The sequence below is a fragment of the Petromyzon marinus genome, chromosome 75 (genome assembly GCF_048934315.1).
Source record: "Petromyzon marinus isolate PM22_M1 ecotype Great Lakes invasive population chromosome 75, UKy_Petmar_22M1.pri1.0, whole genome shotgun sequence".
Lineage (NCBI taxonomy): Eukaryota > Metazoa > Chordata > Hyperoartia > Petromyzontiformes > Petromyzontidae > Petromyzon > Petromyzon marinus.
Genome location: NC_133741.1, coordinates 6,072,101 through 6,144,189, shown reverse-complemented (window position 1 = coordinate 6,144,189; position 72,089 = coordinate 6,072,101). Strand labels below are relative to the sequence as shown.

At 51.8% G+C, this 72,089-nt stretch overlaps 1 protein-coding gene across 1 annotated transcript; it reads right to left on the bottom strand.

The window, feature by feature from the left end:
* Positions 1 to 51,584: 51,584 nt before the first annotated feature.
* Positions 51,585 to 62,104, bottom strand: LOC116958312 (protein N-lysine methyltransferase METTL21A-like). The gene is made up of 5 exons (XM_076056458.1): positions 60,887 to 62,104; positions 56,863 to 56,989; positions 54,654 to 54,771; positions 53,275 to 53,798; positions 51,585 to 51,680 (listed from the first exon to the last, which is right to left on the bottom strand). The coding sequence occupies exons 2-5, from the start codon at positions 56,968 to 56,970 to the stop codon at positions 51,585 to 51,587; spliced, it is 846 nt and encodes a 281-aa protein (XP_075912573.1). The 5' UTR covers positions 56,971 to 56,989; positions 60,887 to 62,104.
* Positions 62,105 to 72,089: the final 9,985 nt, after the last annotated feature.

Here is a 72,089-nt window from a genome sequence, read left to right as displayed (position 1 = left end):
TAAAGACCCATAGAGACCTACAGAGACCCACAGAGACCCATATTGACCCACAGAGACCCACAGAGAGACCCACAAATACCCACAGAGACCCACACAGAGATCCACTGGAGACCCACAGAGACCCACAGAGAGACCCACAGATACCATTAAAGACCCATAGAGACCCAAAGAGACCCACATAGACCCACAGAGAGACCCATATTGACCCACACAGACCCACAGAGAGACCCACAGATACCATTAAAGACCCACAAAGACCCACAGAGACCCACGCAGAGATCAACATGACCCACAGAGACCCACAGAGACCCATATTGACCCACAGAGACCCACAGAGAGACCCACAGAGAGACCCACAGAGAGACCCACATAGACCCACAGAGACCCACAAAGACCCACATAGACCCACAGAGAGACCCACATATACAATCAAATACCCAAAGATTACCCACATAGACCCACAGAGACCCATATTGACCCACAGAGACGCACAGAGACCCACAGAGACCCATATTGACCCACACAGACCCACAGAGACCCACAGACACCCACAGAGACCCATATTGACCCATATTGACCCAAACAGACCCACAGAGAGACCCACATATACCATTAAAGACCCATAGAGACCCACAGAGAACCACATAGACCCACAGATTACCCACATAGACCCACAGAGAACCACAGAGACCCATATTGACCCACAGAGACCCACAGAGAGACCCACAGATACCATTAAAGACCCATAGAGACCCACATAGACCCACAGATTACCCACATAGACCCACAGATACCCATATTGACCCACAGAGACCCACAGATAGACCCACAGAGACCCACAGAGACCCATATTGACCCACAGAGACCCACAGAAAGACCCACAGATACCATTAAAGCCCCACATAGACCCACAGATTACCCACAGAGACCCACAGGGACCCACATAGACCCACAGAGACCCATTTTGACCTACAGATTACCCACAGAGACCCATAGAGACCCACAGAGACCCACATAGACCCACAGATTACCCACAGAGACCCACAGAGACCCACAGAGACCCATATTGACCCACACAGACCTACAGAGACCCACAGAGACCCAAACAGACCCACAGAGACCCACAGATACCATTAAAGGCCCATAGAGACCCACAGAGACCCACACAGACCCACAGATTACCCACATAGACCCATAGAGACCCACAGAGACCCACAGATTACCCACAAAGACCCACAGGGACCCATAATGACCCACAGATTACCCACAGAGACCCATAGAGACCCATAGAGACCCACAGAGACCCACAGATTACCCACATAGACCCACAGAAACCGATATTGACCCACACAGACCCACAGAGAGACCCACAGAGACTATTAAAGACCCACAGCGAGGCACAGAATTTGAGACTCGCTGGGCAGCTGCGAGGACGGAGAGCTCAATGATGACATGGATGTTGGTAATCTGTGAGCATGATGTCAATTGGGGTCACCACGAGGGTGAGTTGACTCACCCAGCTGTATATTTAGTAACACACACACTCAGATACACACACATACACATATATACACTCACATACACACATACACACACACTCACATACATATATACACATACACACACATACACACACTCACACATACACACAGATACACACATATACACACTCACATACACACAGATACACACATATACACTCATACACACACTCACATACACACACACACATATACACTCATACACACACTCACATACACACAGATACTCACATACACACACATACACACACTCACATATACACACTCACATACACACAGATACACACATATACACTCATACACACACTCACATACACACAGATACTCACATACACACAAATACACACACTCACATATACACACAAACACACAGATACACACATACACACACACACTCACATACACACACTCACATACACACACACATATACACACATACATACACACACTCACGTACACACATACACACAGATACACTCATACACACACTCACATACACACATATACACTCACACACACACACTCATATACACACATACACACACTCACATACACACACATATACACTCAACAACAACCGCCAATCGCCACTAAGTGGCGGTGACGTCACCACGACGCTTGTGCCAGGCTATGTGCACCTTGAGGCCACGTGAAGTGTCGAACGCCCGCTGGCAGGAGGTCACGGGGCAGACCCAGGTGCCACGGGTCGACTGACTGAGATGACTGGCTGATGCACCACCTGTGCCCCTTACTGTGCCAACCTGCTGTGCTTTAGCCACCCGGCGCTCCGCTCGTTGTTCTGAGCGTCGCTCCTCCGCCCTCCGTTGTTGTTGGAGGGCGACTACCTCCAACTGCCCAGTAGCATCCTTCACGAGCCTCCTCCACAGAAACCGATCTTGACACCGCTGGTACCAGTCATCGGCAAGTCCACTCAGCTCCACGTCCTCCTGTACGACATCACTCCATCTCTTCTCTAGCCCGTGCCGCGCCCGCTTAGCCCCCTCAATCCGGCCGAACAAAAGCTGTTTCGGCAGGCGGTGGCTGGGCATGCGGGCTACATGACCCAGCAATCGCAGCCTTCCCCGCCGGAGGAGCTCACCGATGGGACCTTGCCCAGATCTTTCAAGGATTTGTGAGCTCCTCACACAATCCAGTCTGGTTAAACCCAGGATGGATCGCAGGCAGGCCAGCCTAAATGTTTCTAACCAGCGAAGATGTTCCATTAGGGGGGTCCACGTTTCGCAAGCGTAGAGAAGGGAGGGAATGACCGTGGCCGAGAAGACCTGAAGCTTAGTGCGGAGCGACAGACCAGGTAGCTTCCACACAGCGTTACGCAACCGATGAAAAGATATTGCCGCTCGACTGATTCGGAGTGAGACCTCTGCTGTTAAACTGGAGCCAATCATAAGCACACTGCCCAGGTATGGGAAACTCTCCACTCTCTCCACAACTGCCCCATCACCGATTGGGAGTTGTGGGGGTGGAGTGTCCAATGGTACAAAATACCCAGGCAGGTGCTTAGTTTTGGTGGGGCTGATGGTAAGGCCCCACCTCTTAGTGGCACGCTCCAGTTTCAGCAGCAGCGTCTCCAACTCCTCCTCTGACTGAGCAGCTATTACCAAATCATCAGCATACATAACGTGGTTGAGCAATAGGGAGCAATCCCTTGACCGCACCCGGGCATCGATCAGCCTCCCATTATATCTGTACCATATGGAGATTCGCCCGGTACAGCTATTGAAGGCTTCACGAACTACGTGGTCAAAATAGATGTTAAATAATGTGGGAGCCAGAGGACATACCTGTCGCACCCCAAGGTGTACAGGGAATGGCTCTGACTCCCGGCCACGTAGTTTTACCCGGGCCCGCTCAACATCATGAAGGTCCTTAATGATCGTGAGCAGAGGGTCAGGTACTCCAAAAGCACGAAGAACAACCCAGAGCCCAGGCCTACTGATGGTATCATAGGCCTTGACCAGGTCAATAAAGCAGAGATGTAGGTCTTGTTGGAATTCCCTACACCTCTGCTGTAGCAGACAGATAGAAAATATGGCATCTGTGCAGGACCGCCCTTTCCTGAAACCGCATTGGGGCTCCGCAAGCCTCTCCTCAGCGTGCCTGGCAAGGCGATGCTGAATAATCCTTGCCAGGACCTTTCCCGGCACACTGAGAAGTGAGATGCCCCTGTAGTTGTTACAGTCTGTGCGGTCCCCCTTCTTAAAAAGGGGGACCACCAGGGCATCCTTCCAATCCTGCGGACCCCGTCCAGTGGTCCAGACCGTTGTTATGATGTCATATAGGGCAGTCTGTGCACAAACGCCACCCTCCCTCAGCATTTCGCTTGGGAGATCATCTCTGCCCGCTGCCTTTCCTGGTCTCAGACTCCTGATCGCCTTAAGTACTTCCTCAACAGATGGCACCTCAGCCAGCCACAGGGGGTGACTTCTTCCAATATTTGAGGCACCGCAGCCTCAGCAGGGTCATCCTCACTTTGTGCCACGATATTTCCCTGACTGAGGGATTTTCCCTCCCCCAGGACCTCACAGAAATGCTCAGCAAATCTGCAAACCTGTTCCTGGGGGTCGGAGATTGGATCACCGTTTTTTCCCCTAATGATGGTAATAGGTGTGGCGCTGCAGGTTACTTTTTTGATGAAGTTAAATAGAGATTTGTGATCACGGGCCACTCAGGCAGACTCCATCTCCTCAGCAACCCGCGACCACCACCCATCCTTGGAGCGCCTCACGGCTCTCCGAACCTCCGAGCGAAGGCTGCGGTAAGCCTCCTCATTCTCTGACGTGGGATTCTGTAGCCGATGACAGTGGGCCTGTCGCTTTTTCTCAACCATCATGAACACCTCCTCTGTCAGCCAGGGTCTCTGGGGAGGTCTGGACCGCGTACCTAAAGCAGCCATTGCAGCTGCATGAGTCACAGTCCTAAACCTCGCCCATTTACCCTCGACATCAGGAGGAGTCGGGGACGATGCCAATCCCAGCCGCAAGCGATGATGAAATTCTCGCTTGCAACTTTCATCAGATAACTGAGACCAGGCCACTTTAGGTTGGAATGGGGTCCTGGGTGTACACCCACCACCGTAGTGGAAGAATGGCAGGCGCATCTTACAGATGACTAGTCGATGGTCAGAGGGCAGATCAGCTCCACGGTAGGTCCTGGTGTCAAGGACATGGGCTCGCATCCGCTGTTCCGTCACTATGTAGTCCAGCAGATGCTCTTGCTTGGACCCGACATGCATCCATGATGTGTGGATGCGCCGATGCCGGAACAGCGTGTTGGTTATTACAAGCCCATGGGCTGCACAAAAATCTAGCAGCCTCCTACCGTTGTTATTGAGCTGATCTGGCCCATGCCCTCCAATCACTCCAGACCAGGTGCCAGTATCATGACCAACTCGGGCATTGAAGTCACCCAACATAATGACTCTATCCCGAGGGGCCACTTTAGCCAGCACCTGTGACAGGAGGTCATAGAAGGCATCTGACGTATCGGCTTTGCCTGCATCCCTCCACGGATGTTCATCTTCGGTGGGGGCATAAGTAACCACGACCACCATTCCTCGCCTCCGATTGATGGGAAGGTGAGCCCAAAGTAGCCTGGGGCTTACAGCTTCCGACACCTCACCGCCACACTCCCACGCCCCCTTCATTATTTTGTTCAAAAGAAGAGCCACACCCTGTTGTTTGGCAGTCTGCTGCCCCGAGTAGAGGACTGTTCACCCCTCATGGTGTAAGGAGCCATAGCCGGTCCGCCGGACCTCCTGAATGCCACATAGATCCAGGCGGTACCGGTCCAGCTCCCGACAGAGGAGTGGCAGCCTCTCCTCCGCAGTAAGCGTTCGAACATTCCACGTGGCCACCCGTAGTGGCTTTTCGTTATTTCTGGAGGAGCTCCGAGGGTAGATATTCAATCTCCTGGCTCCGCCAAATGGGGTTTGACCAGGAGACGTCATAGACGCCTGGCCCCCCGGGGCCTCCGGCACAAGCTTATTAGTTACATATTTCAGTTTAACTCGTGGTTTAGTGGTAATTATTTGAAGGTGGAGGGGTTACCAGCCCCTCGCACCCGTCCAGAGCCCCCGTTTAGCCCCTGTGGTGGACACATATGCCATGAGGGGAGGAGCCAATCAAAATTGGACCTCCCCCCACAGCACTGTCCACGACAGAGTTGCCCATCCGGCACCGCGAGGAGGTAGGGGGTTGTTTTTGCCGATCACAGATACACACATACAACAACAACAACAACCGCCATTCGCCACTAAGTGGCGGTGACGTCACCACGACGCTTGTGCCAGGCTATGTGCACCCTGAGGCCACGTGAAGTGTCGAACGCCCGCTGGCAGGAGGTCACGGGGCAGACCCAGGTGCCACGGGTCGACTGACTGAGATGACTGGTTGATGCACCACCTGTGCCCCCTACTGTGCCAACCTGCTGTGCTTTAGCCACCCGGCGCTCCGCTCGCTGTTGTGAGCGTCGCTCCTCCGCCCTCCGTTGTTGTTGGAGGGCGACTGCCTCCAACTGCCCAGTAGCATCCTTCACGAGCCTCCTCCACAGAGGCCGATCTTGACACCGCTGGTACCAGTCATCGGCAAGTCCACTCAGCTCCACGTCCTCCTGTACCACATCACTCGATCTCTTCTCTAGCTTGTGCCGCGCCCGCTTAGCCCCCTCAATCCGGCCGAACAAAAGCTGTTTCGGCATGCGGTGGCTGGGCATGCGGGCTACATGACCCAGCCATCGCAGCCTTGCCTGCCGGAGGAGCTCACCGATGGGACCTTGCCCAGATCTTTCAAGGATTTGTGAGCTCCTCACACAATCCAGTCTGGTTAAACCCAGGATGGATCGTAGGCAGGCCAGCCTAAATGTTTCTAACCGGCGAAGATGTTCCATTAGGGGGGTCCACGTTTCGCAAGCGTAGAGAAGGGAGGGAATGACCGTGGCCGAGAAGACCTGAAGCTTAGTGCGGAGCGACAGACCAGGTAGCTTCCACACAGCGTTACGCAACCGATGAAAAGATATTGCCGCTCGACTGATTCGGAGTGAGACCTCTGCTGTTAAACTGGAGCCAGTCATAAGGACACTGCCCAGGTATGGGAAACTCTCCACTCTCTCCACAACTGCCCCATCACCGATTGGGAGTTGTGGGGGTGGAGTGTCCGATGGTACAAAATACCCAGGCAGGTGCTTAGTTTTGGTGGGGCTGATGGTAAGGCCCCACCTCTTAGTGGCACACTCCAGTCTCAGCAGCAGCGTCTCCAACTCCTCCTCTGACTGAGCAGCTATTACCAAGTCATCAGCATACATAACGTGGTTGAGCAATAGGGAGCCATCCCTTGACCGCACCCGGGCATCGATTAGCCTCCCATTATATCTGTACCATATGGAGATTCCCCCGGTACAGCTATTGAAGGCTTCACGAACTACGTGGTCAAAATAGATGTTAAATAATGTGGGAGCCAGAGGACATCCCTGTCGCACCCCAAGGTGTACAGGGAATGGCTCTGACTCCCGGCCACGTAGTTTTACCCGGGCCCGCTCACCATCATGAAGGTCCTTAATGATCGTGAGCAGAGGGTCAGGTACTCCAAAAGCACGAAGAACGACCCAGAGCCCAGGCCTACTGATGGTATCATAGGCCTTGGTCAGGTCAATAAAGCAGAGATGTAGGTCTTGTTGGAATTCCCTACACCTCTGCTGTAGCAGACGGACAGAAAATATGGCATCTGTGCAGGACCCCCCTTTCCTGAAACCGCATTGGGGCTCCGCAAGCCTCTCCTCAGCGTGCCTGGCAAGGCGATGCTGAATAATCCTTGCCAGGACCTTTCCCGGCACACTGAGGAGTGAGATGCCCCTGTAGTTGTTACAGTCTGTGCGGTCCCCCTTCTTAAAAAGGGGGACCACCAGGGCATCCTTCCAATCCTGCGGAACCCGTCCAGTGGTCCAGACTGTTGTTATTATGTCATATAGGGCAGTCTGTGCACAAACGCCACCCTCCCTCAGCATTTCGCTTGGGAGATCATCTCTGCCCGCTGCCTTTCCTGGTCTCAGACTCCGGATCGCCTTCAATACTTCCTCAGCAGATGGCACCTCAGCCAGCCACTCACAGGGGGTGACTTCATCCAATATTTGAGGCACCGCAGCCTCAGCAGGGTCATCCTCACTTTGTGCCACGGTGTTTTCCTGGCTGAGGGATTTTCCCTCCCCCAGGACCTCACAGAAATGCTCAGCAAATCTGCGAACCTGTTCCTGGGGGTCGGAAATTGGATCACCGTTTTTTCCCCTAATGATGGTAATAGGGGTGGCGCTGCAGGTTACTTTTGTGATGGAGTTAAATAGAGATTTGTGATCACGGGCCACTGAGGCAGTCTCCATCTCCTCAGCAACCCGCGACCACCACCCATCCTTGCAGCGCCTCACGGCTCTCCTTACCTCCGAGCGAAGGCTGCGGTAAGCCTCCTCATTCTCTGACGTGGGATTCTGTAGCCGATGACAGTGGGCCTGTCGCTTTTTCTCAACCATCCTGAACAACTCCTCTGTCATCCAGGGTGTCTGGGGAGGTCTGGACCGCGTACCCAAAGCAGCCATTGCAGCTGCATGAGTCACAGTCCTAAACCTCGCCCATTTACCCTCGACATCAGGAGGAGTCGGGGACGATGCCAATCCCAGCCGCAAGCGATGATGAAATTCTCGCTTGCAACTTTCATCAGATAACTGAGACCAGGCCACTTTAGGTTGGAATGGGGTCCTGGGTGTACACCCACCACCGGAGTGGAAGAATGGCAGGCGCATCTTACAGATGACTAGTCGATGGTCAGAGGGCAGATCAGCTCCACGGTAGGTCCCGATGTGAAGGACATGGGCTCGCATTCGCTGGTCCGTCACTATGTAGTCCAGCAGATGTTCTTGCTTGGACCCGGCATGCATCCATGATGTTGTGTGGATGCGCCGATGCCGGAACAGCGTGTTGGTAATTACAAGCCCATGGGCTGCACAAAAATCTAGCAGCCTCCTACCGTTGTTATTGAGCTGATCTGGCCCATGCCCTCCAATCACTCCAGACCAGGTGCCAGTATCATGACCAACTCGGGCATTGAAGTCACCCAACATGATGACTCTATCCCGAGGGGCCACTTTAGCCAGCACCTGTGACAGGAGGTCATAGAAGGCATCTGACTCATCGGCTTTGCCTGCATCCCTCCACGGATGTTCATCTTCTGTGGGGGCATAAGTAACCACGACCACCATTCCTCGCCTCCGGTTGATGGGAAGGCGAGCCCAAAGTAGCCTGGGGCTTACAGCTTCCCACACCTCACCGCCACGCTCCCACGCCCCCTTCATTCTATTGTTCAAAAGAAGACCCACACCCTGTTGTTTGGCAGTCTGCTGCCCCGAGTAGAGGACTGTCCACCCCTCATGGTGGCAGGAGCCATAGCCGGTCCACCGGACCTCCTGAATGCCGCATAGATCCAGGCGGTACCGGTCCAGCTCCCGACAGAGAAGTGGCAGCCTCTCCTCTGCAGTGAGCGTTCGAACATTCCACGTGGCCACCCGTAGTGGCTTTTCGTTGTTTCTGGAGTAGCCCCGAGGGTAGGTATTCAATCTCCTGGCTCCGCCAATTGGGGTTTGGCCAGGAGACGTCATAGACGCCTGGCCCCCCGGGGCCTCCGGCACAAGCTTAGTTGTTACATATTTCAGTTTAATTCGTGGTTTCGTGGTAATTAATTGAAGGTGGAGGGGTTACCAGCCCCTCGCACCCGTCCAGAGCCCCCGTTTAGCCCCTGTGGTGGACACATATGCCATGAGGGGAGGAGCCAATCAAAATTGGATCTCCCCCCACAGCGCTGTCCACGACAGAGTTGCCCGTCCGGCACCGCGAGGAGGTAGGGGGTTGTTTTGCCGCACACACTCACATACACACATACACACATACATACACACTCATACACACAACAACAACCGCCATTCGCCACTAAGTCGCGGTGACGTCACCACGACGCTTGTGCCAGGCCATTTGCACCTTGAGGCCACGTGGAGTGTCGAACGCCCGCTGGTAGGAGGTCACGGGGCAGACCCAGGTGCCACGGGTCGACTGACTGAGATGACTGGCTGATGCACCACCTGTGCCCCCTACTGTGCCAACCTGCTGTGCTTTAGCCACCCGGCGCACCGCTCATTTTTGTGAGCGTCGCTCCTCCGCACTCCATTGTTGTTGGAGGGCGACTGCCTCCAACTGCCCAGTAGCATCCTTCACGAGCCTCCTCCACAGAGGCCGATCTTGACACCGCTGGTACCGGTCATCGGCAAGTCCACTCAGCTCCACGTCCTCCTGTACCACATCACTCCATCTCTTCTCTAGCCCGTGCCGCGCCCGTTTAGCCCCCTCGATCCGGCCGAACAAAAGATGTTTCCGCATGCGGTGGCTGGGCATGCGGGCTACATGACCCAGCCATCGCAGCCTTGCCCGCCGGAGGAGCTCACCGATGGGACCTTGCCCAGATCTTTCAAGGATTTGTGAGCTCCTCACACAATCCAGTCTGGTTAAACCCAGGATGGATCGTAGGCAGGCCAGCCTAAATGTTTCTAACCGGCGAAGATGTTCCATTAGGGGGGTCCACGTTTCGCAAGCATAGAGAAGGGAGGGAATGACCGTGGCCGAGAAGACCTGAAGCTTAGTGCGGAGCGACAGACCAGGTAGCTTCCACACAGTGTTACGCAACCGATGAAAAGATATTGCCGCTCGACTGATCGGAGTGAGAACTCTGCTGTTAAACTTGAGCCGGTCATAAGCACACTTCCCAAGTATGGGAAACTCTCCACTCTCTCCACAACTGCCGATTGGGAGTTGTGGGGGTGGAGTGTCCGATGGTACAAAATACCCAGGCAGGTGCTTAGTTTTGGTGGGGCTGATGGTAAGGCCCCATCTCTTAGTGGCACGCTCCAGTCTCAGCAGCAGCGTCTCCAACTCCTCCTCTAAATGAGCAGCTATTACCAAATCATCGGCATACATAACGTGGTTGAGCAATAGGGAGCCATCCCTTGACCGCACCCGGGCATCGATCAGCCTCCCATTATATCTGTACCATATGGAGATTCCCCCAGTACAGCTATTGAAGGCTTCACGAACTACGTGGTCAAAATAGATGTTAAATAATGTGGGAGCCAGAGGACATCCCTGTCGCACCCCAAGGTGTACAGGGAATGGCTCTGACTCCCGGCCACGTTAGTTTTACCCGGGCCCGCTCACCATCATGACCGCCATTCGCCACTAAGTGGCGGTGACGTCACCACGACGCTTGTGCCAGGCCATGTGCACCCTGAGGCCACATGAAGTGTCGAACGCCCGCTGGCAGGAGGTCATGGGGCAGACCCAGCAGGTGCCACGGGTCGACTGACTGAGATGACTGGCTGATGCACCACCTGTGCCCCCTACTGTGGCAACCTGCTGCGCTTTATCCACCCGGCGCTCCGCTCGTTGTTGTGAGCGTCGCTCCTCCGCCCTCCGTTGTTGGAGGGCGACTGCCTCCAACTGCCCAGTAGCATCCTTCACGAGCCTCCTCCACAGAGGCGGATTTTGACCACCGCTGGTACCAGTCATCGGCAAGTCCACTCAGCTCCACGTCCTCCTGTACCACATCACTCCATCTCTTCTCCAGCCCGTGCCGCACTCACCAACGCTCACGGGCTAGAGAAGAGATGGAGTGACGTGGTACAGGAGGACGTGGTGCTGAGTGGACTTGCCAATGACTGTTACCAGGGGTGTCAAGATCGGCCTCTGTGGAGGAGGCTCGTGAAGGACGCTACTGGGCAGTTGGAGGCAGTCGCCCTCCAACAACAACGGAGGGCGGAGGAGCGACGCTCAGAACAACGAGCGGAGTGCCGGGTGGCTAAAGCACAGCAGGTTGGCACAGTAGGGGGGCACAGGTGGTGCATCAGCCAGTCATCTCAGTCATCTCAGTCAGTCGACCCGTGGCACCTGGGTCTGCCACGTGACCTCCTGCCAGCGGGCGTTCGACACTTTACGTGGCCTCAAGGTGCACATAGCCTGGCACAAGCGTCGTGGTGACGTCACCGCCACTTAGTGGCGAATGGCGGTTGTTGTTGTGTGTATGTGTGTGTGTCTGTATGTGTGTGTGTATGTGTGTCACTGTGAGTATGTGTGTGTCTGTGTGTCTGTCTGTGTGTGTGTCACTGTGTGTACTGTATGTGTCTCTCATTGTCTCTCTCTGTCTCTCTGTGTGTCTCTGTCTCTCTGTCTCTGTGTCTCTGTCTCTGTGTCTCTGTCTCTCTCTCTCTCTGTGTCTCTGTCTCTGTGTCTCTCTGTGTCTCTGTCTCTGTGTCTCTCTGTGTCTCTGTCTCTCTGTCTCTGTGTCTCTGTCTCTGTGTCTCTCTCTCTGTGTCTCTGTCTCTGTGTCTCTCTGTGTCTCTCTCTCTGTGTCTCTATCTCTGTGTCTCTGTCTCTGTGTCTCTGTGTCTCTGTCTCTGTGTCTCTGTCTCTCTGTCTCTGTATCTCTGTCTCTCTGTGTCTCTGTGTCTCTGTCTCTGTGTCTCTGTCTCTCTGTCTCTGTCTCTCTCTGTGTCTCTGTCTCTGTGTCTCTCTGTGTCTCTGTCTCTGTCCCCGTGGTGCTCACTGCGTGTGTGTCTATGTCTCTCTGTGTCTCTGTCTCTCTCTGTGTCTCTCTGTCTCTGTGTCTCTGTCTCTCTCTGTCTCTGTCTCTCTCTGTGTCTCTCTGTGTCTCTCTGTCTCTGTGTCTCTGTCTCTCTCTGTGTCTCTGTCTCTCTCTGTCTGTCTCTGTGTCTCTGTGTCTCTGTCTCTGTGACTCTGTGTCTCTGTCTCTGTGTGTCTCTGTGTCTCTGTCTGTGTCTCTGTCTGTGTCTCTGTCTCTGTGTCTCTCTGTGTCTCTGTCTGTCTCTGTGTCTCTGTCTCTGTGTCTCTCTGTCTCTGTGTCTCTCTGTGTCTCTGTCTCTGTGTCTCTGTCTGTGTCTCTCTGTGTCTCTGTCTCTCTGTGTCTCTGTCTCTCTGTGTCTCTGTCTCTCTCTGTCTCTGTGTCTCTGTCTCTCTGTCTCTGTCCCCGTGGTGCTCACTGCGTGTGTGTCTCTGTCTCTCTGTGTCTGTGTCTCTGTGTCTCTCTGTGTCTCTGTCTCTGTGTCTCTGTGTCTCTCTGTGTCTCTGTGTCTCTGTCTCTGTCCCCGTGGTGCTCACTGCGTGTGTGTCTATGTCTCTGTCTGTGTCTCTGTCTCTGTTTCTCTCTGTGTCTCTCTGTGTCTGTCTCTGTCCCCGTGGTGCTCACTGCGTGGTATTTGTCTCTGTCTCTCTGTGTCTCTGTGTCTCTGTCTCTCTGTGTCTCTGTGTCTCTCTGTGTCTCTCTCTGTCTCTCTGTGTCTCTGTCTCTCTGTGTCTCTGTCTCTGTCTCTCTCTGTCTCTCTGTCTCTCTGTCTCTGTCTCTGTCCCCGTGGTGCTCACTGCGTGGTATTTGTCTCTGTGTCTCTGTGTCTTTGTCTCTGTGTCTCTCTGTGTCTCTGTCTCTCTGTGTCTCTCTGTGTCTCTGTCTCTGTGTCTCTGTCTCTGTCCCCGTGGTGCTCACTGCGTGTGTCTCTGTCTCTCTCTGTCTCTCTCTGTCTCTCTCTCTGTCTCTCTGTGTCTCTGTCTCTGTGTCTCTGTCTCTCTCTCTGTCTCTCTGTGTCTCTGTCTCTGTGTCTTTCCCTCCGCAATTTGACACAGTGACGTCACCACCGCGCCCTTTGAAACATTTCGCTGTCGCTACGAATTTACACGCGACTACGATGACGTCAGGCACTCGTCTAAGCCGCTGTCGGCGTTGTGATGGTCACGTGGCTTCAGATGATGATGACGTCAGTCACGTGTCTGAGCGCTGTCGGCGTTGTGATGGTCACGTGGCTTCAGATGACGATGACGTCAGTCACGTGTCTAAGCCGCTATCGGCATTGTGATGGTCACGTGGCTTCAGATGATGATGACGTCAGTCACGTGTCTGAGCGCTGTCGGCGTTGTGATGGTCACGTGGCGTCAGATGATGATGACGTCAGTCACGTGTCTAAGCCGCTATCGGCATTGTGATGGTCACGTGGCTTCAGATGATGACGTCAGACACTCGTCTAAGCCGCTGTCGGCGTTGTGATGGCCACGTGGCTTCAGATGATGACGTCAGTCACTCATTTAAGCCGGTATCGACTTTGTGATGGTCACGTGGCTTCAGATGATAATGATGACGTCAGTCACGTGTCTAAGCCGCTGTCGGCGTTGTGATGGTCACGTAGCTTCAGATGATGACGTCAGTCACGTGTCTAAGCCGCTATTGGCGTTGTGATGGTCACGTGGCTTATGATGATGATGACGTCAGTCACGTGTCTAAGCCGCTGTCGGCGTTGTGATGGCCACGTGGCTTCAGATGATGACGTCATGCACGTGTCTAAGCCGCTGTCGGCGTTGTGATGGTCACGTGGCTTCAGATGATGATGACGTCAGTCACGTGTCTAAGCCGCTGTCGGCGTTGTGATGGTCACGTGGCTTCAGATGATGACGAAAGTCGCGTGTCTAAGCCGCTGTCGGCGTTGTGATGGTCACGTGGCTTCAGATGATGATGATGACGTCATGCACGTGTCTAAGCCGCTGTCGGCGTTGTGATGGTCACGTGGCTTCAGATGATGATGACGTCAGTCACGTGTCTAAGCCGCTATCGGCGTTGTGATGGTCACGTGGCTTCAGATGATGATGACGTCAGTCACGTGTCTAAGCCGCTATCGGCGTTGTGATGGTCACGTGGCTTCAGATGATGATGACGTCAGTCACGTGTCTAAGCCGCTATCGGCGTTGTGATGGTCATGTGGCTTCAGATGATGATGACGTCAGTCACGTGTCTAAGCCGCTTTCGGCGTTGTGATGGTCACGTGGCTTCAGATGATGATGATGACGTCAGTCACGTGTCTAAGCCGCAATCAGCGTTGTGATGGTCACGTGGCTTCAGATGATGATGATGACGTCAGTCACTCGTCTAAGCCGCTGTCGGCGTTGTGATGGTCACGTGGCTTCAGATGATGATGACGTCAGTCACGTGTCTAAGCCGCTGTCGGCGTTGTGATGGTCACGTGGCTTCAGATGATGATGACGTCAGTCACTCGTCTAAGCCGCTGTCGGCGTTGTGATGGTCACGTGGCTTCAGATGATGATGACGTCAGTCACGTGTCTAAGCCGCTGTCGGCGTTGTGATGGTCACGTGGCTTCAGATGATGATGATGACGTCAGTCACTCGTCTAAGCCGCTGTCGGCGTTGTGATGGTCACGTGGCTTCAGATGATGATGATGACGTCAGTCACGTGTCTAAGCCGCTATCGGCATTGTGATGGTCACGTGGCTTCAGATGATTATGACGTCAGTCACTCGTCTAAGCCGCTATCGACTTTGTGATGGTCACGTGGCTTCAGATGATGACGTCAGGCACTCGTCTAAGCCGCTGTCGGCGTTGTGATGGTCACGTGGCTTCAGATGATGACGTCAGTCACTCGTCTAAGCCGCTGTCGGCGTTGTGATGGTCACTTGGCTTCAGATGATGATGACGTCAGTCACGTGTCTAAGCCGCTGTCGGCGTTGTGATGGTCACGTCGCTTCAGATGATGATGATGACGTCAGGCACGTGTCTAAGCCGCTGTCGGCGTTGTGATGGTCACGTGGCTTCAGATGATGATGATGACGTCAGTCACTCGTCTAAGCCGCTATCGGCGTTATGATGGTCACGTGGCTTCAGATGATGACGTCAGTCACTCGTCTAAGCCGCTATCGACTTTGTGATGGTCACGTGGCTTCAGATGATGACGTCTGTCACGTGTCTAAGCCGCTGTCGGCGTTGTGATGGTCACGTGGCTTCAGATGATGACGTCAGTCACTCGTCTAAGCCGCAATCGGCGTTGTGATGGTCACTTGGCTTCAGATAATGACGTCTGTCACGTGTCTAAGCCGCTGTCGGCGTTGTGATGGTCACGTGGCTTAAGATGATGATGACGTCTGTCACGTGTCTAAGCCGCTGTCGGCGTTGTGATGGTCACGTGGCTTAAGATGATGATGACGTCAGTCACGTGTCTAAGCCGCTGTCGGCGTTGTGATGGTCACGTGGCTTAAGATGATGATGACGTCAGTCACGTGTCTAAGCCGCTGTCGGCGTTGTGATGGTCACGTGGCTTCAGATGATGATGATGACGTCAGTCACTCGTCTAAGCCGCTATCGGCGTTGTGATGGTCACGTGGCTTCAGATGATGACGTCAGTCACTCGTCTAAGCCGCTATCGACTTTGTGATGGTCACGTGGCTTCAGATGATGACGTCTGTCACGTGTCTAAGCCGCTGTCGGCGTTGTGATGGTCACGTGGCTTCAGATGATGACGTCAGTCACTCGTCTAAGCCGCAATCGGCGTTGTGATGGTCACTTGGCTTCAGATAATGACGTCTGTCACGTGTCTAAGCCGCTGTCGGCGTTGTGATGGTCACGTGGCTTAAGATGATGATGACGTCTGTCACGTGTCTAAGCCGCTGTCGGCGTTGTGATGGTCACGTGGCTTAAGATGATGATGACGTCAGTCACGTGTCTAAGCCGCTGTCGGCGTTGTGATGGTCACGTGGCTTCAGATGATGATGATGACGTCAGTCACGTGTCTAAGCCGCTGTCGGCGTTGTGATGGCCACGTGGCTTCAGATGATGACGTCAGTCACGTGTCTAAGCCGCTGTCGGCGTTGTGATGGTCACGTGGCTTCAGATGATGACGTCAGTCACGTGTCTAAGCCGCTATCTGCGTTGTGATGGTCACGTGGCTTCAGATGATGACGTCAGTCACGTGTCTAAGCCGCTGTCGGCGTTGTGATGGTCACGTGGCTTCAGATGATGATGATGACGTCAGTCACGTGTCTAAGCCACTATCGGCGTTGTGATGGTCACGTGGCTACAGATGATGATGACGTCAGTCACGTGTCTGAGCCACTATCGGCGTTGTGATGGTCACGTGGCTTCAGATGATGATGACGTCAGTCACGTGTCTAAGCCGCTGTCGGCGTTGTGATGGTCACGTGGCTTATGATGATGATGACGTCAGTCACGTGTCTAAGCCGCTGTCGACGTTGTGATGGTCACGTGGCTGCAGATGATGACGTCAGGCACGTGTCTAAGCCGCTATTGGCGTTGTGATGGTCACGTGGCTGCAGATGATGGTGATGATGATGACGTCAGACACTTATTTGGTGACAATAAAACATGGTTTAGTTTTAGTGTGGGTCTCTGTGGGTCCCTGTGGGTCTCTGTGGGTTCGTATGGGTCTCTGTGGGTCTCTGTGGGTCCCTGTGGGTCTCTGTGGGTCTCTCTGTGGGTCTCTGTGGGTCTCTATGGGTCTCTGTGAGTATGGGTCTCTGTGGGTCTCTGTGAGTCTCTGTGGGTCTCTATGGGTCTCTGTGAGTATGGGTCTCTGTGGGTCTCTGTGAGTCTCTGTGGGTCTGTATGGGTCTCTGTGGGTCTGTATGGGTCTCTGTGGGTCTCTGTGGGTCTCTGTGGGTCTCTATGGGTCTCTATGGGTCTCTGTGAGTATGGGTCTCTGTGAGTATGGGTCTCTGTGGGTCTCTGTGAGTCTCTGTGGGTCTCTATGGGTCTCTGTGAGTATGGTTCTCTGTGAGTATGGGTCTCTGTGTGTCTCTGTGGGTCTCAGTGGAGACTCACAGCTGTTGACAATAAAACCAATAATTAAAAGCTTCCGTGACTGCAGGGATTCATAATCTTGGTTCTTTCGGTAAAGTCACCGAAAGAACCAAAGATTTGTTTCCTCCCACGCTGCGCCTGGCTGTCTTCACTCCAACGCTGTCCTCTGGACAGTCCGGTCCCTTCACCTGACGAAGGCTGCTTGTGTTGTGGCCGAAACGTCGTGATTTTTTGTCGTTTTATTTTTTTTGACCCACGTGGGTGACTTTACCGAACAGAACCAAATAGTGCGTGTGGATCCCTTGCAGTCACGACAGCTTCAACTCTAGAATAAACAACCAAGATTAATAAAACCATGGTTTTAGTTTTAGTTGGATCGTCTGATTGTGCCTCTAAAGAATGAATCAATGAGGGCGAGTCTGCGAGGAGTGAGTTGAATTATTCAAAGGCCGGTAATTAATGAATGGTTGAGGGCGTGTAGGAAATGAGTGAGTGAATGAGTGAGGCTGTGTGGGGAATGAGTGAGGGCGTGTAGGGAATGAGTGAGTGAATGAGTGAGGGTGTGTAGGGAATGATGGAGTGAATGAGTGAGGGTGTGTAGGGAATGAGTGAGTGAATGAATGAGTGAGGCTGTTTGGGGAATGAGTGAGTGAATGAGTGAGGGTGTGTAGGGAATGAGTGAGTGAATGAGTGAGGGTGTGTAGGGAATGAGTGAGTGAATGAGTGAGGGTGTGTCGGGAATGAGTGAATGAATGAGTGAGGGTGTGTAGGGAATGAGTGAGTGAATGAGTGAGGGTGTGTAGGGAATGAGTGAGTGAATGAGTGAGGGTGTGTAGGGAATGAGTGAGTAAATGAGTTAGGGTGTGTAGGGAATGAGTGAGTGAATGAGTGAGGGCGTGTCAGGGATGAGTGAGTGAATGAGTGATGGTGTGTAGGGAATGAGTGAGTGAATGAGCGAGGGTGTGTAGGGAATGAGTGAGTGAATGAGTGAGGGCGTGTAGGGAATGAGTGAGGGTGTGTAGGGAATGAGTGAATGAGTGAGGGTGTGTCGGGAATGAGTGAGTGAATGAGTGATGGTGTGTAGGGAATGAGTGGGTGAATGAGTGAGGGCGTGTAGGGAATGAGTGAGTGAATGAGTGAGGACGTGTAGGGAATGAGTGAGTGAATGAGTTAGGGCGTGTAGGGAATGAGTGAGTGAATGAGTGAGGGCGTGTAGGGAATGAGTGAGTGAATGAGCGGGGGTGTGTAGGGAATGAGTGAGTGAATGAGCGAGGGTGTGTAAAGAATGAGTGAGTGAATGAGTGAGGGTGTGTCAGGAATGAGTGAATGAATGAGTGAGGGTGTGTAGTGAATGAGTGAGTGAATGAGTGATGGCGTGTAGGGAATGAGTGAGTGAATGAGTGAGGGTGTGTCGGGAATGAGTGAGGGCGTGTAGGGAATGAGTAAGTGAATGAGTGAAGGTGTGTCAAGAATGAGTGAGTGAATGAGTGAGGGTGTGTAGGGAATGAGTGAGTGAATGAGTGATGGTGTGTAGGGAATGAGTGAGTGAATGAGTGAGGGTATGTAGGGAATGAGTGAGTGAATGAGTGAGTGTGTGTAGGGAATGAGTGAGTGAATTAGTGATGGTGTGTAGAGAATGAGTGAGTGAATGAGTGAGGGCGTGTAGGGAATGAGTGAGTGAATGAGTGAGGGGTGGGTAGGGAATGAGTGAGTGAATGAGTGAGGGTGTGTAGGGAATGAGTGAATGAATGAGTGACGGTGTGTCAGGAATGAGTGAGTGAATGAGTGAGGGCGTGTGGGGAATGAGTGAGTGAATGAGTGAGGGTGTGTAGGGAATGAGTGAGTGAATGAGTGAGAGCATGTAGGGAATGAGTGAGTGAATGAGTGAGGGTGTGTAGTGAATGAGTGAGTGAATGCGTGAGGGTGTGTAGGGAATGAGTGAGTGAATGAGTGAGGGTGTGTAGGGAATGAGTGAGTGAATGAGTGAGGGTGTGTAGGGAATGAGTGAGCTAATGAGTGAGGGTGTGTAGGGAATGAGTGAGTGAATGAGTAAGGGTGTGTAGGGAATGAGTGAGTGAGTGAGTGAGGGCGTGTAGGGAATGAGTGAGTGAATGAGTGAGGGCGTGTAGGGAATGAGTGAGTGAATGAGTGAGGGCGTATAGGGAATGAGTGAGTGAATGAGTGAGGGTGTGTAGGGAATGAATGAGTGAATGAGTGAGGGCGTGTAGGGAATGAGTGAGTGAATGAGTGAGTGTGTGGAGGGAATGAGTGAGTGAATTAGTGATGGTGTGTAGAGAATGAGTGAGTGAATGAGTGAGGGCGTGTAGGGAATGAGTGAGTGAATGAGTGAGGGGTGGGTAGGGAATGAGTGAGTGAATGAGTGAGGGTGTTCAGGGAATGAGTGAGTGAATGAGTGAGGGTGTGTAGAGAATGAGTGAGGGTGTGTAGGGAATGAGTGAGGGTGTGTAGGGAATGAGTGAGTGAATGAGTGAGGGCGTGTAGGGAATGAGTGAGTGAATGAGTGAGGGCGTGTAGGGAATGAGTGATTGAATGAGCGGGGGTGTGTAGGGAATGAGTGAGTGAATGAGTGAGGGTGTGTAAAGAATGAGTGAGTGAATGAGTGAGGGTGTGTCAGGAATGAGTGAATGAATGAGTGAGGGTGTGTAGTGAATGAGTGAGTGAATGAGTGATGGCGTGTAGGGAATGAGTGAGTGAATGAGTGAGGGTGTGTCGGGAATGAGTGAGGGCGTGTAGGGAATGAGTAAGTGAATGAGTGAAGGTGTGTCAAGAATGAGTGAGTGAATGAGTGAGGGTGTGTAGGGAATGAGTGAGTGAATGAGTGATGGTGTGTTGGGAATGAGTGAGTGAATGAGTGAGGGTATGTAGGGAATGAGTGAGTGAATGAGTGAGTGTGTGTAGGGAATGAGTGAGTGAATTAGTGATGGTGTGTAGAGAATGAGTGAGTGAATGAGTGAGGGCGTGTAGGGAATGAGTGAGTGAATGAGTGAGGGGTGGGTAGGGAATGAGTGAGTGAATGAGTGAGGGTGTTCAGGGAATGAGTGAGTGAATGAGTGAGGGTGTGTAGAGAATGAGTGAGGGTGTGTAGGGAATGAGTGAGGGTGTGTAGGGAATGAGTGAGTGAATGAGTGAGGGCATGTAGGGAATGAGTGAGTGAATGAGTGAGGGCGTGTAGGGAATGAGTGAGTGAATGAGTGAGTGTGTAGGGAATGAGTGAGTGAATGAGTGAGGGTGTGTAGGGAATGAGTGAGTGAATGAGTGAGGGTGTGTAGGGTATGAGTGAGGATGTGTAGGGAATGAGTGAGTGAATGAGTGAGGGTGTGTCGGGAATGAGTGAGTGAATGAGTGATGGCGTGTAGGGAATGAGTGAGTGAATGAGTGATGGCGTGTAGGGAATGAGTGAGTGAATGAGTGAGGGTGCGTAGGGAATGAGTGAGTGAATGAGTGAGGGTGTGTACGGAATGAATGAGTGAATGAGTGATGGAGTGTAGGGAATGAGTGAGTGAATGAGTGAGGGTGTGTAGGGAATGAGTGAGTGAATGAGTGAGGGCATGTAGGGAATGAGTGAGTGAATGAGTGATGGTGTGTAGGGAATGAGTGAGTGAATGAGTGAGGGTGTGTAGGGAATGAGTGAGGGTGTGTAGGGAATGAGTGAGTGAATGAGTGAGGGCGTGTAGGGAGTGAGTGAATGAGTGAGGGCGTGTAGTGAATGAGTGAGTGAATGAGTGAGGGTGTGTAGGGAATGAGTGAGTGAATGAGTGAGGGCGTGACGGGAATGAGTGAGTGAATGAGTGAGTGTGTGTAGGGAATGAGTGAGTGAATGAGTGAGGGCGTGTAGGGAATGAGTGAGTGAATGAGTGAGGGTGTGTAGGGAATGAGTGAGTGAATGAGTGAGGGTGTGTAGGGAATGAGTGAGTGAATGAGTGAGGGTGTGTAGGGAATGAGTGAGTGAATGAGTAACGGTGTGTAGGGAATGAGTGAGTGAATGAGTGAGGGTGTGTAGGGAATGAGTGAGTGAATGAGTGATGGGTGTAGGGAATGAGTGAGTGAGGGCGTGTAGGGAATGAGTGAGTGAATGAGTGAGGGCGTATAGGGAATGAGTGAGTGAATGAGTGAGGGTGTGTAGGGAATGAGTGAGTGAATGAGTGAGGGCGTGTAGGGAAGGAGTGAGTGAATTAGTGATGGTGTGTAGAAAATGAGTGAGTGAATGAGTGAGGGCGTGTAGGGAATGAGTGAGTGAATGAGTGAGGGGTGGTTAGGGAACGAGTGAGTGAATGAGTGAGGGTGTTCAGGGAATGAGTGAGTGAATGAGTGAGGGTGTGTAGAGAATGAGTGAGGGTGTGTAGGGAATGAGCGAGGGTGTGTAGGGAATGAGTGAGTGAATGAGTGAGGGCGTGTAGGGAATGAGTGAGTGAATGAGTGAGGGCGTGTAGGGAATGAGTGAGTGAATGAGTGAGTGTGTGTAGGGAATGAGTGAGTGAATGAGTGAGGGTGTGTAGGGAATGAGTGAGTGAATGAGTGAGGGTGTGTAGGGTATGAGTGAGGGTGTGTAGGGAATGAGTGAGTGAATGAGTGGGGGCGTGTAGGGAATGAGTGAGTGAATGAGTGATGGTGTGTCGGGAATGAGTGAGTGAATGAGTGAGGGTGTGTAGGGAATGAGTGAGTGAATGAGTGAGGGTGTGTAGGGAATGAGTGAGGGTGTGTCAGGAATGAGTGAGTGAATGAGTGAGGGTGTGTAGGGAATGAGTGAGTGAATGAGTGAGGGTGTGTAGGGAATGAGTGAGTGAGTGAGGGTGTGTCAAGAATGAGTGAGTGAATGAGTGAGGGTGTGTAGGGAATGAGTGAGTGAATGAGTGAGGTGTGTAGTGAATGAGTGAGTGAATGAGTGGGGGCGTGTAGGGAATGAGTGAGGGTGTGTCAAGAATGAGTGAATGAATGAGTGAGGGTGTTTAGGGAATGAGTGAGTGAATGAGTGATGGCGTGTAGGGAATGAGTGAGTGAATGAGTGAGGGTGTGTAGGGAATGAGTGAGTGAATGAGTGAGGGTGTGTCAGGATGAGTGAATGAATGAGTGAGGGTGTATAGGGAATGAGTAAGTGAATTAGTGAGGGTGTGTCAAGAATGAGTGAGTGAATGAGTGAGGGTGTGTAGGGAATGAGTAAGTGAATGAGTGAGGGTGTGTAGGGAATGAGTGAGTGAATGAGTGATGGTGTGTAGGGAATGAGTGAGTGAATGAGTGAGGGCGTGTAGGGAATGAGTGAGTGAATGAGTTAGGGTGTGTAGGGAATGAGTGAGTGAATGAGTGAGGGCGTGTCAGGGATGAGTGAGTGAATGAGTGAGCGTGTGTCAAGAATGAATGAATGAGTGAGGGCGTGTAGGGATTGAGTGAATGAGTGAGGGTGTGTAGGGAATGAGTGAGTGAATGAGTGAGGGTGTGTCGGGAATGAGTGAGTGAATGAGTGAGGGGTGTGTAGGGAATGAGTGAATGAGTGAGGGTGTGTCGAGAATGAGTGAATGAATGAGTGAGGGTGTGTAGGGAATGAGTGAGTGAATGAGTGAGGGTGTGTAGGGAATGAGTGAGTGAATGAGTGAGGGTATGTCGGGAATGAGTGAGTGAATGAGTGAGGTGCGTAGGGAATGAGTGAGGGCGTGTAGGGAATGAGTGAGTGAATGAGTGAGGGCGTGTAGGGAGTGAGTGAATGAGTGAGGGTGTGTAGGGAATGAGTGAGTGAATGAGTGAGGGCGTGTAGGAAATGAGTGAGTGAATGAGTGAAGGTGTGTAGGGAATGAGTGAGTGAATGAGTGAGGGTGTGTCGGGAATGAGTGAATGAATGAGTGAGGGTGTGTAGGGAATGAGTGAGTGAATGAGTGAGGGTGTGTAGGGAATGAGTGAGTGAATGAGTGAGGGCGTGTAGGGAATGAGTGAGGGCGTGTAGGGAATGAGTGAATGAATGAGGGTGTGTAGGGAATGAGTGAGGGTGTGTAGGGAATGAGTGAGTGAATGAGTGAGGGTGTGTAGGGAATGAGTGAGTGAATGAGTGATGGCGTGTAGAGAATGAGTGAGTGAATGAGTGAGGGTGTGTAGGGAATGAGTGAGGGTGTGTAGGGAATGAGTGAGTGAATGAGTGAGGGTGTGTAGGGAATGAGTGAGTGAATGAGTGAGGGTGTGTAGGGAATGAGTGAGTGAATGAGTGAGGGTGTGTAGTGAATGAGTGAGTGAATGAGTGAGGGTGTGTAGTGAATGAGTGAGTGAATGAGTGAGGGCGTGTAGGGAATGAGTGAGTGAATGAGTGAGGGTGTGTAGGAAATGAGTGAGTGAATGAGTGAGGGTGTGTAGGGAATGAGTGAGTGAATGAGTGAGGGCGTGTAGGGAATGAGTGAGTGAATGAGCGGGGGTGTGTAGGGAATGAGTGAGTGAATGAGTGAGGGTGTGTAAAGAATGAGTGAGTGAATGAGTGAGGGTGTGTCAGGAATGAGTGAATGAATGAGTGAGGGTGTGTAGTGAATGAGTGAGTGAATGAGTGATGGCGTGTAGGGAATGAGTGAGTGAATGAGTGAGGGTGTGTCGGGAATGAGTGAGGGCGTGTAGGGAATGAGTAAGTGAATGAGTGAAGGTGTGTCAAGAATGAGTGAGTGAATGAGTGAGGGTGTGTAGGGAATGAGTGAGTGAATGAGTGATGGTGTGTAGGGAATGAGTGAGTGAATGAGTGAGGGTATGTAGGGAATGAGTGAGTGAATGAGTGAGTGTGTGTAGGGAATGAGTGAGTGAATTAGTGATGGTGTGTAGAGAATGAGTGAGTGAATGAGTGAGGGCGTGTAGGGAATGAGTGAGTGAATGAGTGAGGGGTGGGTAGGGAATGAGTGAGTGAATGAGTGAGGGTGTTCAGGGAATGATAGAGTGAATGAGTGAGGGTGTGTAGAGAATGAGTGAGGGTGTGTAGGGAATGAGTGAGGGTGTGTAGGGAATGAGTGAGTGAATGAGTGAGGGCGTGTAGGGAATGAGTGAGTGAATGAGTGAGGGCGTGTAGGGAATGAGTGAGTGAATGAGTGAGTGTGTAGGGAATGAGTGAGTGAATGAGTGAGGGTGTGTAGGGAATGAGTGAGTGAATGAGTGAGGGTGTGTAGGGTATGAGTGAGGGTGTGTAGGGAATGAGTGAGTGAATGAGTGAGGGTGTGTCGGGAATGAGTGAGTGAATGAGTGATGGCGTGTAGGGAATGAGTGAGTGAATGAGTGATGGCGTGTAGGGAATGAGTGAGTGAATGAGTGAGGGTGCGTAGGGAATGAGTGAGTGAATGAGTGAGGGTGTGTACATAATGAATGAGTGAATGAGCGATGGAGTGTAGGGAATGAGTGAGTGAATGAGTGAGGGTGTGTAGGGAATGAGTGAGTGAATGAGTGAGGGCATGTAGGGAATGAGTGAGTGAATGAGTGATGGTGTGTAGGGAATGAGTGAGTGAATGAGTGAGGGTGTGTAGGGAATGAGTGAGGGTGTGTAGGGAATGAGTGAGTGATTGAGTGAGGGCGTGTAGGGAGTGAGTGAATGAGTGAGGGCGTGTAGTGAATGAGTGAGTGAATGAGTGAGGGTGTGTAGGGAATGAGTGAGTGAATGAGTGAGGGCGTGACGGGAATGAGTGAGTGAATGAGTGAGTGTGTGTAGGGAATGAGTGAGTGAATGAGTGAGGGCGTGTAGGGAATGAGTGAGTGAATGAGTGAGGGTGTGTAGGGAATGAGTGAGTGAATGAGTGAGGGTGTGTAGGGAATGAGTGAGTGAATGAGTGAGGGTGTGTAGGGAATGAGTGAGTGAATGAGTAACGGTGTGTAGGGAATGAGTGAGTGAATGAGTGAGGGTGTGTAGGGAATGAGTGAGTGAATGAGTGATGGGTGTAGGGAATGAGTGAGTGAGGGCGTGTAGGGAATGAGTGAGTGAATGAGTGAGGGCGTATAGGGAATGAGTGAGTGAATGAGTGAGGGTGTGTAGGGAATGAGTGAGTGAATGAGTGAGGGCGTGTAGGGAAGGAGTGAGTGAATTAGTGATGGTGTGTAGAGAATGAGTGAGTGAATGAGTGAGGGCGTGTAGGGAATGAGTGAGTGAATGAGTGAGGGGTGGTTAGGGAATGAGTGAGTGAATGAGTGAGGGTGTTCAGGGAATGAGTGAGTGAATGAGTGAGGGTGTGTAGAGAATGAGTGAGGGTGTGTAGGGAATGAGTGAGGGTGTGTAGGGAATGAGTGAGTGAATGAGTGAGGGCGTGTAGGGAATGAGTGTGTGAATGAGTGAGGGCGTGTAGGGAATGAGTGAGTGAATGAGTGAGTGTGTGTAGGGAATGAGTGAGTGAATGAGTGAGGGTGTGTAGGGAATGAGTGAGTGAATGAGTGAGGGTGTGTAGGGTATGAGTGAGGGTGTGTAGGGAATGAGTGAGTGAATGAGTGGGGGCGTGTAGGGAATGAGTGAGTGAATGAGTGATGGTGTGTCGGGAATGAGTGAGTGAATGAGTGAGGGGTGGGTAGGGAATGAGTGAGTGAATGAGTGGGGGCGTGTAGGGAATGAGTGAGTGAATGAGTGAGGGTGTGATAGGGAATGAGTGAGTGAATGAGTGAGGACATGTAGGGAATGAGTAAGTGAATGAGTGAGGGTGTGTGGGGAATGAGTGAGTGAATGCGTGAGGGTGTGTCAAGAATGAGTGAGTGAATGAGTTAGGGTGTGTAGGGAATGAGTGAGTGAATGAGTGAGGGTGTGTCAGGAATGAGTGAGTGAATGAGTGAGGGTGTGTAGTGAATGAGTGAGTGAACGAGTGAGGGTGTGTAGTGAATGAGTATTGTGTATAGGGAGTCGGTGAGGGAATGGAATGAATGAATGAGTGAATGAGTCAGGGTGTGTCAGGAATGAGTGAATGAATGAGTGAGGGTGTGGAGTGACGCTATAAAAGGGTGTAGTGGTTTTCAGTGCAAATCAAAGGCTGGCCATCATCTTCACCATCACTATCACCACCATCACCACTATCACCACCATCACCACCATCACCGCTACCATCAACACCACTACTATCAACATTTTCACCACCACAATCATCGTCATCAGCACCACTTCCATCACCACTATCACCACAACGATCATCATCATCACCACTACCACAATCACCACTACCACAATCACCACCACCATCACCATCTTCATCACCACCACCACGTGCAGGCGCTCCACGGACATGACTCACAGGTACACACACACAGACACACAGACACACACAGACACACACACACAGACAGACAGACACACACAGACACACACACAGACACACAGACAGACACACACACACAGGTACACACACAGACACACACACACACACAGACACATAGACACACACACAGACACACACACACACACAGACACACACACAGACACACACACCGACAGACACACACAGACACACACACAGACACACACATACACACACACAGACACATAGACACACACACATAGACGCACACACATAGACACACACACATAGACACACACACATAGACACAGACACACATAGGCACAGACACACATAGACACAGACACATACTGGGAGACTTGGTGTACCCCATCTCTCTTTCTCTCTCTGTCTCTCTCTGTCTATCTGTGTGTCTGTGTGTCTCTGTGTGTCTCTGTCTCTATCTGTCTCCTCTGTGTCTCTTTCTGGCTCTCTGTGTCTCTCTGTGTCTCTCTGTCTATCTGTGTATCTGTGTGTCTCTGTGTATCTGTCTCTCTCTGTCTCTCTGTGTCTCTTTCTGTCTCTCTGTGTCTCTCTGTGTATCTGTGTGTCTCTGTCTCTCTCTGTCTCTTTCTGTCTCTCTGTGTCTCTCTGTGTCTCTCTGTCTATCTGTGTCTATGTGTGTCTCTGTGTGTCTCTGTCTCTTTCTGGCTCTCTGTGTCTCTCTGTGTCTCTCTGTCTATCTGTGTCTATGTATGTCTCTGTCTCTCTCTGTCTCCTCTGTGTCTCTTTCTGGCTCTCTGTGTCTCTCTGTCTATCTGTGTCTCTGTGTGTCTCTGTGTCTCTCTGCCTATCTGTGTCTCTGTGTGTCTCTGTGTCTCTCTGTCTATCTGTGTCTCTGTGTCTCTGTCTCTTTCTGGCTCTCTGTGTCTCTCTGTCTATCTGTGTCTCTGTGTGTCTCTGTGTGTCTCTGTCTCTATCTGTCTCCTCTGTGTCTCTTTCTGGCTCTCTGTGTCTCTCTGTGTCTCTCTGTCTATCTGTGTCTCTGTGTGTCTCTGTGTGTCTCTGTCTCTTTCTGACTCTCTGTGTCTCTCTGTCCCTGTCTCTGTGTGTCTCAGTGTGTGTCTGTGTGTCTCTCCGTCTCTGTCTCTCTCTGTCTCTGTGTGTCTCTCTGTGTCTCTCTGTCTCTGTCTCTGTGTGTCTCTCCGTATCTGTCTCTGTGACTCTGTCTGTCTCTCTCTCTTTCTTTCTGTGTCTCTGTGTCTCTATGTGTCTCTGTGTCCCTCTGTGTGTCTCTGTGTGCCTCTGTGTGTCTCTGTGTCTCTCTGACTCTCTGTGTGTCTGTGTGTGTCTCTGTGTGTCTCAGGGCGTGTATACTTGGAGACGTGGTGTATCCCATCTCTCTCTCTGTGTGTCTCTCTGTCTCTGTGTCTCTGTCTCTGTGTGTCTCTGTGTGTCTCTCCGTCTCTGTCTCTCTCTGTCTCTGTGTGTCTATGTGTGTCTTTCTCTGTCTCTCTGTCTTTGTGTGGCTCTGTGTCTCTCTGTGTGTCTCTCTGTGTGTCTCTTTGTCTCTCTGTGTGTCTCTGCGTCTCTCTGTATGTCTCTGTGTGTCCCTGTGTGTCTCTCCGTCTCTCTCTGTCTCTGTGTGTCTCTGTGTGTCTCTCTGTCTCTGTGTGTCTCAGTGTGTCTCAGGGCGTGTATACTTGGAGACGTGGTGTATCCCATATCTCTCTCTCTGTGTCTCTCTCTGTCTCTCTGTCTCTGTGTGTCTCTGTGTCTCTCTGTCTCTGTCTCTCTCTGTCTCTTTCTGACTCTCTCTGTGTCTCTCTGTCTCTGTCTATCTGTGTCTCTGTGTGTCTCTGTCTCTGTGTGTATCTGTGTCTCTCTCTGTCTATCTGTCTCTCTGTGTGTGTGTCTCTCTCTCTGTCTCTGTGTGTCTCTGTCTCTCTGTCTCTGTCTCTGTGTGTCTCTGTGTGTCTCTGTCTCTGTGTCTCTGTGTGTCTCAGTGTGTCTCAGGGCGTGTATACTTGGAGACGTGGTGTATCCCATATCTCTATCTGTGTCTCTCTCTGTCTCTCTGTCTCTGTGTGTCTCTGTGTCTCTCTGTCTCTGTCTCTCTCTGTCTCTTTCTGACTCTCTCTGTGTCTCTCTGTCTCTGTCTATCTGTGTCTCTGTGTGTCTCTGTCTCTGTGTGTATCTGTGTCTCTCTCTGTCTATCTGTCTCTCTGTGTGTGTCTCTCTCTCTGTCTCTGTGTGTCTCTGTGTGTCTCTGTCTCTCTGTCTCTGTCTCTGTGTGTCTCTGTCTCTGTGTGTCTCTGTGTGTGTCTCTGTGTGTCTCAGGGCGTGTATACTTGGAGACGTGGTGTATCCCATATCTCTCTCTCTGTGTCTCTCTCTGTCTCTCTGTCTCTGTGTGTCTCTGTGTCTCTCTGTCTCTGTCTCTCTCTGTCTCTTTCTGACTCTCTCTGTGTCTCTCTGTCTCTGTCTATCTGTGTCTCTGTGTGTCTCTGTCTCTGTGTGTATCTGTGTCTCTCTCTGTCTATCTGTCTCTCTGTGTGTGTGTCTCTCTCTCTGTCTCTGTGTGTCTCTGTGTGTCTCTGTCTCTCTGTCTCTGTGTGTCTCTGTGTGTCTCTGTCTCTGTGTGTCTCTGTGTGTGTCTCTGTGTGTCTCAGGGCGTGTATACTTGGAGACGTGGTGTATCCCATCTCTCTCTGTCTCTCTGTCTCTGTGTCTCTGTGTGTCTCTGTGTATCTCTGTCTCTGTGTGTCTCTGTGTGTCTCTCTGTCTCTGTCTCTCTGTGTGTCTCAGGGCGTGTATACTTGGAGACGTGGTGTATCCCATCTCTCTCTGTCTCTGTCACTCTGTGTCTCTGTCTCTGTGTGTCTCTGTGTGTCTCAGGGCGTGTTTACTTGGAGACGTGGTGTATCCCATCTCTCTCTCTGTGTCTCTCGGTCTCTGTGTGCCTCTGTGTGTCTCTGTGTGTCTCTGTCTCTGTGTGTCTCTGTCTCTGTGTGTCTGTGTGTCTCTGTGTGTCTCTGTCTCTCTGTATCTCTGTCTCTGTGTGTCTCTGTGTGTCTCTGTCTCTGTGTGTCTCTCTCTGTCTCTCTGTGTCCCTCTGTGTGTCTCTGTGTGTCTCTCTGTCTCTCTGTCTCTGTGTGTCTCTGTGTGTCTCTCTGTGTGTCTCTGTGTCCCTCTGTGTGTCTCAGGGCGTGTATACTTGGAGACGTGGTGTATCCCATCTCTCTCTCTGTCTCTCTGTCTCTGTGTGTCTCTCTCTCTGTGTCTCTCTGTCTCTGTGTGTCTCTGTGTGTCTCAGGGCGTGTATACTTGGAGACGTGGTGTATCCCATCTCTCTCTCTGTCTCTCTGTGTCTCTGTGTGTCTCAGGGCGTGTATACTTGGAGACGTGGTGTATCCCATCTCTCTCTGTCTCTCTGTGTCTCTCTGTCTCTGTCTCTCTGTGTCTCTGTGTGTCTCTGACTCTCTGTGTCTCTGTCTCTGTGTGTCTCTGTGTGTCTCAGGGCGTGTATACTTGGAGACGTGGTGTATCCCATCTCTGTCTGTCTCTCTGTGTCTCTGTCTCTGTGTGTCTCTGTCTCTGTGTGTCTCTGTCTCTGTGTGTGTCTTTGTGTGTCTCAGGGCGTGTATACTTGGAGACGTGGTGTATCCCATCTCTCTCTCTGTGTCTCTCTGTCTCTGTGTGTCTCTGTCTCTGTGTGTCTCTGTGTGTCTCAGGGCGTGTATACTTGGAGACGTGGTGTATCCCATCTCTCTCTCTCTCTGTGTGTCTCTCTGTCTCTGTGTGTCTCTGTGTCTTTCTGTGTGTCTCTGTGTGTCTCTGTGTGTCTCAGGGCGTGTATACTTGGAGACGTGGTGTATCCCATCTCTCTCTCTCTCTCTGTGTGTCTCTCTGTCTCTGTGTGTCTCTGTGTCTTTCTGTGTGTCTCTGTGTGTCTCTGTGTGTCTCAGGGCGTGTATACTTGGAGACGTGGTGTATCCCATCTCTCTCTGTGTGTCTCTCTGTCTCTGTGTGTCTCTGTCTCTGTGTGTCTCTGTCTCTGTGTGTCTCTCTGTGTCTCTGTGTGTCTCTGTGTGTCTCAGGGCGTGTATACTTGGAGACGTGGTGTTCCCCAAGGAGAGGTTTCAGTTTTCCGGACAAAGTGTGACAATCACCGAATGCATGGACGACATCGGAGTGGCATCTTTGGTTTGCGAGTGCGTGAGTGACCACCACCACCACCACAATAACCACCACCACTACAACCATCACCAGCACAACTAGCACCACCACAGTCACCACAACCACTACCACCACAACTACCACCACAACCACCACCACCACAACCACCACCACAACCACCAACCTCACCACCACCACAGTCACCACAACCACTACCACCACAACTACCACCACCACCACCACAACAATAACCACCACCACTACAACCATCACCACAACTACCACCATCACCACCACAACAATAACCACCACCACTACAACCATCACCAGCACAACTAGCACCACCACAGTCACCACAACCACTACCACCACAACTACCACCACAACCACCACCACCACAACCACCACCACAACCACCAACCTCACCACCACCACAGTCACCACAACCACTACCACCACAACTACCACCACCACCACAACAATAACCACCACCACTACAACCATCACCACAACTACCACCATCACCACCACAACAATAACCACCACCACTACAACCATCACCAGCACAACTAGCACCACTACAGTCACCACAACCACTATCACAACCACTACCACTACCACCACAACTACCGCAACCATCACCACAACCACTACCACCACCACAACAACAATAACCACCACCACTACAACCATCACCACCACAACTTACACCACCACAGTCACCACAACCACTATCACAACCACTATCACAAACACTACCACCACAACTACCACAACCATCACAACAACTACCACCATCACCACCACAACAACAATAACCACCACCACTACAACCATCACCAGCACAACTTACACCACCACAGTCACCACAACCACTATCACAACCACTACCACAACCACTACCACCACAACTACCACAACCATCACCACAACTACCACCATCACCACAACAACAATAACCACCACCACTACAACCATCACCAGCACAACTAGCACCACCACAGTCACCACAACCACTACCACCACAACTACCACCACAACCATCACCACAACTACCACCACCACCACCACAATAACCACAACCACTACAACCATCACCAGCACAACTTACACCACCACAGTCACCACAACCACTATCACAACCACTACCACAACCATCACCACAAATACTACCACCACAACTACCACAACCACCACCACCACCACCACAACAATAACCACCACCACTACAACCATCACCAGCACAACTTACACCACCACAGTCACCACAACCACTATCACAACCACTATCACAAACACTACCACCACAACTACCACAACCATCACAACAACTACCACCATCACCACCACCACAACAATAACCACAACCACTACAACCATCACCAGCACAACTAGCACCACCACAGTCACCACAACCACTATCACAACCACTATCACAAACACTACCACCACAACTACCACAACCATCACAACAACTACCACCATCACCACCACCACAACAATAACCACCACCACTACAACCATCACCAGCACAACTAGCACCACTACAGTCACCACAACCACTATCACAAACACTACCACAACCACTACCACCACAACTACCACAAACATCACCACAACCACTACCACCACAACTACCACAACCACCACCACAACAATAAGCACAACCACTACAACCATCACCAGCACAACTTACACCACTACAGTCACCACAACCACCAATATCACAACCACTACCACAACCACTACCACCACAACTACCACAAACATCACCACAACCACTACCACCACAACTACCACAACCACCACCACCACAACAATAAGCACAACCACTACAACCATCACCAGCACAACTTACACCACCACAGTCACCACAACCACTATCACAACCACTACCACAACCACTACCACCACAACTACCGCAACCATCACCACAACCACTACCACCACAACTACCACAGCCACCACCACTACAACAATAACCACCACCACTACAACCATCACCAGCACAACTTACACCACCACAGTCACCACAACCACTATCACAACCACTATCACAACCATCACCACCACCACAACAATAACCACAACCACTACAACCATCACCAGCACAACTTACACCACCACAGTCACCACAACCACCAATATCACAAACACTACCACAACCACTACCACCACAACTACCGCAACCATCACCACAACCACTACCACCACAACTACCACAACCACCACAACAATAACCACAACCACTACAACCATCACCACCACAACTTACACCACCACAGTCACCACAACCACTATCACAACCACTACCACAACTACCACCACAACTACCACAATCACCACCACAGCCACAACCACCACTACTACCACCACAACCATCAAAACCACCACCACAACTACCACCACAACCACCACAACCACCACCACAACTAGCACAACCACCAACAGCACAACCACCAACAGCACAACCACCACCACAACCACTACAACCACCAGCACTAACACGACAATCACCGCCACTATCAGCATTAGCAGCATCAGCATCAACAGGATATCCGAGTGATTGGTACGGCCGGTTCTGATGGCTGTGGCCGGGGGCCTGATGTGAGTGGTGCCTGGAGCATCGTACAGTCTACGGGGTGGGATGTATACAGCTGCTGTAGACCTCCGGTGGGGCAGCCTCTGACGGTTAGCGCCGATTGAGCGATGCGGTGCGTTCTGTAGACCCATCGGTAGCACCCGCGACTGCCGTTCGCCTACGGTATGGCCGGCTCTGACCTCTTGACGGCTGTGACCAGGGGCGTGGTGTGAGTGGGGTCTGGGAGTATCGTATAGACTACAAAGTGGTGGCATTCATAAGTGCTCTCTAACCACGGTGATGGTTGTGGTTAAGTGAGAGGCGATGTGGTGCGTCCTGCAGTCCCATCGGTAGTACGCACAACCGCCGTTCCTCGTATGGTACGGCTGGGTCTGATGGCTGTGGCCGGGCATGGTGTGAGTGGGGTCTGGGAGTATCGTATAGACTAGAAAGTGGTGGCATTCATAAGTGCTCTCTAACCGCGGTGATGGCTGTGGTTAAGTGAGAGGCGATGTGGTGCGTCCTGCAGTCCCATCGGTAGTGCGCACAACCGCCGTTCCTCCTATGGTACGGCCGGGTCTGATGGCTGCGGCAAGTTGTGTGAGTGGGGTCTGGGAGCATCGTATAGTCGAGAGGAGAGTAGGGAAAGCCAAATGCTGTAGACCTGTGGTGTTGCTACGTCTGATGGTTTTGTCTATGGTAGGACTGCTGTCTGACCTCTGACGGCTGTGACCGGGTGCCTGGTGTGAGTGGGTCTGGAGCAGCGTACATTCTAGAAGTGAGTAGGGTAAGCCAAATTCTGTAGACCCGTAGTGTGGCTGGCTCTGATGGTCGGTGGCGTTGGAGGTGTCTGATCTCCGACGGCTGTGGCCGGGGGGTCTGGTGTGCGTGGGCCTGGAGCATCGTACAGTCTACGGGGGAGGCTGTACAGCTGCTCTGGACATGCGGTGTGGCTGACTTTGACGGTTGCTGCCGAGCGAGAGATGCGGTGCGTTGTGTGGACCCATCGGTAGCACCCACGACTGCCGTTCGCCTACGGTATGGCCGGCTCTGAACTCTGGCGGCTGTGGCCGGGGGGCCTGGTGTGCGCGTGGGCCTGGAGCAGCGTACAGTCTACGGGGTGGGATGTATACAGCTGCTGTAGACCTCTGGTGGGGCAGCCTCTGACGGTTAGCGCCGATTGAGCGATGCGGTGCCTTCTGTAGACCCATCGGCAGAGCACGCAAATGCCGTTCGTCGACGGTGGGGGCCCTGCAGCAGTCGACGGTGGGGGCCCTGCAGCATCGTGCAGCCTAGAAAGGGGGTAGAATGTGCAACTGTTGATCTGTGTTGTTGATCTCCGATGGCCTCGTCCCCCTTCTAGATTTGAAGCTTTCGTGACTGCAAGGATCCACACACACTCCTTGGTTCTATTCGGTAAAGTCACCGCGTGGGTAACAAAATAAAACGACAAAAATAACGACGTTTCGGCCACAACGCAAGCGGCCTTCGTCAGGTGAAGGGACCGGGCTGTCCAGAGGACAGCGCTGGAGTGAAACAGGAGCCAAGCTCAGACCGCGACCTTTAAGCTGTGCGAGAGGGATTAAGGTGCCTCGACAAAGGAATTAGCGTAAAAAAATTTAGCATTTGATTGGCGGACTCATCGTGATGAAAGGTGTAGCACGGTGATCGGCACCGGCAGTGCACCAGCCTGCGCGGCGAAACTCTGGGGTACCGCTACCTGAACAAATGATACCGCACCAAATGAAAATTAGTTTAACGTTCAGTTCGACTTAGGACACCTTTCCAATTGGTGGCTAAATTTGAAACCATCTTCTCGGTGGATCCGGAATTGCCCCGTGGAACAAATCTCTGGTGACAAAAAGAAAAACACCCCCGTGGGTTTGCGAAGCACCCCTGGTATCGGAGAGAGGAGGTCTTGGTGTGCGTGCCTGTGCCTGTGCATGCACCGCAGGGCGTCCGTCTGGCGCGCTTCCTGGAGGCCAATCAGCAGCGCTACCCAATGGCGGGGCGCTCCGTGCTGGAGCTGGGGGCGGGCACGGGGCTCGTGTCCATCGTGTGCAGCCTCCTGGGTACCGCTCCGAGCGGGCCGGCAGTCACCGGCCCCGCTCGGCCCGCTCAGTCGCAGCACGTGCACCCTGGGGTCTAGCCCACCACCACCACCACCGTAGAGCGTGAACCACAACTGCCCGTACAGCGTGAACCACTACCTACTGCACGGCGTGAACCACTGACTCCGATACAGTGTGAGCCACTGACTACGATACAGTGTGAGCCACTAACTTCGATACAGTGTGAGCCACTACCTTATATACAGTGTGAGCCACAACCTTCTATACAGTGTGAACCACAACCTTCTATACAGTGTGATCCACTACCTTATATACAGTGTGAGCCACTGACTACGATACAGTGTGAGCCACTGACTCCGATACAGTGTAAGCCACTAACTACGATAGAGTGTGAACCACAACTTTATATACAGTGTGAGCCACTAACTCCGATACAGTGTGAGCCACTAACTTCGATACAGTGTGAGCCACTGACTCCGATACAGTGTGAGCCACAACTTTATATACAGTGTGAGCCACTAACTACGATACAGTGTGAGCCACTAACTTCGATACAGTGTGAGCCACTAACTACGATACAGTGTGAGCCACTGACTACGATACAGTGTGAGCCACTAACTTCGATAAAGTGTGAGCCACTGACTCCGATACAGTGTGAGCCACTGACTACGATACAGTGTGAGCCACTAACTACGATACAGTGTGAGCCACTAACTTCGATAAAGTGTGAGCCACTGACTCCGATACAGTGTGAGCCACTGACTACGATACAGTGTGAGCCACTGACTTCGATACAGTGTGAGCCACTGACTCCGATACGGTGTGAGCCACAACTTTATATACAGTGTGAGCCACTAACTTCGATACAGTGTGAGCCACTAACTTCGATACAGTGTGAGCCACTAACTTCGATACAGTGTGAGCCACTAACTTCGATACAGTGTGAACCACAACCTTATATACAGTGTGACTCACTACGAACCATGTGACTCACCACCAACCACGTGGCTCACTACCAACCACGTGACTCACTACCAACCACGTGACTCACTACCAACCACGTGACTCACCGCCAACCACGTGACTCACCACCAACCACGTGACTCACTACCAACCACGTGACTACCAACCACGTGACTCACCACCAACCACGTGACTCACTACCAACCACGTGACTCACCACCAACCACGTGACTCACTACCAACCGCGTGACTCACCACCAACCACGTGACTCACTACCAACCACGTGACTCACCACCAACCACGTGACTCACCACCAACCACGTGACTCACCACCAACCACGTGACTCACCACCAACCACGTGACTCACCGCCAACCACGTGACTCACCGCCAACCACGTGACTCACCACCAACCACGTGACTCACTACCAACCACGTGACTCACTACCAACCACGTGACTCACTACCAACCACGTGACTCACTACCAACCATGTGACTCACTACCAACCACGTGACTCACCACCAACCACGTGACTCACCACCAACCACGTGACTCACCGCCAACCACGTGACTCACCGCCAACCACGTGACTCACCACCAACCACGTGACTCACTACCAACCACGTGACTCACCACCAACCACGTGAGCCACTACCAACCACGTGACTCACTACCAACCACGTGACTCACCACCAACCACGTGACTCACCACCAACCACGTGACTCACTGCCAACCACGTGACTCACCGCCAACCACGTGACTCACCACCAACCACGTGACTCACTACCAACCACGTGACTCACTACCAACCACGTGACTCACTACCAACCACGTGACTCACTACCAACCACGTGACTCACTACCAACCACGTGACTCACTACCAACCACGTGACTCACCACCAACCACGTGACTCACCACCAACCACGTGACTCACTACCAACCACGTGACTCACCACCAACCACGTGACTCACTACCAACCACGTGACTCACTACCAACCACGTGACTCACTACCAACCACGTGACTCACCACCAACCACGTGACTCACTACCAACCACGTGACTCACTACCAACCACGTGACTCACCACCAACCACGTGACTCACTACCAACCATGTGACTCACCACCAACCACGTGACTCACCGCCAACCACGTGACTCACCACCAACCACGTGACTCACCACCAACCACGTGACTCACTACCAACCACGTGACTCACCACCAACCACGTGACTCACCACCAACCACGTGACTCACCACCAACCACGTGACTCACTACCAACCACGTGACTCACTACCAACCACGTGACCCACCACCAACCACGTGACTCACTACCAACCACGTGACTCAGTACCAACCACGTGACTCACTACCAACCACGTGACTCAGTACCAACCACGTGACTCACTACCAACCACGTGACTCAGTACCAACCACGTGACTCACCACCAACCACGTGACTCACCACCAACCACCTGACTCACTACCAACCACGTGACTCACTACCAACCACGTGACTCACTACCAACCACGTGACTCACCACCAACCACGTGACTCACCACCAACCACGTCACTCACCACCAACCACGTGACTCACCACCAACCACGTGACTCACTACCAACCACGTGACCAGCTACCAACCACGTGACCAGCTACCAACCACACAGTGTGACTCACTACCAACCACGTGACTCACTACCAACCACGTGACTCACCACCAACCACGTGACTCACCACCAACCACGTGACTCACCACCAACCACGTGACTCACTACCAACCACGTGACTCACTACCAACCACGTGACTCACCACCAACCACGTGACTCACCGCCAACCACGTGACTCACCGCCAACCACGTGACTCACTACCAACCACGTGACTCACCGCCAACCACGTGACTCACCACCAACCACGTGACTCACTACCAACCACGTGACTCACTACCAACCACGTGACTCACTACCAACCACGTGACTCACTACCAACCACGTGACTCACCACCAACCACGTGACTCACCACCAACCACGTGACTGACTACCAACCACGTGACTCACCACCAACCACGTGACTCACTACCAACCACGTGACTCGCTACCGACCACGTGACTCACTACCAACCACGTGACTCACTACCAACCACGTGACCAACTACCAACCACGTGACTCACCAACAACCACGTGACTCACCACCAACCACGTGACTCACTACCAACCACGTGACTCACTACCAACCACGTGACTCACCACCAACCACGTGACTCACCACCAACCACGTGACTCACTACCAACCACGTGACTCACCACCAACCACGTGACTCACTACCAACCACGTGACTCACCACCAACCACGTGACTCACTGCCAACCACGTGACTCACCACCAACCACGTGACTCACCACCAACCACGTGACTCACCACCAACCACGTGACTCACCACCAACCACGTGACTCACTACCAACCACGTGACTCACTACCAACCACGTGACTCACTACCAACCACGTGACTCACCGCCAACCACGTGACTCACCACCAACCACGTGACTCACTACCAACCATGTGACTCACTACCAACCACGTGACTCACCACCAACCACGTGACTCACCACCAACCACGTGACTCACTACCAACCACGTGACTCACCACCAACCACGTGACTCACTACCAACCACGTGACTCACCACCAACCACGTGACTCACTACCAACCACGTGACTCACCACCAACCACGTGACTCACCACCAACCACGTCACTCACCACCAACCACGTGACTCACCGCCAACCACGTGACTCACCACCAACCACGTGACTCACCGCCAACCACGTGACTCACCGCCAACCACGTGACTCACTACCAACCACGTGACTCACCACCAACCACGTGACTCACCACCAACCACGTGACTCACCGCCAACCACGTGACTCACCACCAACCACGTGACTCACTACCAACCACGTGACTCACTACCAACCACGTGACTCACCACCAACCACGTGACTCACCGCCAACCACGTGACTCACTACCAACCACGTGACTCACCACCAACCACGTGACTCACCACCAACCACGTGACTCACTACCAACCACGTGACTCACCACCAACCACGTGACTCACTACCAACCACGTGACTCACCACCAACCACGTGACTCACTACCAACCACGTGACTCACCACCAACCACGTGACTCACTACCAACCACGTGACTCACCACCAACCACGTGACCCACTACCAACCACGTGACTCACCACCAACCACGTGACTCACCACCAACCACGTGACTCACTACCAACCACGTGACTCACCACCAACCACGTGACTCACTACCAACCACGTGACTCACTACCAACCACGTGACTCACCACCAACCACGTGACTCACCACCAACCACGTGACTCACCACCAACCACGTGACTCACCACCAACCACGTGACTCACCACCAACCACGTCACTCACCGCCACCCGTTTACTCCGGTACGGCAGCGACTACGACGCTGACGGTGACGTCATCTCGTTGCCCCTCCCCACTACACCACCCCCCTCCCCACTACACCACCCCCCTCCCCACTACACCACCCCCCCCCCCACCCACCACCACCACCGAAGGCGCCGACGTCACGGCGACGGACCTCAAGGAGGTGCTGGGCTCCCTCTCGACGAACATCGCCAACAACACGCGGAGCGGCGACGGACGCCCCCGGGTGCGCGAGCTCACCTGGGGCCTCGGCCTCTCGGCCTTCGACGGCACCGCCTACGACTACGTCGTGGCCAGCGACCTCGTCTACAGGGAGGCCTCGCTGGGGCCACTCGCCCTCACGCTGCGACACTTCCTGGAGGGGGCCCGCGGTGGTGGTGGAGCCGGTGGAGCCGGTGGAGCCAGAGCCAGTGGAGCCGGTGGTGGAGCCGGAGGAGCCACGGCGTTCTTCGCGCTCAAGCTGCGCTTCGGCTTCTGCGGGGAGTTCGTGCGCCGACTCCGCCGGACGTTCCGCGTCCGCGCCCTCGCCGAGTGGCCCGAGGACGAGACGGTCATCCTCGAGCTGAGGGCTCGCGAGGGCGGGGAGGTGGAGGTGGGGGAGGAGGAGGAGGTGGAGGAGGAGGTGGAGGAGGAGGAGGTGGAGCAGGAGGAGGTGGAAGAGGAGGGGGTGGAGGAAGAGGAGGAGGAGGAGCAGGTGGAGGAGGAGGAGCCGGAGGTTGAGGAGGAGGTGGAGGAGGTGGAGGAGGAGGAGGAGGAGGTGGAGGAGTAGGAGGAGGGGGAGGAGGAGGAGGTGGAGGAGGTGGAGCAGGTGGAGGAGGAATGGACACATTGGAATGAGGATGAGGGTTTAGGAGTTATGTGGATGGGTGGGTGGGAATAATCCGTTGCCGCCATCGCTAGCAGCGGGTTGCCGGGAAGGAGGCGACAGGGATGGAGGATTGGGGGGGGGGGGGAGGGAGGGGAGGAGAAATGGTGGGAGGGGACCGTGGGGATAAGGGGGCACGGTGGAGGAGGAGGGAGTTGTGGATAAAGGAAGCAGTTGGGGATGAAGGAGGGAGAGAGCTGTGGGTGAAGGAAGGAGGGAGCTGTGGATAAAGGAAGGAGTTGGCGATGAAGGAGGGAGAGAGCTGTGGGTGAAGGAAGGAGGGAGCTGTGGATAAAGGAAGGAGTTGGCGATGAAGGAGGGAGAGAGCTGTGGGTGAAGGAAGGAGGGAGCTGTGGATAAAGGAAGGAGTTGGGGATGAAGGAGGGAGATAGCTGTGGATGAAGCAGAGAGCTGTGGATGAAGGAGGAGAGAGTTGTGGATGAAGGAGAGAGTTGTGTAGGAAGGAGGGAGCTGTGGATGAAAGAGCAGAGAGCTGTGGATGAAGGAGGGAGCTGTGGATGAAGGAGCAGAGAGCTGTGGATGAAGTGTAATGGCCGGGAATTGAGCGGGGGCTAGGTGAAAGGGACGATGCTGGGTAGACATTGGGACACAGTTCTGGTGGGGGGTGGGGGGGGGGGAGTGCAGGCCGGATGTGTGGCATGGAGGGGAGGGAGATGGTGATGGAGCGGGCAAAGCAGCAAGGGAACCGGGGAGTGGACGAGTGATTGTTAAAAATGAACACCGAGAGAGAGGGGGAGAGGTGGCTGTATTTTTGTTATTTTCGATCAAAGTAATTCTGTTGTTTATGTTGTTGTTAACGACGACGATGCAGACGCGCGGGAGCGAAAAGGGGAATCCGTTGGCCGTGTTTGGTTGTTTTATTGAGAGAGGTTGGACGGACCGTCTGTGATCTGTGATCGGAATAAACGTTCACGTTATATTCCCGACGAGCAACGCGTTTTATTATGGAAGGAAGGATGCACGGGAGGAGGAGAGAGCTGTGGATAAAGGAGGTAGCTGTAGATGAAGGAGGAGAGAGCTGTGGATGAAGGAAGTAGGAACAGGAGGAGGAGAGAGCTGTGGATGAAAGAGGTAGCTGTAGATGAAGGAGGGGAGAGCTGTAGATGAAGGAGGAGAGAGCTGTGGATGAAGGAGGGAGCTTTGGATGAAGGACGAGAGAGCTGTGGATGAAGGAGGTAGCTGTAGATGAAGGAGGAGAGAGCTGTGGATGAAGGAAGTAGGAACAGGAGGAGGAGAGAGCTGTGGATGAAGGAGGAGAGAGCTGTGGATGAAGGAAGGAGAGAGCTGTCGATGAAGGAGGGAGCTGTGGATGAAGGAGGGAGCTGTGGATGAAGGAGGAGAGAGCTGTGGATGAAGGAGGAGAGAGCTGTGGATGAAGGAGAGAGCTGTCGATGAAGGAAGGAGCTGTGGATGAAGGAGAGAGCTGTTGATGAAGGAGGAGAGAGCTGTGGATGAAGGAGGGAGCTGTGGATAAAGGAGGAGAGAGCTGTGGATGAAGGAGGAGAGAGCTGTGGATGAAGGAGGAGAGAGCTGTAGACGAAGGAGGAGGGAGCTGTGGATGAGGGAGGAGAGAGCTGTGGATGAACGATTTGGAAGCTGTGGATGAAGGAGGGAGCTGTGGATGAAGGAAGAGAGAGAGCTGTGGATTAAGAAGGAGAGAGCTGTGGATGAAGGAGAGAGCTGTCGATGAAGGAAGGAGCTGTGGATGAAGGAGAGAGCTGTCGATGAAGGAAGGAGCTGTGGATGAAGGAGAGAGCTGTCGATGAAGGAGAGAAAAGAGCTGTGGATGAAGGAGGAGGGAGCTGTGGATGAATGAAGGAGGGACGGGAGGAGGAGAGAGCTGTGGATGAAGGAGGAGAGTGCTGTGGATGAAGGAAGGAGAGAGCTGTCGATGAAGGAGGGAGCTGTGGATGAAGGAGGAGAGAGCTGTGGATGAAGGAGGAGAGAGCTGTGAATGAAGGAAGTAGGAACAGGAGGAGGAGGAAGCTGTGGATGAAGGAGGAGAGAGCTGTGGATGAAGGAGGGAGCTGTGGATGAAGGAAGAGAGAGCTGTGGATGAAGGGAGGAGCTGTGGATGAAGGAAGAGAGAGCTGTGGATGAAGGAGGAGAGAGCTGTGGATGAAGGAGGAGAGAGCTGTGGATGAAGGAGGAGAGAGCTGTGGATGAAGGAGGAGGAGAGAGCTGTGGATGAAGGAAGTAGGAACAGGAGGAGGAGAGAGCTGTGGATGAAGGAGGAAGCTGTGGATGAAGGAGGAGAGAGCGGTGGATGAAGGAAGGAGGGACGGGAGGAGGAGAGAGCTGTGGATGAAGGAGGAGAGAGCTGTGGATGAAGGAGGAGAGAGCGGTGGATGAAGGAAGTAGGAACAGGAGGAGGAGAGAGCGGTGGATGAAGGCGGAGGAAGCCGTGCGTGTGGAGAGCTGACTCCTGTTCTATATTATTGCGTGTCTCTCTCTCTCTCTCTCTCTTTCCGTGGCCGCGCGGAATTTTTCTCCGGCTCGCTCCCCGGTTGTCCCCCTCCGCGTTGTGCTCCCAAACACACAGCCGGTAGACGCTGCACTCGTATCGAGTTCCTCCTTCACCCCGAGGCGTGACGTGTGACGTGACGTGTGACGTGACGTGTGACGTGACGTGTGACGTGACGTGTGACGTGACGTGTGACGTGACGTGTGACGTGACGTGTGACGTGTGACGTGTGTGACGTGACGTGCCTGCGGGCGTGCACGTCACACACGGCCAACTCCCGGCCTCCTCTCTGCAGGGCCGTGCCCGGGGCCCGGGGGGGGCCCCGGGCACGGCCCTGTACCCCGTCGGCACCGACGCCGTCGACCGAGACGGCTAACCGATCTTCCAGGCGGCGCAATGACGGGGCGGCGAAGGCGGCGAAGGCGGCGAAGGCGGCGAAGGCGGTGAAGGTGGTGAAGGCGGTGAAGGAGGCGGTGAAGGTGGTGAAGGTGGTGAAGGCGGTGAAGGCGGTGAAGGCGGTGAAGGCGGCGAAGGCGGCGAAGGCGGTGAAGGCGGTGAAAGCGGTGGCGGTGAAGGCGGTGAAGGCGGTGAAGGCGGTGAAGGCGGTGAAGGCGGTGAAGGCGGTGCCGGTGAAGGCGGTGAAGGAGGTGAAGGCGGCGAAGGCGGCGAAGGCGGTGAAGGCGGCGAAGGCGGCGAAGGCGGTGAAGGTGGTGAAGGCGGTGAAGGCGGTGAAGGCAGCGGCGGTGAAGGCGGTGAAGGCGGTGAAGGCGGTAAAGGTGGAGGTGCCGGTGAAGGCGGCGAAGGCGGCGAAGGCGGCGAAGGCGGTGAAGGCGGTGAAGGCGGTGAAGGCGGCGAAGGCGGTGAAGGCGGTGAAGGCAGCGGTGGTGAAGGCGGTGAAGGCGGTGAAGGCGGTGAAGGCGGTGAAGGCGGCGAAGGCGGTGAAGGCGGTGAAGGCGGTGAAGGTGGTGGCGGTGAAGGTGGTGAAGGCGGTGAAGGTGGTGAAGGTGGTGAAGGAGGTGAAGGCGGTGAAGGCGGCGAAGGCGGTGAAGGCGGTGCCGGTGAATGTGGTGAAGGTGGTGAAGGCGGTGAAGGTGGTGAAGGCGGTGAAGGCGGTGAAGGCAGCGGCGGTGAAGGCGGTGAAGGTGGTGAAGGCGGTGAAGGCGGTGAAGGCGGCGGCGGCGACGGCGGTGAAGGAGGCGGCGAAGGCGGTGAAGGCGGTGAAGGCGGTGAAGGCGGTGAAGGCGGTGAAGGCGGTGAAGGCGGTGAAGGCAGTGAAGGTGGTGAAGGCGGCGAAGGCGGCGAAGGCGGTGAAGGAGGCGGCGAAGGCGGTGAAGGCGGTGAAGGCGGTGAAGGCGGTGAAGGCGGCGGCGGTGACGGCGGTGGTGAAGGCGGCGGCGGCGGTGAAGGCGGTGCAGGTGGTGAAGGCGGCGAAGGCGGTGCCGGTGAAGGTGGTGAAGGTGGTGAAGGCGGTGAAGGCGGTGAAGGCGGCGGCGGTGACGGCGGCGCCGGTGAAGGTGGTGAAGGCGGTGAAGGAGGCGGTGGCAGTGAAGGTGGTGAAGGCGGTGAAGGCGGTGAAGGCAGCGGCGGTGAAGGCGGTGAAGGTGGTGAAGGCGGTGAAGGCGGTGAAGGCAGCGGCGGTGAAGGTGGTGAAGGTGGTGAAGGCGGCGAAGGCGGTGAAGGAGGCGGTGAAGGCGGTGAAGGCGGTGAAGGCGGTGAAGGTGGTGAAGGCGGCGAAGGCGGTGAAGGAGGCGGCGAAGGCGGTGAAGGCGGTGAAGGCGGTGAAGGCGGTGAAGGCGGTGAAGGCGGCGGCGGTGACGGCAGCGGTGAAGGCGGCAAAGGTGGTGAAGGCGGCGGCGGCGGTGAAGGCGGCGGAGGCGGTGCAGGCGGTGAAGACAGCCACGCACACGCGCCGTGCGTGCGCTGAACGGCACGTGCCCCGGGTGTCCAACCCCGGCCGTGCTCCCTGCTTGGCCAGCGGTGGGCGCTCGTTCACCGCACGAGTCCCACGCTTGGCAGGTTTTGTTGACGTGACGGAAAACCTTCCTGGTTGGCCGTGTGCCGGGAGGCGGCGGCGGCGGTGGCGGGATTGACAACGCAGCGTTGACATATAGTCTTGGTTCTTTGGGTAAAGTCACCGGCGCGTAGATAGGGAAACAATGAAATGATAAAAATATAAAACAATAAAATTATTATTCTTGGTTCTTTGGGTAAAGTCACCGGCGCGTAGATAGGGAAACAATGAAATGATAAAAATATAAAACAATAAAATTATTATTCTTGGTTCTTTGGGTAAAGTCACCGGCGCGTAGATAGGGAAACAATGAAATGATAAAAATATAAAACAATAGAATTATTATTCTTGGTTCTTTGGGTAAAGTCACCGGCGCGTAGATAGGGAAACAATGAAATGATAAAAATATAAAACAATAAAATTATTATTCTTGGTTCTTCTGGTAAAGTCACCGGCGCGTAGATAGGGAAACAATGAAATGATAAAAATATAAAACAATAAAATTATTATTCTTGGTTCTTTGGGTAAAGTCACCGGCGCGTAGATAGGGAAACAATGAAATGATAAAAATATAAAACAATAGAATTATTATTCTTGGTTCTTTGGGTAAAGTCACCGGCGCGTAGATAGGGAAACAATGAAATGATAAAAATATAAAACAATAAAATTATTATTCTTGGTTCTTTGGGTAAAGTCACCGGCGCGTAGATAGGGAAACAATGAAATGATAAAAATATAAAACAATAAAATTATTATTCTTGGTTCTTTGGGTAAAGTCACCGGCGCGTAGATAGGGAAACAATGAAATGATAAAAATATAAAACAATAAAATTATTATTCTTGGTTCTTTGGGTAAAGTCACCGGCGCGTAGATAGGGAAACAATGAAATGATAAAAATATAAAACAATAAAATTATTATTCTTGGTTCTTTGGGTAAAGTCACCGGCGCGTAGATAGGGAAACAATGAAATGATAAAAATATAAAACAATAAAATTATTATTCTTGGTTCTTTGGGTAAAGTCACCGGCGTGTAGATAGGGAAACAATGAAATGATAAAAATATAAAACAATAAAATTATTATTCTTGGTTCTTCTGGTAAAGTCACCGGCGCGTAGATAAGGAAACAATGAAATGATAAAAATATAAAACAATAAAATTATTATTCTTGGTTCTTTGGGTAAAGTCACCGGCGCGTAGATAGGGAAACAATGAAATGATAAAAATATAAAACAATAAAATTATTATTCTTGGTTCTTTGGGTAAAGTCACCGCCACGTAGATAGGGAAACAATAAAACAATAAAATTATTGTAAAACAATAAAATTATTAGTCTTGGTTCTTTGGGTAAAGTCACCGCCACGTAGAAGGGAAACAATAAAATAATAAAAATATAAAAAATAAAATTATTATTCTTGGTTCTTTCAGTAAAATCACCACCACGTAGAAGGGAAACAATAAAATAATAAAAATATGTAACACTAAAATTGTTATTCTTGGTTCTTTCGGTAAAGTCACCGCCACGTAGAAGGGAAACAATGAAATGATAAAAATATAAAACAATAAAATTATTGTAAAACAATATAATTATTATTCTTGGTTCTTTCGGTAAAGTCACTGCCACGTAGATAGGGAAACAATAAAATAATAAAAATATAAAGCAATAAAATTATTATTCTTGGTTCTTTGGGTAAAGTCACCACGTAGAAGGGAAACAATAAAATAATAAAAATATAAAACAATAAAATTGTTGTAAAACAATAAAATTATTATTCTTGGTTCTTTCGGTAAAGTCACCGCCACGTAGAAGGGAAACAATAAAATAATAAAAATATAAAGCAATAAAATTATTGTAAAACAATAAAATTATTATTCTTGGTTCTTTCGGTAAAGTCACCACATAGAAGGGAAACAATAAAATAATACAAATATAAAACAATAAAATTATTGTAAAACAATGAAATTATTATTCTTGGTTCTTTCGGTAAAGTCACCACCGCGTAGAGGTGAAACAATAAAATAATAAAAATATAAAACAATAAAATTATTGTAAAAAAAGTATTCGATCCCGTGCTGATTTTGTACGTTTGCCCACTGACGAAGAAATGATCAGTCTATAATTTTAACGGTAGATTTATTTGAACAGTGTGAGACAGAATAACAAACAACAAAATCCAGAAAAACGCACCTCAAAAATGTTATAAATTGATTTGCATTTTAATGAGGGAAATAAGTATTTGACCCCCTCTCAATCAGAAAGATTTCTGGCTCCCAGGCGTCTTTTATACAGGTAACGAGCTGAGATTAGGAGCACACTCTTAAAGAAGTTGCTCCTAATCTCAGCTTGTTACCTACAAAAAAGACACCTGTCCACAGAAGCAATCAATCAATCAATCATACTCCAAACTCTCCACCATGGCCAAGACCAAAGAGCTCTCCAAGGATGTCAGGGACATGATTGTAGACCTACACAATGCTGGAATGGGCTACAAGACCATTGCCAAGCAGCTTGGTGAGAAGGTGACAACAGTTGGTGCGATTATTCGCAAATGGAAGAAACACAAAATAACTGTCAATCTCCCTCGGCCTGGGGCTCCATGCAAGATCTCACCTCGTGGAGTTGCAATGATCATGAGAACGGTGAGGAATCAGCCCAGAACTACACGGGAGGATCTTGTCAATGATCTCAAAGCAACTGGGACCATAGTCACCAAGAAAACAATTGGTAACACACTTCGCCGTAAAGGACTGAAATCCTGCAGCGCCCGCAAGGTCCCCCTGCTAAAGAAAGCACACATACATGCCCGTCTGAAGTTTGCCAATGAACATCTGAATGATTCAGAGGACAACTGGGTGAAAGTGTTGTGGTCAGATGAGACCAAAATGGAGCTCTTTGGCATCAACTCAATTCGCCGTGTTTGGAGGAGGAGGAATGCTGCCTATGACCCCAAGAACACCATCCCCACCGTCAAACATGGAGGTGGAAACATTATGCTTTGGGGGTATTTTTCTGCTAAGGGGACAGGACAACTTCACCGCATCAAAGGGACGATGGACGGGGCCATGTACCGTTAAATCTTGGGTGAGAACCTCCTTCCCTCAGCCAGGGCATTGAAAATGGGTCGTGAATGGGTATTCCAGCATGACAATGACCCAAAACACACGGCCACGGCAACAAAGGAGTGGCTCAAGAAGAAGCACATTAAGGTCCTGGAGTGGCCTAGCGAGTCTCCAGACCTTAATCCCGTAGAAAATCTGTGGAGGGAGCTGAAGGTTCGTGTTGCCAAACGTCAGCCTCGAAACCTTAATGACTTGGAGAAGATCTGCAAAGAGGAGTGGGACAAAATCCCTCCTGAGATGTGTGCAAACCTGGTGGCCAACTACAAGAAACGTCTGACCTCTGTGATTGCCAACAAGGGTTTTGCCACCAAGTACTAAGTCATGTTTTGCAGAGGGGATCCAATACTTATTTCCTTCATAATAAAGCAAATCAATTTATAAAATTTCTGACACGCGTTTCTTCTGGATTTTGTTGTTTGTTATTCCGTCTCTCCCTGTTCAAATAAACCTAACCATTAAAATTATAGACTGATCATTTCTTTGTCAGTGGGCAAACGTACAAAATCAGCAGGGGATCGAATACTTTTTTTTTCCCTCACTGTAACCCCCAAAGAAACCTCAAATGTGAAACGCGTAGTAGTAGTAGTTGTAGTGGTTGTAGTACGTGCATCACCCCGACAATACAGAGCATTCGAGATTGGACTGGTAAGTACGGTGCAAAGTGCAGACGGTCCGGTGGGTGGGTGGGTGGGGGATGAGTTTGCCTACAAGGGACGAGGTGGAGCGGCTGACAGCATGGTGCAGATGCAATGACCTGCTCCTGAACACCGCAAAGACCAAGGAGGAGCTCGTAATCGACTTACAGGAGAAAGAAAGCGGAGACTTCTTCTTTGGTTCTTTCGGTAAAGTCACCACGTAGAATGAGAATGAAAGTAATAAATTGATAAAATAAAATAACACAACAATAATATTCTCACGACGTTTCGGCCACAACACAAGCGGCCTTCATCAGGTGAAGGGAGCGAGACTGTCTGGTAGTCCAGCGCTGTCCTACCAGACAGTCTCGCTCCCTTCACCTGATGAAGGCCGCTTGTGTAGGACAGCGCTGGACTACCAGACAGTCTCGCTCCCTTCACCTGATGAAGGCATGCTTGTGTTGTGGCCGAAACGTCGTGAGAATATTATTGTTGTGTTATTTTATTTTATCAATTTATTATTTTATTCTCATTCTACGTGGTGGTGACTTTACCGAAAGAACCAAAGAAGATGAATCATTGCAGTCACGAAAGCTTCAAATCGAAATTTAAAGCGGAGACTCTTCGCTGCTGACCATCAACGGGGGACTGTGCGGAGAGGCTGGAGGGCCCGACCCGGAGCGTCAAGGCCCACCAGAGGCTCCACTCCTCCTGAGAATACTCGGGAAGGAATGACATCAAGCAGAAACCGCCGGTGTCCTTCCACCGAGCTTCCATCGGGAGCATTCTTTACATGCTGCATCTGCGTTGTGGTGCACCGGCTGCACAGTGGCTCAGAGGAAAGCGCTGCAGAGGATCATCAACACGGCCCCCCCCCCAAAAAAAAGAATCGCCGGGCGCTCTCTCCCCACCATACTGGCAGAACTACGCAATTCCCGTCGCATCGAAAAAGCGCAGAACATTATGCAGGACTCTTCTCATCCGTGGACACTCTCTGCTTGAGCCGTTGCCATCAGGCAGACGATTCAGATCAGTCAAAACAAGGACAAACAGATTCAAACGCAGCTTTTATCCTACAGCAATTACCACACTCAATACTGCTAATTAATTACTAAGTAATACTGTGCACAATTGGACTGTAAAATAAGGATGTGCAATGATACAAATGTACTTTTATGTGGGTATGTGGGTATACTTGGGTAGTTTTTATATATAAAGAATTTTGATTTATCTTTTACTTTATTTTTATTTCTTGTTTTAATTAAATTGATGAATGATGCACTGACTGATGAGCACTTTAAATTTCGTTGTACCGGTGACAATGACAACAGAGGATCTATCTCCCTATCTATATGTATTTCCCGTCTGCTGTAACACCTAGCGGGGCTTTCGCGACCAAAATCATCCATAATGGGGGTTGGCTTGGGTTCTATCGCGTACATTATAAAAACTTTGCGTCGTCAATACCCGCCACGCCATTGGACACAGAGCCTGTTAGTAAAGCGAGGTTAGTCTCGTAATCTGAATGTCAGCCTGATGATGCCGGCTTTTGTTATAATTCCCGGCGAAAAGTGACGGCCTCACTAACTTTAGTAATAGGCTTTTTGCCCTTTTAGCTGGCACAAAAAACTGACACCTTTATACAAGGGGATCGTGTTTGCAATAACCACAACGCAAGCGGTCAAAAATGCAAACAAAAAGAGACAACTCTGATAATAATAACAATAATAATACTGGCACCGCCCTTGAAATTTGATTGGTCCACACCAGAGAGACGGCTTTTCTTAGAGCCCCTTTAGTCTCTCCACTGGTGTTGGGCCAGATGTGTTAGGGTGGTGGTTGTGGTGGTGGTGGATTTCAACGTCACACATTTCCTGATGATGCTTGGTTGTCCATGCACCGGCGAAACGTCACGGATAGTCGAATTGTAACCGCGCGTGAGTGGGGCTTAGTCCCCCCACCACACACCGGCGGTGCTGTACCGGTCACAGATTGGCCACGTTTTTTTGTTCAACGTGACAAGCCTTCTTGCTAATTCGCTGTGTGGCGGCGGGCTTAACAACTTCACCTGATGAAGGCCGCTTGCGTTGTGGCCGAAACGTCTCGTGATTTTTCGCTGTTTTATTTTTTTTACCTACGTGGTGACTTTACCGAATAGAACCAACGAGTGTATGGATCCTTGCACTGACGAAATGCTTTAAATCTTAGAACAATAGAAAGGGCCCCATCTGTCAGCCTCCAGGGAGGATGCGTGCGTGAACCCCCCAGGGTTTAAGAACCACTGCTCTAGCAATAGGTTTTTACCCTTTTAACTGGCACAAAGACTGACAACCTTTATACAAGGGACATCGTGTTTGCAATAACCACAACGCAAGCGGTCAAAAATGTAAACAAAAAGAGACAACTCTGATAATAATAACAATAATATTGGCACCGTCCTTGAAATTGATTGGTCCAAACCCTTTTGGCATCTTCTGGTCCAGCACCAGTGGAGAGACTAAAGGGCTCTAAGAAAAGCCGTCTCTCTGGTGTGGACCAATCAAATTCAAGGACGGTGCCAATAATATTATTATTATCAGAGTTGCTTCTTTTTGTTTACATTTTTGACCGCTTGTGTTGTGGTTATTGCAAACACGATCCCCTTGTATAAAGGTTGTCAGTTTTTTTAGTGCCAGATAAAAAGGGTAAAAACCTACTGCTACATCTTGCTACTAGCGAGGGAGGTCTCATAATGTAACCACCGCTCCCTCGGGGGAGACCAGCAGCCGTGGAGCTTCGTCAAATGCCACCTCTCCTTTGTCCCTCGTTCCACTAAACCCCGGCTTTTGTCGGTCGGGGGTTTTGTCGGCACAGGCGGTCGACAAAACCGTTCCCCCCCCCGCCCCTCCTCCTCCTCCTCCTCCTCCTCCTCCTCCTCCAGCCCCTGCACAAGAGCGGGGGGTCTCTTAAAAACCGCGCTCGCAACGGGCCGCCCAATGCGATCGAAACGATGTGGAAGGAGGTCGCCCGGAATGAAGATGTAGGCCCTGGCCGGCTGGCTGTCTGCCTGATGCCGCTGGTTGTCGTTGTTGTCGTTGTTGTAATGTCACAGTGCCTCGAATTGTAAATGCTGTGGTTGAGGGGTGGGGGGTGGGTGGAGTGGGGTGAGGGTTATACTATCCAACGCACAACCAGTTGAGTGCTGAACAAGTTGACGAATTGGCCACACTTTTCATCATTCTTTTACCCACGTGACGTGACCTTACCGACTGTGCTGAGTCGTCGGCCGGCGGGCGGGCGGGCGGGCGGGCGGGTTTAAAGACCAAACAACGTTCATGCTCACGGGGGCCTCACGCGAAAACTGACCCCCCCTGTCGTGGACTGAGTCTAGGGGCATCGTAAGGGGAAGAGCCAGTAGCATTTGGATGGGTTAGGGATCTGAATGTGAACATCGCGGTCATCCCCGTCATTGTCATCGCCGTCGTCATCATCATCGCCGTCGTCATCATCATCGCCGTCATCATCATCATCATCATCGCCACCGTATTTCCCATCACCCTCGTCACCGCCACCTTCGCCAACGCCGTCACGACCGCGGGTGGCTGCGCGGGTCTCCGCCGCCGCCTCGTCCCGATCCCCCGGGAGCACCTCCGCCTCTGCCTCCACCACCGCCTCTGCCGCCACCACCGCCTCTGCCTCCACCACCGCCTCTGCCGCCACCACCGCCTCCGCCGCCACCACCACCGCCTCTGCCTCCACCACCGCCTCCTCCGCCACCACCACCGCCTCCGCCTCCACCGCCTCTGCCGCCACCACCGCCTCTGCTTCCACCGCCTCCACCGCCTCCACCGCCTCCGCTGCCACCACCACCACGGACTCTCCCCGCCCACCTGCCCGCCCCACGGCCACCGCCGCCTCGTCGCCCCGCGTCTCCGCGTCGCCGATGCGCCCGGGGCCCTCACCCACCCCGCGGACTCCTCCGCCCCAGCCTCCGCCGGGCGTTTGGCCTCGGCCCTCCTGCCTCCTCCTCCTCCTCGTCGTCCTCGTCCTCGTCCTCCTCCTCGTTCGCTCTTCCGCGTTGGTTCCTGCTTCCGCATCGTCGTCGTCTTCATCGTCGTCGTCGTCGCCGCCGCATCCACCACCACCACCACGACGACCTCCTCCTCCACCTCCTCCTCCTCCAGAATCCACCTCCTCCACCTCCTCTTCCTGCTCCACCTCCTCCTTCTCAACCTCCGGCTCCTCCACCTCCTCCACCTCCTCCTCAACCTCCACCTCCTCCTGCTCCACCTCCTCCACCTGCGGCTCCTCCTCCTCCACCTGCTCCACCTCCTCCACTTCCTCCTCAACCTCCGGCTCCTCCTCCTCCACCTGCTCCTCCTCCTCCTCTTCCTCCACCTCCTTCTCTTCCACCTCCTCCACCCCCTCCTCTTCCACCTCCTCCACCTCCTCCTCCTCCACCTTCTCCTCCTCCTCCTCCACCTCCTCCTCCACCTCCTCCTCCACCTCCCCGCCCTGGCGAGCCCTCAGCTCGAGGATGACCGTCTCGTCCTCGGGCCACTCGGCGAGGGTGCGGACGCGGAACGTCCGGCGGAGGCGGCGCACGAACTCCCCGCAGAAGCCGAAGCGCAGCTTGAGCGCGAAGAACGCCGTGGCTCCTCCGGCTCCACCACCGGCTCCACTGGCTCTGGCTCCACCGGCTCCACCGGCTCCATCACCTCCGCGGGCCCCCTCCAGGAAGTGTCGCAGCGTGAGGGCGAGTGGCCCCAGCGAGGCCTCCCTGTAGACGAGGTCGCTGGCCACGACGTAGTCGTAGGCGGTGCCGTCGAAGGCCGAGAGGCCGAGGCCCCAGGTGAGCTCGCGCACCCGGGGGCGTCCGTCGCCGCTCCGCGTGTTGTTGGCGATGTTCGTCGAGAGGGAGCCCAGCACCTCCTTGAGGTCCGTCGCCGTGACGTCGGCGCCTTCGGTGGTGGTGGGAGGGGGGGGGGGGGGGTGGTGTAGTGGGAGGAGTGAGGGAGGTGAGGGAGGTGAGCGCTGATCATTGTAATCGAGATTCTAACGGTATTGGGAGTCTGCGCCTCTCTCTCTCTCTCTCTCTCTCGCTGTACTTACGTTGAACTTATTTCGCCGCGCCATCGATCGGCTGACTGTTAAGTATTAGTTCGAAACCGAAAGAGTAGCAGTTCACGAATAAACTCAATGTTTTGATTTAAAGCTTTCGTGACTGCAGTAATTCATATTCTTAGTTTTAATAAATAAATGCTCCGTTTAAAAATAAATTTATGCAAACCAACACACACCTGAAGATGACCGTTTGAGTTATGGTCGAAACGTCGTGAGAATTTTTTTATTGTTTTATATATATTTTATTATTTTGTTGTTTCCCTTCAACGTGGTGACTTTACCGAAAAAAATAAGATTATAAACTCAATGTTCTTAACGTAAGCGTAATGTACACCTCATATTAGTGGCTCTTTGGCGTGGAGATCCGCGGGAAATGGTTATATCTTCTTACGCGATTTTTTTTTATCGTCATCATCCCCTCGCCGTCCTGCCGGTCACGGGCGCAGACAATTGAGAGTCTAAGTGTATTCTTAGTTTTTTCGGTAAAGTCACGTTTCAACGTGACTTTACCGAAAAAACTAAGAATACACGTTTCAACGTGACTTTACCGAAAAAACTAAGAATATGAATTACTGCAGTCACGAAAGCTTTAAATCAAAATTTAAGTCTAAGTGTAGTTTAGTTTTAGCTGGAGTGGGAGTGGAGTGGGAGGGTGAGCGGCAGGGTGAGTGCCGGCCCACTCGTAGCGGTACCCAGGAGGCTGCACACGATGGACACGAGCCCCGTGCCCGCCCCCAGCTCCAGCACGGAGCGCCCCGCCATTGGGTAGCGCTGCTGATTGGCCTCCAGGAAGCGCGCCAGACGGACGCCCTGCGGTGGACCAATCACGCACAGGCACAGGCACGCACACACCACGACCCCACCCGCCGGGGACACGGCCATCGGAGATCAGACGCCAGCCCCACCAACTGCCGCAGACACAACCGCACAACAAAGCCGCATTTGTATGGTATCACCCCTTCGAGACGGAACGATGCTCCCAGACCCACACGCACGCCCGGCCATAGCCGTCAAGAGATCAGACATCAGCCCCCACCATAGGCAAACGTCAGTTGCCTGTTCTACCGATGGGTCTACAGGACGCACCGCATCCCTCAATCAGCGGCGAACAGCAGATTCAGCCACACCACAGACCTGCAACAGTTGTACGTCCTCTACCGCCTTTTGGACTATGACACGCTCCTGACCCATGCAAACGTCTTGCCAGACACACCTGGAGATCAGACACCAAGCCCCCACCCCCCCTCCCCCCCCCCCCCCAACCATCGGAGAAAGCCACACCAAAAATCTACAACAGCACTCATACAGTTTAACACATAGGCTTTCGCGACTAATATTATTCATAATAAAGGTTTTTGGGTTAGATCGCGTTTATTTATAAATGTGTCGTAACCCTCCACCACCCGACACGGCCAATCAGCAAAAAAAAGTGTCACGTTGACAAAAGACAAATAATTCACTACTTCAGCCCACCGGTGTGTTGAAGAGTGAATCCACAACATTTACAGTTTGAGTACGACGTTTCGCTGGTAAATACATCCAGCATCATCGGGCAATTCGCCAGAATGGTAAAGCCCTCGCTCGCTCCCGGTTTTTATAGCACTCATATGTTCACACACGCGGCCCGGCCACAGCCATCATAAATCAGACACCAGCCCCGCCTTAGATGAACAGCAGTTGTGTTTAACACGTAGGCTTTCGCGAATCGATATTATTCACAATAAAGGTTTTTGAGTTAGATCGCGTAAGTGTCAATGTGTCGAAAACCTTCCCCCAGTACTCGACACGGCCAATCAGTAAGGGATTTGCCACGTAAACGAAACGCCAAATAGTTCACCACTGCAGCCCACCGATGTGTTGAAGGGTGAATCCACGACATTTACAATCTGAGTACGACGTTTCGCTGGTAATTACATCCAGCATCGATCGGGCGATTTGCCCGAATAGCAGTTGTGTGTTCTCCCGATGGGTCTGCAGAACGCACCAGGTCTCCTCTCACACTCAACCGCAACCTGCAGAGGTAGCAACAGCACAAACCTACAAATAGTTGGCTTGCCCTACCCCCTACCTTCTAGTCTAAACGATGATAAAGACCAACGCACACAACGACCCCCAGCCACAGCCATCGGAACCCGGCTACCGATGGGCCTACAAAAGGCACCAGATATCCTCTCTCACACACACACCCAACCGCGACCATCAGAAACAGCCACACCAAAGATCCACAGCAGTTACACATCCGACCCACACGCACACGCCCGGTCACAGACATCGGTGATCAGACGCCAGCCCCACCAACCATCGGAGACAACCACGCCACAGACCTACAGCGGATATACGCCATCTGCCGCCCGATGGACCAAACAAATGCTCCAGACTCACGCAACACCACGACCCCCCACCCCGGCCACAACCATCAGAGACAGCCACACCATCGACAAACGGCGGTTATGTGTGTGTGCTGCCGATGGGTCTACAGAACGCACCACGTCTCCTACTCAACCGAGCACAGCCATCAGAGTCAGCCGCACCACGGATCTGCGGTTAGACGTCCTCCACCCCTCTTGCAGTCTATGCGATGCTCCCAAACCCACGCACACCACGCCCACGACCACACCCATCAGGCCCGGCCACGCCATGGACGAACCGGCGGCTGCGTGCTCTACCGATGGGACTGCACAACGCGGCGCAAACCTCCTCTCAACCAATCAGAGGCGGCCACGCCAAACGCCCGCATCGGCTACGCGCATATGCATCGAGCCCCGTGGTTTATGCGATGCCTCCGGGAACCCACGCGCGCAACCACCCTCTACCAGCGACAAGCACATCACAGACGGAGGGCGGTTGTGTGTGCTGTCCGATGGCTTCGCGGGGCATGGCACGTGCCGCGGGTCGACTCACGCTCTCCCAGACGACGGCGGCGATGCCCAGGTCGTCCATGCACTCGGTGATGGTCACCCTGCCGCCCTGGAAGTTGAAGATCTCTCGGGGCATGACCGAGTAGGCCATCGGGAAGCCGGCGGAACCGCTGCCGCGGTGGGGGGGGAGGAGGGGGAGGAGGAGGAGGAGGAGGTGGAGGAGGAGGAGGACACCCAGACTCATAGACGCACAAACATACACAGAGACCCACAGACACCCAGACTCATAGGCGCACAAACATACACAGAGACCAACAGACACCCAGACTCATAGACACACAAACATACACAGAGACCCACAGACACCCAGACTCATAGACACACATACACAGAGACCCACAGACACACAGACTCATAGACACACAAACATACACAGAGACCCACAGACACCCAGACTCATAGACACACAAACACACACAGAGACCCACAGACGCCCAGACTCATAGACACACAAACACACACACAGAGACCCACAGACACCCAGACTCATAGACACACAAACACACACAGAGACCCACAGACACCCAGACGCATAGACGCACACACATACACAAAGACCCACAGACACACAGACTCACAGACACACAAACATACACAGAGACCCACAGACACCCAGACTCATAGACACACACACATACACAGAGACCCACAGACACCCAGACTCATAGACACACAAACATACACAGAGACCCACAGACACCCAGACTCATAGACACACAAACACACACAGAGACCCACAGACATCCAGACTCATAGACACACATACACAGAGACCCACAGACACCCAGACTCATAGACAAACATAGACCCATAGAGACCCACAGACACACAGACTCATAGACACACAAACACACACAGAGACCCACAGACACCCAGACTCATAGACACACAAACATACACAGAGACCCACAGACACCCAGACTCATAGACACACAAACACACACAGAGACCCACAGACACCCAGACTCATAGACGCACAAATATACACAGAGACCCACAGACACCCAGACTCATAGACACGCAAACATACACAGAGACCCACAGACACCCAGACTCATAGACACACAAACACACACAGAGACCCACAGACACACAGACTCATAGACGCACACACATACACAGAGACCCACAGACACCCAGACTCATAGACACACATACACAGAGACCCACAGACACCCAGACTCATAGACAAACATAGACCCATAGAGACCCACAGACACACAAACTCATAGACACACACACATACACAGAGACCCACAGACACCCAGACTCATAGACACACAAACATACACAGAGACCCACAGACACCCAGACTCATAGACACACAAACATACACAGAGACCCACAGACACCCAGACTCATAGACACACAAACATACACAGAGACCCACAGACACCCAGACTCATAGACGCACAAACATACACAGAGACCCACAGACACCCAGACTCATAGACGCACAAACATACACAGAGACCCATAGACACCCAGACTCATAGACGCACAAACATACACAGAGACCCACAGACGCCCAGACTCATAGACACACAAACACACACAGAGACCCACAGACACCCAGACTCATAGACACGCAAACATACATAGAGACCCACAGATACCCAGACTCATAGACACACAAACATACACAGAGACCCACAGACACCCAGACTCAAAGACACACAAACATACACAGAGACCCAGAGACACCCAGACTCATAGACACACAAACGTACACAGAGACCCACAGACACCCAGACTCATAGACACACAAACATACACAGAGACCCACAGACACCCAGACTCATAGACACACACACATACACAGAGACCCACAGACACCCAGACTCATAGACACACAAACATACACAGAGACCCACAGACACACAGACTCACAGACACGCAAACACACACAGAGACCCACAGACACCCAGACTCATAGACACACAAACACACACAGAGATCCACAGACACCCAGATTCACAGACACACAAACATACACAGAGACCCACAGACACCCAGACTCATAGACACACAAACATACACAGAGACCCACAGACACCCAGACTCATAGACACACAAACATACACAGAGACCCACAGACACCCAGACTCATAGACACACAAACATACACAGAGACCCACAGACACCCAGACTCATAGACGCACAAACATACACAGAGACCCACAGACACCCAGACTCATAGACGCACAAACATACACAGAGACCCATAGACACCCAGACTCATAGACGCACAAACATACACAGAGACCCACAGACGCCCAGACTCATAGACACACAAACACACACAGAGACCCACAGACACCCAGACTCATAGACACGCAAACATACATAGAGACCCACAGATACCCAGACTCATAGACACACAAACATACACAGAGACCCACAGACACCCAGACTCAAAGACACACAAACATACACAGAGACCCAGAGACACCCAGACTCATAGACACACAAACGTACACAGAGACCCACAGACACCCAGACTCATAGACACACAAACATACACAGAGACCCACAGACACCCAGACTCATAGACACACACACATACACAGAGACCCACAGACACCCAGACTCATAGACACACAAACATACACAGAGACCCACAGACACACAGACTCACAGACACGCAAACACACACAGAGACCCACAGACACCCAGACTCATAGACACACAAACACACACAGAGATCCACAGACACCCAGATTCACAGACACACAAACATACACAGAGACCCACAGACACCCAGACTCATAGACACACAAACATACACAGAGACCCACAGACACCCAGACTCATAGACACACAAACATACACAGAGACCCACAGACACCCAGACTCATAGACACACAAACATACACAGAGACCCACAGACACCCAGACTCATAGACGCACAAACATACACAGAGACCCACAGACACCCAGACTCATAGACGCACAAACATACACAGAGACCCATAGACACCCAGACTCATAGACGCACAAACATACACAGAGACCCACAGACGCCCAGACTCATAGACACACAAACACACACAGAGACCCACAGACACCCAGACTCATAGACACGCAAACATACATAGAGACCCACAAACACCCAGACTCATAGACACACAAACACACACAGAGACCCACAGACACCCAGACTCATAGACAAACATACACAGAGACCCACAGACACCCAGACTCACAGACACACAAACATACATAGAGACCCACAGACACCCAGACTCATAGACAAACATACATACACAGAGACCCACAGACACCCAGACTCAAAGACACACATAGACCCACAGAGACCCACAGACACCCAGATTAACAGACACACAATCATACACAGAGACCCACAGACACCCACTTATAGAGTCTATGGGTCTCTGTGTGGTGAGTCTATGGGTCTCTATGTGGTGAGTCTGTGGGTCTCTGTGTGGCGAGTCTATGGGTCTCTGTGTGGTGAGTCTATGGGTCTCTGTGTGGTGAGTCTATGGGTCTCTGTGTGAGTCTATGGGTCTCTGTGTGATGAGTCTATTGGTCTCTATGTAGTGAGTCTGTGGGTCTCTGTGTGGTGGGTCTGTGGGTCTCTGTGTGGTGAGTCTATGGGTCTCTGTGTGGTGAGTTTATGGGCTGATCGTTGTTGAGTCTATGGGTCTCTGTGTGGTGAGTCTATGGGTCTCTATGTAGTGAGTCTGTGGGTCTCTGTGTGGTGAGTCTGTGGGTCTCTATGTAGTGAGTCATTGGGTCTATGTTCGATGAGTCTATGGGTCTCTGGGTGGTGAGTCTGTGGGCTCTGTGTAGTGAGTCTATGGGTCTCTATGTAGTGAGTCTATGGGTCTCTGTTCGATGAGTCTATGGCTCTCTGTGTGGTGAGTCTAAGGGTGTCTGTGTCAGTCGAATTCTGAACACAGTTCCTGCTGTTGATGATGATGCTGCTGATGATGATGCTAATGATGATGCTGATGCTATTAGTGTTAACGTCATAGTATACATACTGGAACTCCTGTTGCTGCTGATGATGATGCTGCTGCTGATGATGATGCTGCTGATACTGTTGCTGCTCCTGTTGATGATTATGATGCTGATGATGATGCTGCTGATGATGATGCTGCTGCTGCTCCTGTTGATGGTGATGATGATGATATTGATGCTGCTGATGATGCTGCTGCTGTTGATGATGATGCTGATGATGCTGATGCTGCTGCTGCTGATGGTGATGATGATGCTATTGATGCTGATGATGATGCTGATGATGATGATGCTGCTGCTGCTCCTGTTGATGCTGATGATGATGCTATTGATGCTGATGATGATGATGCTGATGATGCTGATGCTGCTGATGATGCTGCTGCTGTTGCTGTTGATGATGATGCTGATGCTGCTCCTGTTGATGCTGATGATGATGCTGATGCTGCTGCTGCTGCTCCTGTTGATGCTGATGATGATGCTATTGATGCTGATGATGATGATGCTGATGATGCTGTTGTTGGTTCAATAGACGCGACCCCAGGCACCCAGTTCACTCACGGTTGTGAGGGCAGGAGTCTCTGGAGGAGCGAATATCATGTAAATCCTATTTATAAATAAGCAACCCACACACAAACATACACACACACTCACACACACTCACGTATAAACACACTCACACACACTCACATATACACACACACTAACACACTCACATATAAACACACACTCACACATACACACTCACACACACTCACATATAAACACACTCACACACACTCACATATACACACACACTAACACACTCACATATAAACACACACTCACACATACACACTCACACACACTCACATATAAACACACACACTCACGTATAAACACACTCACACACACTCACATATACACACACACTCACACACACACTCACGTATAAACACACTCACACACACTCACATATACACACACACTAACACACTCACATATAAACAGACACTCACACATACACCCTCACACACACTCACATATAAACACACACACTCACGTATACACACACACACTCACATATATAAACACACTCAGACATACACACTCACACACACTCACATGTAAACACACTCACACACACTCACACACTCACATATACACACACACTAACACACTCACGCACTCACATATAAACACATACTCGCACATACACACTCACACACACTCACATATAAACACACACACTCACGTATACACACACTCATATATATAAACACACTCACACATACACACTCACACACACTCGCATATAAACACACTCACACACACTCACATATACACACACACTCACGCACTCACATATAAACACACACTCACACAAACACCCTCACACACACTCACATATAAACACACACACTCACGTATACACACACACACTCACACACTCACATATACACACACACTCACACACACACTCACGTATAAACACACTCACACACACTCACATATACACACACACTAACACACTCACATATAAAACACACTCACACATACACCCTCACACACACTCACATATAAACACACACACTCACGTATAAACACACTCACACACACTCACACACTCACATATATAAACACACTCACACACACTCACGTATAAACACACTCACACACACTCACATATACACACACACTAACACACTCACATATAACAACAACAACAACAACCGCCATTCGCCACTAAGTGGCGGTGACGTCACCACGACGCTTGTGCCAGGCTATGTGCACCCTGAGGCCACGTGAAGTGTCGAACGCCCGCTGGCAGGAGGTCACGGGGCAGACCCAGGTGCCACGGGTCGACTGACTGAGATGACTGGCTGATGCACCACCTGTGCCCCCTACTGTGCCAACCTGCTGTGCTTTAGCCACCCGGCGCTCCGCTCGCTGTTGTGAGCGTCGCTCCTCCGCCCTCCGTTGTTGTTGGAGGGCGACTGCCTCCAACTGCCCAGTAGCATCCTTCACGAGCCTCCTCCACAGAGGCCGATCTTGACACCGCTGGTACCAGTCATCGGCAAGTCCACTCAGCTCCACGTCCTCCTGTACCACATCACTCCATCTCTTCTCTAGCCCGTGCCGCGCCCGCTTAGCCCCCTCAATCCGGCCAAACAAAAGCTGTTTCGGCATGCGGTGGCTGGGCATGCGGGCTACATGACCCAGCCATCGCAGCCTTGCCTGCCGGAGGAGCTCACCGATGGGACCCTGCCCAGATCTTTCAAGGATTTGTGAGCTCCTCACACAATCCAGTCTGGTTAAACCCAGGATGGATCGTAGGCAGGTCAGCCTAAATGTTTCTAACCGGCGAAGATGTTCCATTAGGGGGGTCCACGTTTCGCAAGCGTAGAGAAGGGAGGGAATGACCGTGGCCGAGAAGACCTGAAGCTTAGTGCGGAGCGACAGACCAGGTAGCTTCCACACAGCGTTACGCAACCGATGAAAAGATATTGCCGCTCGACTGATTCGGAGTGAGACCTCTGCTGTTAAACTGGAGCCAGTCATAAGCACACTGCCCAGGTATGGGAAACTCTCCACTCTCTCCACAACTGCCCCATCACCGATTGGGAGTTGTGGGGGTGGAGTGTCCGATGGTACAAAATACCCAGGCAGGTGCTTAGTTTTGGTGGGGCTGATGGTAAGGCCCCACCTCTTAGTGGCACGCTCCAGTCTCAGCAGCAGCGTCTCCAACTCCTCCTCTGACTGAGCAGCTATTACCAAGTCATCAGCATACATAACGTGGTTGAGCAATAGGGAGCCATCCCTTGACCGCACCCGGGCATCGATTAGCCTCCCATTATATCTGTACCATATGGAGATTCCCCCGGTACAGCTATTGAAGGCTTCACGAACTACGTGGTCAAAATAGATGTTAAATAATGTGGGAGCCAGAGGACATCCCTGTCGCACCCCAAGGTGTACAGGGAATGGCTCTGACTCCCGGCCACGTAGTTTTACCCGGGCCCGCTCACCATCATGAAGGTCCTTAATGATCGTGAGCAGAGGGTCAGGTACTCCAAAAGCACGAAGAACGACCCAGAGCCCAGGCCTACTGATGGTATCATAGGCCTTGACCAGGTCAATAAAGCAGAGATGTAGGTCTTGTTGGAATTCCCTACACCTCTGCTGTAGCAGACGGACAGAAAATATGGCATCTGTGCAGGACCGCCCTTTCCTGAAACCGCATTTGGGCTCCGCAAGCCTCTCCTCAGCGTGCCTGGCAAGGCGATGCTGAATAATCCTTGCCAGGACCTTTCCCGGCACACTGAGGAGTGAGATGCCCCTGTAGTTGTTACAGTCTGTGCGGTCCCCCTTCTTAAAAAGGGGGACCACCAGGGCATCCTTCCAATCCTGCGGAACCCGTCCAGTGGTCCAGACTGTTGTTATGATGTCATATAGGGCAGTCTGTGCACAAACGCCACCCTCCCTCAGCATTTCGCTTGGGAGATCATCTCTGCCCGCTGCCTTTCCTGGTCTCAGACTCCGGATCGCCTTCAATACTTCCTCAGCAGATGGCACCTCAGCCAGCCACTCACAGGGGGTGACTTCATCCAATATTTGAGGCACCGCAGCCTCAGCAGGGTCATCCTCACTTTGTGCCACGATGTTTTCCTGGCTGTGGGATTTTCCCTCCCCCAGGACCTCACAGAAATGCTCAGCAAATCTGCGAACCTGTTCCTGGGGGTCGGAAATTGGATCACCGTTTTTTCCCCTAATGATGGTAATAGGTGTGGCGCTGCAGGTTACTTTTTTGATGGAGTTAAATAGCGATTTGTGATCACGGGCCACTGAGGCAGACTCCATCTCCTCAGCAACCCGCGACCACCACCCATCCTTGCAGCGCCTCACGGCTCTCCGAACCTCCGAGCGAAGGCTGCGGTAAGCCTCCTCATTCTCTGACGTGGGATTCTGTAGCCGATGACAGTGGGCCTGTCGCTTTTTCTCAACCATCCTGAACAACTCCTCTGTCATCCAGGGTGTCTGGGGAGGTCTGGACCGCGTACCCAAAGCAGCCATTGCAGCTGCATGAGTCACAGTCCTAAACCTCGCCCATTTACCCTCGACATCAGGAGGAGTCGGGGACGATGCCAATCCCAGCCGCAAGCGATGATGAAATTCTCGCTTGCAACTTTCATCAGATAACTGAGACCAGGCCACTTTAGGTTGGAATGGGGTCCTGGGTGTACACCCACCACCGGAGTGGAAGAATGGCAGGCGCATCTTACAGATGACTAGTCGATGGTCAGAGGGCAGATCAGCTCCACGGTAGGTCCTGGTGTCAAGGACATGGGCTCGCATTCGCTGGTCCGTCACTATGTAGTCCAGCAGATGTTCTTGCTTGGACCCGGCATGCATCCATGATGTTGTGTGGATGCGCCGATGCCGGAACAGCGTGTTGGTAATTACAAGCCCATGGGCTGCACAAAAATCTAGCAGCCTCCTACCATTGTTATTGAGCTGATCTGGCCCATGCCCTCCAATCACTCCAGACCAGGTGCCAGTATCATGACCAACTCGGGCATTGAAGTCACCCAACATGATGACTCTATCCCGAGGGGCCACTTTAGCCAGCACCTGTGACAGGAGGTCATAGAAGGCATCTGACTCATCGGCTTTGCCTGCATCCCTCCACGGATGTTCATCTTCGGTGGGGGCATAAGTAACCACGACCACCATTCCTCGCCTCCGGTTGATGGGAAGGCGAGCCCAAAGTAGCCTGGGGCTTACAGCTTCCCACATCTCACCGCCACGCTCCCACGCCCCCTTCATTCTTTTGTTCAAAAGAAGACCCACACCCTGTTGTTTGGCAGTCTGCTGCCCCGAGTAGAGGACTGTCCACCCCTCATGGTGGCAGGAGCCAGAGCCGGTCCACCGGACCTCCTGAATGCCGCATAGATCCAGGCGGTACCGGTCCAGCTCCCGACAGAGGAGTGGCAGCCTCTCCTCTGCAGTGAGCGTTCGAACATTCCACGTGGCCACCCGTAGTGGCTTTTCGTTGTTTCTGGAGTAGCCCCGAGGGTAGGTATTCAATCTCCTGGCTCCGCCAATTGGGGTTTGGCCAGGAGACGTCATAGACGCCTGGCCCCCCGGGGCCTCCGGCACAAGCTTAGTTGTTACATATTTCACTTTAATTCGTGGTTTTGTGGTAATTAATTGAAGGTGGAGGGGTTACCAGCCCCTCGCACCCGTCCAGAGCCCCCGTTTAGCCCCTGTGGTGGTCACAGACGCCATGAGGGGAGGAGCCAATCAAAATTGGAACTCCCCCCACAGCGCTTTCCACGACAGAGTTGCCCGTCCGGCACCGCGAGGAGGTAGGGGGTTGTTTTGCCGGACTCAGACACACAGACACACTCATACATACACACACACACACACTCATACATACACACACACACTCATACATACACACACACTCATACATACACACACACACTCATACATACACACACACACTCATACATACACACACACACACACTCATACATACACACACACACTCATACATACACACACACACACACTCATACATACACACACACACACTCATACACACACACACTCATACATACACACACACACTCATACATACACACACTCATACATACACACACACACACTCATACATACATACACACACACTCATACATACACACACACACTCATACATACACACATACACTCATACATGCACACACACTCATACATACACACACACTCATACATACACACACACACTCATGCATACACACACACACTCATACATACACACACACTCATACACACACTCACACTCATACATACACACACACTCATACATACACACACACTCATACATACACACACACTCATACATACACACACACACTCATACATACACACACACTCATACACACCCACTCATACATACACACACTCATACATACACACACACACACTCATACATACACACACACACACTCATACATACACACACACACTCATACACACACACCCTCATACATACACACACACTCATACATACACACACACTCATACATACACACACACACTCATACACACACTCACACTCATACATACAAACACACTCATACATACACACACAGACTCATACATAGACACACACACTCATACATACACACACACACACTCATACATACACACACACTCATACATACACACACACACACTCATACATACACACTCACACTCATACATACACACACACACTCATACATACACACACACTCATACATACACACTCATACATACACACACACTCATACATACACACACACACTCATACATACACACACACACACTCATACATACACACACACACTCATACATACACACACACACACTCATACACACACACACTCATACATACACACACATTCATACATACACACACACACACTCATACACACACACACACTCATACATACACACACACATACTCATACATACACACACACACACTCATACATACACACACACACACTTATACATACACACACACACACTCATACATACACACACACTCATACATACACACACACTCATACACACACACACACTCATACATACACACACTCATACATACACACACACACTCATACACACACACACTAATACACACATACACACACTCATACACACACACACTCATACATACACACACACACACTCATACATACACACACACACACTCATACACACACACACACTCATACATACACACACACTCATACATACACACACACACACTCATACATACACACACACTCATACATACACACACACACACACTCATACATACACACACTCATACATACACACACACCCTCATACATACACACACACACACTCATACATACACACACTCATACATACACACACTCATACATACACACACACCCTCATACATACACACTCACACTCATACATACACACACACACTCATACATACACACACACTCATACATACACACACATACATACACACACACACACTCATACACACACACACTCATACATATACACACACACACTCATACACACACATACATACACACACACACACTCATACACACACACACTCATACATATACACACACACTCATACATACACACACACACTCATACATACACACACACTCATACATACACACACATACATACACACACACACACTCATACACACACACACTCATACATATACACACACACTCATACATATACACACACACTCATACATACACACACACACACACTCATACATACACACACACTCATACATACACACACACACTCATACATACACACACACACACTCATACATACACACACACTCATACATACACACACACACTCATACATACACACACACACACTCATACATACACACACACTCATACATACACACACACACACTCATACATACACACATACTCATACACACACACACTCATACATACACACACACACGCTCTGTACGGCCAAACAAAAGCTGTCAAGGCATTCGATGGAAGGGCATGCGGGCAACGTGGCCCAGCCAACTCGTAACCACACACACACACGCACGACCATGCAGGGGCATCGTCAACCGCATATGAACACACACACACACTCATACATACACACATACACTCATACACTATCACTCATACATACACACACTCATACATACACACACACTCATACATACACACATACACTCATACACTATCACTCATACACACACACACTCATACATAAACACACACACTCATACACACACACCTACATACATACACACACACACTCATACATACACACACACTCACATATAAACACACTCACACATACACTCTCATACACTATCACTCATGCATACACACGCACACTCATACATACACACACCCACTCATACATACACACACTCATACACACACGCAATCATACACTATCACTCATACATACACACACACTCATACATACACACACACACTCATACACTATCACTCATACATACACACACTCACACACACATACACTCATACACTATCACTCATACATACACACACACTCAAACATACACACACACTCATACACTCACTCATACATACACACATTCATACACTCACACACACACTCATACATACATACACTATCACTCATACATACACACACACACTCATACACTATCACTCATACATACACACACACACTCATACACACACTCATACATACACAAACACACTCACATATAAACACACTCACACATACACACTCACATATACATATACACACACTCATACACACTCACTAATACATACAAACACACTCATACATACACACACAACAACAACAACCGCCATTCGCCACTAAGCGGCGGTGACGTCACCACGACGCTTGTGCCAGGCTATGTGCACCCTGAGGCCACGTGAAGTGTCGAACGCCCGCTGGCAGGAGGTCACGGGGCAGACCCAGGTGCCACGGGTCGACTGACTGAGATGACTGGCTGATGCACCACCTGTGCCCCCTACTGTGCCAACCTGCTGTGCTTTAGCCACCCGGCGCTCCGCTCGTTGTTCTGAGCGTCACTCCTCCACCCTCCGTTGTTGTTGGAGGGCGGCTGCCTCCAACTGCCCAGTAGCATCCTTCACGAGCCTCCTCCACAGAGGCCGATCTTGACACCACTGGTACCAGTCATCGGCAAGTCCACTCAGCTCCACGTCCTCCTGTACCACGTCACTCCATCTCTTCTCTTGCCCGTGCGCGCCCGCCTAGCCCCCTCAATCCGGCCGAACAAAAGCTGTTTCGGCATGCGGTGGCTGGGAATGTGGGCTACATGACCCAGCCATCGCAGCCTTCCCCGCCGGAGGAGCTCACCGATGGGACCTTGCCCAGATCTTTCAAGGATTTGTGAGCTCCTCACACAATCCAGTCTGGTTAAACCCAGGATGGATCGTAGGCAGGCCAGCCTAAATGTTTCTAACCGGCGAAGATGTTCCATTAGGGGGGTCCACGTTTCGCAAGCGTAGAGAAGGGAGGGAATGACCGTGGCCGAGAAGACCTGAAGCTTAGTGCGGAGCGACAGACCAGGTAGCTTCCACACAGCGTTACGCAACCGATGAAAAGATATTGCCGCTCGACTGATTTGGAGTGAGACCTCTGCTGTTAAACTGGAGCCGGTCATAAGCACACTGCCCAGGTATGGGAAACTCTCCACTCTCTCCACAATTGACCCATCACCGATTGGGAGTTGTGGGGGTGGAGTGTCTGATGGTACAAAATACCCAGGCAGGTGCTTAGTTTTGGTGGGGCTGATGGTAAGGCCCCACCTCTTAGTGGCACGCTCCAGTCCCAGCAGCAGCGTCTCCAACTTCTCCTCTGAATGAGCAGCTATTACCAAATCATCAGTATACATAACGTGGTTGAGCAATAGGGAGCCATCCCTTGACCGCACCTGGGCATCGATCAGTGAGATGCCCCTGTACTTGTTACAGTCTGTGCGGTCCCGTCTTAAAAAGCGGGATCACCAGGGCATCCTTCCAATCCTGCGGAACCCGTCCAGTGGTCCAGACTGTTGTTATGATGTCATGTAGGGCAGTCTGTGCACAAACGCCACCCTCCCTCAGCATATCGCTTGGGAGATCATCTCTGCCCGGTGCCTTTCCTAGTCTCAGACTGGATCGCCTTCAGTACTTCCTCAACAAATGACACTTCAGCCAGCAACTCACTGGGGGTGACTTCTTCCAATATTTTAGGCACTGCAGCCTCAGCAGGGTCATCCTCACTTTGTGCCACGATGTTATCCAGGCTGAGGGATGTCCCCTCCCCCAGGACCTCACAGAAATGCTCAGCAAATCTGCAAACCTGTTCCTGGGGTCGGAGATTGGATCACCGTTTTTTCCTCTAATGATGGTAATAGATGTGGCGCTGCAGGTTACTTTTTTGATGGAGTTAAATAGTGATTTGTGATCGCGGGTCATTGAGGCAGACTCCATCTCCTCAGCAACCCACGACCACCACCCATCCTTGCAGCGCCTCACGGCTCTCCGAACCTCCGAGCAAAGGCTGCGGCAAGCATCCTCATTCTCTGACGTGGGATTCTGTAGCCGATGACAGTGGGCCTGTCGCTTTTTCTCAACCATCCTGAACACCTCCTCTGTCAGCCAGGGTCTCTGGGGACGTCTGGACCGTGTACCCAAAGCAGCCATTGCAGCTGCATGAGACACAGTCCTAAACCTCGCCCATTTACCCTCGACATCAGGAAGAGTCGGGGACGATGCCAATCCCAGCCGCAAGCGATGATGAAATTCTCGCTTGCAACTTTCATCAGATAACTGAGACCAGGCCACTTTAGGTTGGAATGGGGTCCTGGGTGTACACCCACCACCGGAGTGGAAGAATGGCAGGCGCATCTTACAGATGACTAGTCGATGGTCAGAGGGCAGATCAGCTCCACGGTAGGTCCTGGTGTCAAGGACATGGGCCCGTATCCGCTGTTCCGTCACTATGTAGTCCAGCAGATGTTCTTGCTTGGACCCGGCATGCATCCATGATGTTGTGTGGATGCGCCGATGCCGGAACAGCGTGTTGGTAATTACAAGCCCATGGGCTGCACAAAAATCTAGCAGCCTCCTGCCGTTGTTATTGAGCTGATCTGGCCCATGCCTTCCAATCATTCCACACCAGGTGCCAGCATCATGACCAACTCGGGCATTGAAGTCACCCAACAAGATGACTATATCCCGAGGGGCCACTTTAGCTAGCACCTGTGACAGGAGGTCATAAAAGGCATCTGACTAATTGGCCTTGCCTGCATCCCTCCACTGATGTTCGTCTTCCGTGGGGGCATAAGTAACCACGACCACCACTCCTCGCCTCCGGTTGATGGGAAGGCGAGCCCAAATTAGCCTGGGGCTTACAGCTTCCCCCACCTCACCGCCACGCTCCCATGCCCCCTTCATTATTTTGTTCAGAAGAAGAGCCACTCCCTGTTGTTTGGCAGTCTCCTTCCCCGAGTAGAGGACTGTCCACCCCTCATGGTGGCAGGAGCCAGAGCCGGTCCACCGGACCTCCTGAATGCCACAGAGATCCAGGCGGTACCGGTCCAGCTCCCGACAGAGGAGTGGCAGCCTCTCCTCCTCGGTGAGCGTTCCAACATTCCACGTGGCCACCCGTAGTGGCTTTATGTTGTTTCTGAAG

Coding starts and splice junctions, on each gene's coding strand:
- LOC116958312 (XM_076056458.1), bottom strand. CDS start 56,970: ATGGCCTACTCGGTCATGCCCCGAGAGATCTTCAACTTCCAGGGCGGC. Junction 53,799..54,653: donor CATCGTGTGCAGCCTCCTGG/GTACCGCTACGA, acceptor CCACCACCGAAG/GCGCCGACGTCACGGCGACG. Junction 51,681..53,274: donor AGGAGGAGGAGGTGGAGGAG/GTGGAAGAGGAG, acceptor GACCGACAAAAG/CCGGGGTTTAGTGGAACGAG.